Below are 60,948 nucleotides of genomic sequence, written 5' to 3'. Positions count from 1 at the left end.
GCCAAAACTTGCTCCTACTCCATCCAATATTAAGGACTCTCTTTCAAGCACACTAAAGAGATAAAAAGTACCTTACTGTTTCTAAATGTTGTATTCGAAGTGCGTAGTACTCATGAAATATCAGGATACAAGAATGCACAATGTACTTACTGTATAATAAACACAGCTAGTGATAACTTCACAAACTTACAAGGGCTATGATGTAACAGGTTTAAATAACAACACTTCAGTGGCTGAAACGAGTGACAGCTTCAGGGTTAAAACAAACACCAGGGGGTAAAAAGAATGAAGGAATAGCTACATGAAATACAGATGTAAATACATTTCTGAGCACACAACTTGGATTCAAGTTGATAAAAGAGATTGCAAGCACATATATTCATTGACTGATGACATAAATACAATATACGCCTTGAGTCAGACTAAGTCGTACACTGTCACACAAATGGAACTTTGCATGGAAGACTTAAAGGCCACCACACAATACTGGACTTTGCCACGATTCACCGCTCGTACTACCTAGCGACCAAAAGCGTGATATCACCAACCTTGCCACTTTCTTGCCACGAAACTGAGTTGCAATGCCAGCCGTAAAGATTTGGCATGTCAAAGTTTCATGGAACTTTCAGCCAATCACACGACAGTATTATGTACTGATGACGCAACTAGGCACGCAATACTTGTATGGTCTAATGTAGTGCCCAATGTCGTCCATCCAAGCTGTGACCCAGCTTGCCTCCAGTCGTGCAACCAGTCAGATCATATAGTGTGCGGTCGCCTTTAATACACACATTGCAAAGAATATACATGTGTTTCCGCTTCTTTTTCTTTCCGCATGGTCAGACGACCATGCTAGTAGTCATGACCTCACACCAGGAACTGAGAGATAAAATTAGCCACGCCCACGGCAACAAGGACTGAGTGGAGAACAACGTGATACCAGCGCAGCGTGCCCTGATTTCGGTGAAAGAGGAGGTAGACTACTACAGGTAGGGTGAAGATATAGGCCATACCACAGAAGGCTCCAGAATACCTGTATTACAAGACACAGAGAAATCATGACCGATTACTCATTTACTTCGTAATCAAGATTGGCTACCTCATTTTAAAATGGCACAGAAAAAAAAAGTGATCTTATTTGTTGCTGTCAGTGCTGCTGTTTTTTGTTTTGGGTGGGTTTTTTTTTTCAATGCTCTCCATCGCAATTCTACTGCACTCTCTTCTAATGTGCCTAGCATAAGTACAAAGAGCTTTGGGTGATTAATTATTTCTATTATACGTAGGACACTACATTCACGCAGTGATATCAAGTAAGATGATACAGCTTAACCTGTTAAGGACAGGATGATTTTTCTACATGTATTTCCAATAGACACCTGCCTGAGTATACTCAGGACTCATCCTCAACAGGTTAATCACTGTTCTGGAAGACATTTGGACATTCATGACCGTCATGTTGCACACACGATTCAGATTTGTCTATTTCCTTTTTCTTTCTCTTACTTGCAGCAAACTTTGATCATGTTTTGCACCTTCTTCTTTAATATTATTAGTTATCAATCATGTCATGGCCTAATTATTGTGCGATGCCACATAAGAATGCCCCACACATTGGAGTGATGGAGAGTAAAGCTTTAGATTCCCTGCCTCATACTCACCGCATAGTGCAGCAAACTTTGATCATGTTGCACATCGTTTTCTTTATTAAGTTATCAATAATGTCACGCCGTGACTATTGTGCGATGCAACATGTCCCATACAATGGTGTGAGGGAGAGAGTTAAGCTTTAGGTTCCTTGGATTTTAATACTCACCGTATAATGTTCCCAATGTGAGGCAGAAACATTGCAAACAGGACACAGATGGTGACAAGGATCAGGTTAAAGATTATCATGTGCTTCCAGCTGGAGGTCAGACAAGAGAGAGAGAGGGAGAGGATGGTAGGGAGGTAGGGAGTAAGGGGATAGAAAGAGGGGCAGAGGGCAGAGGGCAGAGAGGGGGTGGAGGACATGAGGAGGGGTAAGGGGTAGGGAGAGAGAAGGGCAGAGAAAGAGGGGGCAGAGGGGTGAGGGAAGACGAGGGGTAGAGAGTGAGGGTGGGGCTCGAAGGAGAGAGAGAAAGGGCAAAGGGCAGACAGAATGAAAAAAAGAGAGGGGGAGAGGTGTGGGAGAGGGGTGGGGTAGAGAGTGGAAAAATGATGAGAGGAAAAGATGGTATCAATGGAACAGAAGACATAAACTCAACACTTTTTTGCTCTCTTGAGACAGGTTTGACACCACCTCATCTATATCACCTGCAACTATATATATATATATATATCTCCCTAGTTGGCACCTTAGGGAGACATATTGGGGAGAAGTGTCTTCATTAGGGAGACAACTGGTCATTAAGGAGACAATTTTCGTGTCTCCATTGCGTAAATTGCCATTGAACATGTATTTTAAAATTTACATATAAAACAAATGGAAATGTCTTCCAAATGACCCATCTAGGAGTATATATATATATGTATATATATATATATATATTTTTTTTTTTTTGGGGGGGGTGGGCATTGTTATAAAAAAAAGACAAAACCCTTAGCAAATACATGTTATAGTGACTGGATGTTACACCTGCAAGAAGAGTCCTTTTTTAGATAAAGTTTGCTAGATTTTACTTGTCAAAATAAAAATATTTTCCTGAAACCATACGACGAAACACTGCAAAAGATATTAGCCATAAATCTCTCAAAAGATGACATGCTAAAAAGGTAGTTTCATACATGTCATCATCAATGTAATAGAAAAAGCCCCTCTGATGTAACTGTTGGGTATCAAGACATTTATGTCTTCATTGTGTTTGTGTGTGTTCTAGCAACTTATACACCACTGAGACAGCATCAACATACTAGAAGCATGGAGAAATTCTGTTTCATAGCTACCTAGTCTCATCCTCATATCATATACCGTAACAGTAGAAACTTTCAGGTGATTAGTTAGTCACATCAGGCCAATCTCAGTGTACTTTCCTCATTTATAAATTTGTGATGTAGGTATTTCTGTTCAAAAATCTGATATTTTCAAAGTAATTTGCCAATCATTATTTTGACAAGTTCAGTCGAGAGCAAAATACATAACCACATCTTTCCAATGAAATATTCCCTTTTCATGATAGTCTTTTTCTGAACAGACCTTGGAAATGCTTTGCCAAACAGCTGGTCCATCAGTTGCACCCTGGTGATGTAGACTAGCAGAGGGAAGAGTGTCACCATTTGGAAGAGCAGGAACAGCCTGGCAGCAAAGGCATATGCATCCCCCTGGAAAAAGTTCTTCAAAAAGTTCTGGGAAACAAGTCAAACAAATGTTGTATTCATGAACACATAACCTATTGAGGATGGACTGATTTTGCTATAACACCCATTTCCCATAGACACCTGATTGAGTATTCTAGGGACTAGCCTTCAATGGGTTTAAGCAAACAGGAATTTCAACAGGCAAGCTCGTTAATTACACAGAGTAACATCTGTCTCCGTTTTTCCTCTAATGACGGAAACAGGTTCTAAACAACTTCAAAATATGATGGTTAAATTGCAAGGAATATGACACTTATAATGTACCTTTCACAGTCAAATTTATTATGGTAAGTGAAGTACTGCATTGTATGCATTACACTCAAGCCGATCCATATGTGGAAATGATTCATTAAATGGCACTGTGGTTGTACGAATGATGGCTTGTATTGTCATTATAAAAAACGACTAGAGAGGATAAAGAGCATTCCAATTCAACCCAAACACTACCACCGGCATTGATGCGTTGCCATGGTAACCCCTCCAGATGTACTTACATCTGCTATGCACTCCTTCGGCAGGGGAAAAGAGATGTAGAATACCACGGCCACAAATATGTAGGTGAAGGCTACCAGGAAGTAGGCAATGGTGAGGTCACGACCCTAAAAGACGAGGCACAAGAAAACACTCTTCAATCTCCAACTCACACCAAGTTAATACTCTTTCCACAAGTTAAATAGGTTTATCTCATACACTGCACATTAAGTCTGACATATGGCAGGTGAGCTGGTGTTGCAGTAGAATGGTATTTATAGAAAGCAACTTACCTGTACCTAACAAGCAGATTCTTCCATATTTATACTATTGACTGACTACTAGGCTACACTCACTAAACTACCTACATAATTAGGTCATTGATCAAGTAAGGTTAAAGATAAACACTTAGACAAAAGAGTATAACAAATTCAACCAAAAGTGCTTGATGGAAATAGGTCAGTGAACTAAACATACATTTCATTATACTATCTAATCCTAATTAATGATGAAATTAATTGTTAACCCTCCCCCCCCCCAAAAAAAAAAAAATCTTCATTGATACAATTGCAATTACAATATGGGTACTTATATAGCGATGTGTGAACATGTATCACAGCGTTTCATAGAAATATAATATCCACCTTACACTTAGGAGGTAGGAGAAGAAAAAAAAATACAACAGACAAGGAAAAAACAAAATATACATAATTAATCAATCAGTTATTGAAAAGGAAAGTCTTCAACGATTTTTGGAACACTGACAGAGATGGTGATTCCCCAATGCTTTGAGGGAGCTGATTCCACAAGCATGAGGCAGCTGCCAAGAAGGATTACAAGTCTTCCAATATATATCAACCCTTTGTGAGCTTTGAGTGGTGATTGGCACAGTAAACCCCATAGCATTGTACACACTGTCCAAAGTCCCTTGCACTGAACTGGTTAATTAAAGTGCTCCCTGAAGGCCCTTCATCTCCTTCCCCCCCCCCCCCCCCTCGGTTCTATCATGAAGTCACTTACATTGTTCTCGGGGTACCTCTGGTTCCTCGTTATCGATGAGATGCAATTGTGAATGAAAAAACCCAGGGAGGATATTCCCGACAGGGCGGGAAAGTTCCAACTAAACACTGGCAGAGGAGAACAGTTTATGAGCAGACACATGAAGAGAAATAAGGACAAGCTGAGGGGAATGGAGGGGGGGGGGGGTCAAGCCGTTAGTGGGGTAAAATGTTTGACATACTGTAAAACCAGAAACAATATTAGCAGCATGAAACTTTCGCAAATTAAAGCCGACAGCCTTTTTGGCTGTATGAAACTTTCATGTTACGAAACTGGTATTCAATACATTGTGTAAATAAGAACATTTTCACATGCATTTCATTTTCATGAATCTTGGCTCTTCACAAAATTTATGAAAGTTTCATGCATGCAAACATTTCTAGTTTTAAAATACACTTTTCAAAGAGAGTTACGCTATGATTAGGGTTAGGTTTGGGGTTAGGGATAGGATTCCTACTAAAACCATGCATGGTGTTTCACTGTTTCTTTTGTTGTTTCTATTGTTATTACTGGGGAACTTTTGTTTCAGTCATATATGCAGTTGAAGGATATCAGTAAAACATCATCATTGAAGAGGGAAAGGCCTCAACTGCAACATTATCAGTCACATGTTCTCCATAAACACACTTCATTCAAAGATGATTACATGAATAGTTTAAATTATTCTTTGTCGTACATCGGAATTCCAGGAAATTCTTCCAAGAGTATTCCGATTTCTTTTACTATCTGCATGATGATTATCCACAGGACTCATAGGCCCGAATTCACGAAGGTGGTACAATCTTTGTCCATGGTTTTTAAACCATGGGCAAAGACCGTAATTTTGTATGGAGCCCCAAGCATCGCATGGCCTATTTCATTATGAAATCAGTCATTTCGTCATGATCACTTCGTAACGAACTAGGCCGTGTGACACATGGCACCACAGACAAAATTACGGTCTTTGTCCATGGTTTAAACCATGGACAAAGATTGTACATTTGTGAATTCATACCACAGTGTGTATCACTAGAGGACTGTAAATTGTAAATACAGGTTGCATGACTTTAGATGAGCATGGCTGCAGCATAATATGTTTGAGTTTTGCGAGTGAAGCAAGTGGAGAGTAGCTGATGAAGCATTTGGTTGCAGTGAAAGGTGACGTTAATGCAACATAAATACTTGATACTTGAAGATTGTTGGATGACTGATAGAGCTGGGCATGATTTATCTGTAGCTGAATGCCAACACTCTGTCAAGATCTAACAGAGTGGTAGTGAGTTTGAGTCATTAGATATGCAAAAAAAAACAAAAAAACAAAAAAAAACAGGCATGTGAGAGAAAAAGGGGAAACAGAATGATCAAATCACTCAAAGCAAAGCAAGTGTTTGAATTACAGAAAGAAAACACACTGAAATAAAGAGAGATGGTATTACATGACCTATGCCAGTGATAAAGAACTCATTTTCCTCCCTTGGGTAGACAAAATCAACCTTTTTGCCAGAACTTACATACATGTTCTAATCTTAATTACCTTTTTTTTATCAGTCTCCTAAACAGACATATGCAGTTTCCTTAAAGACTGCATACCATGCAAGTCAAATATCCATACTTTATGAAAACATCCCTGACAGTGTGTATCATAATCTTTCATTCACATTGCATCTCATCACGGAGGAGGTTCCAAGATCAACAGCACACAACTTTCCCAAATGCCAGTTGACAATTAGATGGGTCCAACTTTCATTACTTCCTCATGGCTAATTATTGGTTTACCTTCTATTCTTCAGCTCTGAGAGAGATATTAACCTTTGACCTACCCTACCCCCACCTCCTCCCCCTCCCCCCCCCCCCCAACCTTGCCTGTTTCCTGAGTACCTATGATAGTAATATGAAGATAATTGAGATAACATGCACTAGTCAAAAGTAATCTACCATTACCTTCTACATCACACATTGGCTTGAATCCTAAATTCAATCCATTGATTCACAAACACCTCCTTGATCTAGATAATGACTTTATTACACACTACCTGGTACTACAACAAACAGCTAGTGCAGCTTCTACCAAATTTAGTAAAATGTAAGACATTACTACTTCCAAACAAATTTTTGCCCATGATAAAGGGGCAAAAAGGCTACTTATAATATGAACATTTTCTTGGGTCACCATCAACCAGGCAAGCTGTGTTTATGTTGAAGCAGTTAATCCACTGCATTTGTTTTGGTCCCGTTTTTTTTCCCTTACAATAACAATCTATTTGATGAATTTTTTTGATGCCGATATTGAAAATACACTGAGTATTACAAGTGAATGGCTTACTATCATCACTATCATTTTATCATAATTTGCTCTAGTAAAGTAGAAATGACCAACGGAGACAGCTGAAACACTGAGGTCAAATGGACTTACTTCTGGTCATCACATCACACTCCCTACTCAGAATTTTACAGATCTGAATCAGTATCTTATTCAGTAAAATTCACAATATCTGGCCGACTGTTACGCATACAGTGTTTCACAAAGACCCTGTTCATTACACCTCAGCACTCAACCTCTGATGCCTGATGAACGAGTGAGTATGCAGGTGTGACCGCACCCAGCTGTGATCTTACATTGTTTTCTGGATGAGCTTGATTTTGGGTGATGGCCGAGATGGCATTGTGAATGAAGTAGCCCAGTGCTAGAAGTCCCGACAGAGAGGGAAATCGCCAGTGAAACACTAGTTGCAAAGATGGTGGTAAGGTCATGAATATGGGGTCAAAAATAGGGGGGGGGGAATACAAAGAAAAATAAATACAAGCTGAATGCAACTCAAAAAATTTGTGACAAAAAAATGCAAATAGGTATTTGTAAAAGATATAAAGTGAGGTGAATTTATGGCAAGCGTTAGAAACTCATAAATCTGGGCCTAACAGCATAAAAAGGCAACTTATTGCTCAAGAATTGCTCCTGCCATTGTAACAGCTATACCAGCTTTATAAAATGTTATTATGTGATTGCAATAGTCAATACAATGTGTTTGCATTGCCATCAATTTGCAAATGCTTTCCTGATATTTGCCTACTTCTACTTGTGAAAAACTATGCGAGAAAAAAAATTAAATGAAATTCAGTATGTATACATGGTAATTAAAATGCAAATCAAAAATCTGAGTAATTGGAGGAGTAGGTGAGAGTTGAGGGTAATGTTATAGCACAACGGAATTTGTACCCTTCACGGCTTAATTCAATTATTCATATCTATTGTTCAATTGCTGCATATGCCATATAACTAATACATTTTGAAAGCACATTTCACAATCAGGACTTGTAAGACAGGTTTGCAAGTGATAAAAAGTCATGCTCCAGAACCACAGAGAACAGTATGAGAATCTATCTAAAGCAATGTTAGCGATATTTGAAAAGCATTTTTAAATGCATTTGTGTTACAGGATACAATATTCCGGGGCGTTAGTAATTTGGGGAATATTATGCCTCTAAATGAAGTTCCCAATAAAAAAGAATCAATAAATAACACCATTATAAGATACAGTAGTCAGCACTTTTTTGCCCAAAATTCATTATTAACCACAGCAGAGTGTTCACAGTGTATCCTCATTGATTTGCAAATAGTGTATTACCAAGACACTGATGATTTTTATATGAATGAAGTGTCTTCTTACTGACCAAAAACAGTTAAGCACCCCACCAGATCATTTTTGTTGTTGTTGTTGTCATTTTTAGAGAGGAGCACTACAGCAATGTAATGCATCTTTATGACAGGTTGCTGGTGAGTTAGACTTGAATGATAACAAACAATACATTAGAATGACATTGTAATATTTGTATGGAACAATGAGATATATGTTTTATGTATACTGAAAAAATGGTAAACAAGGTAAGATTTTAAATAGTATTGATCTACATGGTGACTTGAGTTGGGTTTGAGATTATGAAGCGGCAATAATCATTGGAAAATAATAGGGCATGATATACCCTTCAACAACAAAATCTGTGATGTGCAAAAAACACATGGTGCATATTTTTCAGCATGTGATTTCTAATTAATTGTAATAAAAAAGGCAAGAAAGTTGCATCATATATCAGGTAAATCTGCATTCTTTTGCAAATATTTGACTAAAGGATCTTAAACCAAAATGATAAAAGAAACAGTAAGGCACATTAACTCATGCTTTTGAATTACTGTGTCATAAAAAGAACCAAATAAAACAAAACCCCCTCTCTCATACTACTTACGTTGCACATATTCATCAGAGTTGACGTTATTAAAGTCGATATGGATGCCCCACTTCGCTGCTCTTACGCATACATATATCAAGAGGAAGGCAACAGACAGGGTTCCTGTACAAGGGAGGATTGAGAAATGTTCCGTATAAGACTGGCAAAAGATCAAGAAGTTTAAGATCACAAAGTCTTCACGATCCTTTGTCGTGATGTCACACTGGCAGCCAAACTTGGATCAAGTAGTTTGGGTCATTGGTATGCGCGCGCAAGAAAGAAGAAAGAGCGCACCATCCCATGGCAAGTGATTGTGACGTAACGATGCACATCTGTACATGACAATGGCCTCGTGCTTCGGAGACACTGCCCACAAACAGATTAAGAAGTTTGGCGGGGGTGAGGGAAATATCCCTAGTTGGAGTGGGAAGTTTCACGAGAAGTTTTGTGAGAAGTTTTGCAGGAAGTTTGCAGTCACACTGGCAAAACTTCGCGATCTTAAAGGTCGCGATCTTACACTTCTCAATCTTTTACCAGTCTGACCATGGCTATACAGAGGTATATTTTGAGTTTAGCACAAGATGGAAATTATGTTCAAAACAGAGCATTGCAAAAGGATATAGAGAGCACCATTTGATGACATACATTTAGTAATTCACAGTTCAGTTACTCAATGTTTGAGTGAGAGAACACTGGTAATCCACAGAATATTTCAACAAAAAATGAAAATTGGTATTGCTTAAATTTAGATGCAAAATACAGTTCGACACAGCATTAAAAAGCTGCCTGTTGTAAACATGGGAAGTTCTACGCATACCATATTTTTCACCCCATTTCTCTTTACATTCATTTGCTACATTCAAAGACAATGGAAATGATGCTAACATATTGCAAAAACAGCACAACAGTGGGTGATTTCAAGTTTGGTGTTTTAGTGCTGGTGTTAGTGCAATCTGAACATTAGCACCAGGTGGTTGTAGACAGTTGACCTCAAAATTAAGACGTATTGGTTTTGTAGCTAGTGCAATTCTAGCATGATCACACAGCTTCTGTGGTGGTGTGAAGATAATATCTAGTGTTGGGAATCGCTAATCATGAATGGTATGGATTGCATTACTATGACCGCCTGTGTTGAAGCTCAATTTCACACAGGTGCTCTGGAGACAATACCGACACTGGCACATGCAGCAAACTTGAAATCATCCAGTGTGAATTTTAATGCGTAGCACTCACCAAGAGAGTTGAACTTTGTGAAGAAAGTTGGAGACTTGATGTGGATGAGAGGTAGTATAAGGAAACAGAGAAAGAGGGGAACTGTTCCAGTCTCTGACCACACCCTGTGGAACAGCGCCACCTTGGCTGGAGTTGTGTTTGTCACTACGAGAAATGAATGGCAAAATACTAGCAAACTTCAATTTTCATTTTAACAAGTTACAATTTAGAAGCAAAAATAATGTAAGAAGAGTCTGCACAAATAGGTTAATCAATTTCACCAAAGCAAGTGATGATAGTAAAATCTCTTTGATATGGGATAAGGCTTTACTCTGCTGTGCTTGACTCACAAATGCTGCATTAGGTTCTTTCTGCACAAAACACGATACACATTTCTACTCCCAGGCCAAGCACAAACAGGCTAGGATAATCAAATTGTACTCTATCCAGGATATTGATGATACGACAGACTGCAATAATGAAAGACTACTCTCTATAGAATATTTATTAGAAATTATATTCATACTCAGTACAAGAAAAAAACGTAAAGTGGTCTGAGGCTGTATACTCTTTAATAAACACCCATGTCAAACTCTACCAAAACTTTTTTCCATAAAAGAGTTACAAACTTATGATTGTGATACAGTGACACATTCCTGATCATTCAACATTAGAAATGGGGATTTCCTACACTGTACACCAGGGTGGCTACAACTGTTTTGCACTAACACCTGCTAAGACAACAATAAAAAAAAGAAGATATTAACACAAAATATTTAAGTCTTCATGCACCAGAGAGATTCATAAGATCTAGAACATGCAGTAAATTGTCAATTCACATGGTGATTTTTATCATAAGTGGGGGAGAACATTGTTACAGTTGAACATACCTTTATTGGACGGGTCTTCTAGTAGAAAGAGGACAGTGCGATTGAATGCAGGAGAGCCGTAGCAAAGGGCTGTGTCGTTACTCGCAGGAACAATGCCCATGACTTCCTCTGGAAGGACAAGGGGGGAGCAAGAAAATCATGACAAAAAAGTGATTAATTACAATGATAATTATAAAGGTTTCAAAGAATATTTGTATAACACAATACATGATAATGTCATGTATCTTCACTGCTTTTATATCCTTTCTACACACACACAAGCATTTTAAACTCACATGTATGCATTGTTCTCATAGCACAGAGTCTAGGTACTGCAGCAATCCCCTTCCACGCTTTTCAAATATTAATCAATTTGACTTTTCCATACATGTCATGAAGCATATCACATTTAATTTGTTCTTGTATGCAACAGCATTCACCCTGATATGATTTATAACACTTCTTGTTTTGTTTTGTTTTGGTTTTAGTTTTGATTTGTTGTTGTTGGTTTTGTTTTGGGGTTTTTTGTTTTTTTATTTTGTTTTTGTTTTGTTTTGTTGTTGTTTTTTTTGTCTAGCAAATTTCATTGATAATTTCATTCATAAACACGGTGAAACCCCACCAAAGATGATATTCTGAAAGCATAAAAGCTAAAAGCATAAAGTGCTGGATAAAATAATTCAAAATTCATTAACATAGCAGTAGACTGTCTTCTCCACAGCAACTGTAAACTAACAAAATAACAGGAAATCTACTTTGTATTCTACAGGCTGTTTCCCAAATGGATGCATAAAATGTAGTCTTACCTGTAGAAATGTGTTGCTGTGAGCATCTTTACACTGATAGAGGACTAAACTTTATCAAAGACTCTCTATGATATATCACATGCACATTCGATGCATATGACTCACTTTTGTGTAACTGAAACACAATAGTCATGTAATACTCAAGTGTCTTGGTATACTTATAGCTCATCTTGGCTCATTTATAAAGAGTTCTACTTTCAGTTCTACCCACATTCTTCATTAACATGCTACCAACCAAGTAGATGACATTATATCAAACCCAATTCCTCTTTAAACACCAAGCTCATTCAGCTACAGGAACTACTGTGCTTCTTTTAACTCACTTTAACCAACAGATTAAAATAATCATGATCTCCTACTTCTTATAGGTAGTGAGGACAGATGGTTCAATTTCTGCCACAAATTGTTTAAGGACGTTAAAAGTGTATCTCCAAGTTTGAATTAATGAATAAGATAGAATTAAATGAGACAGATAGGCAGACTTTGTCAATAACAAATCAACATCAGACCTCAAATAGGAAAGCTATGGCAATTTGAATTTTTCTTTCAAAAAATAGTGCTTTAAAGAGCAATGACATACACAAAGTGGAAATGATATCATTCATCACCTGTCCAGTCTGCCATTGACCCAGACACATATATTCAATACAGAAAAAACAAATATTTTTCACATAAACTGAATAGGAATAAGTTGTATCCTTTCCATCAAATTACTGCAGCAATGATGATTTCCAGGGGAAGGTGGTTATAATTGCTAGATAATATAGCAAAGACATATGTGACCCGCTACAACAAAAAGGTCCTAAAGTCGCGCACGGTCGAAGCCATGAAAATCGAGTTTGAAGTCAGAGGATTAAAATTGGTCAAAACTTACGATTTCCTGATTTTGACATATTATTGGAGTCTAACATGTCTTCTATCATCTGTCGAAATTTTGAAGCAAAATGATCACAGGAAAGACCAACAAATAGCGTTTTTCTGAGCCATGTTTTTTTGGCGTTTCAACGAAGCAGAAACTGATTCGAAAATTTGGATTGAGCGCCACAGATAGGTTCCGCCCCTAACAACGACCAGAGTGATCTCATTGGTCAGTTTGCTGCTTGCTGTTAACCGAAGCGTGAAGCTCGCACACTGCCCAGTCGACTGGTGCGTGCGGGCGGGGTGCGCTATGCTCAGCCGCTTCTCACATCCTGGTCACTAATTGGTTGGTGAGGAGACCGCCGACGCTGATGAGCTTGAATGAACTCTTCGGGGGTTGCTAGGGCTTACCTTCTATTGTAAAGAGGTGAAAACTGACTTGTGTGTCCCTTGATCGCGATTGCGTCGAAAGGAAGACTTTTAGGGCGCTTTCCTTGAAACAGTGATTTTCCAGACGTCTCGACATGCTCTCTTTTAAACATCGATATCTCCGCAGCCGATTATTTTAATAAAATGTGTTATATATCAGTTTAAAGCAGAAAGATTAGGGGATTTTATCATGCAATTTTCAAATAATCGACCTCGCCCGACTTTAGGATCATTTTGTTGTAGCGGGTCACATATTTCTTTTTTGTGAGTGTGATATTTTAGTGTAAGATAACAAATGGGAAAGGTATGACTTGATGACATCGTAAGCCTCCTGCAGTTTGTCTACGTGCTCGCTTTTATTGATATGTTCCATAGAAAACAAACTGAAATTTGTGAAACTTTGTAAATTTCTCGAATGAGATCCAATATCAATGAAAGCTCTAACTTTACCTGACTGATGATGAGCTGATTTTGCAATATGTAACACAAAAATCCCCACAGAAATCTACTTATGTACGCTCGGGACTAGTCTTCAACAAGTTAAAGACATACCATCCCTTTTGCAATTTTTTTTTTTTAATTTGGTGAGAACACTTGGGTATTGAAGAAAACACTATTTGGAAACCTCTTGTAAATTTTGAACTCAAGAGGGTCTTTATTTGTTGAGTTAAATTGACCGTTAAGATTCAAATAATTTTTTCGTACTATGAAAAAATTACAAATCTAAACTACTAGTCTAGCTTTACAGACCTGTGTGATGCACTTATGTAGTTCATGTAAGTGGTGTGTTGTTATTTGCCATAGGTAACAAAATAAAAGAAGCTAGTGAATCCTTTTCTGACAGCTTTGACATGCATATCTTTTGTTCAAAGTATAAGTATCATATTACAACCACAGAAGGATTAGTTGTCTATGCAACTGTGCCTCGTATACAAAATACGTTATGGTGAGCATTTGGTGCATTATTTGAATTTTAACGGCTAACAACCTTCAAATATCACAGAAATGTTATAGCTGTACAATATTTTTGTCATTCTGGTGGAATATATCATGTTCTGTGCTATTTGGGAAGGAATGCAAAAGCTAAGGCATTGCCAGCTTTCCTGTTGAGGCAGAGATGAGAGACTTACGGAAGACGAAGAAGACGGTACTGTAGAGAAAGTTGGACATTAGGACCCAGTAGACAATCATGGCTCCCAGGAGAGCTGAGAGAGAGAAGAAGACACTGGACTTCTCTCCCCAACGACCAAGGTACTTCTTGCAGACATCGGAGAACTCCACCAACCCTACCTTGTCCTCTGGTGAGACAAAAACACAAATCTAGATATTTAGTCTCATTAGTTTGGAGAGACAAAAATATGAGACATTTAGACATTATAATCTCAACAGTTTGGGGAAACAAAAATATGAAACATCTTAATTAACATTTTTGCCTCATTAGTTTGGAGAGACAAAAGATATAATATCATATGAGACATTTACACATTTGTAGTCTTATTAGTTTGGGGGTAAAGAAGATATTGGAATGTGTTATAATGACAAAAGAGTAACAAATCTCTGAAAAAGATACCTGGATGGTAGGTACGTACAGCAAGACATTTCAGCTACAATCTCGATTACACAGATGGTTTCCAGCATTCACAACATAAGAATTGAATATTTCACGATGCTTGCCAATTCTTGCTTAAGACAAGAGGGGGGGGGGGTTAAGTATTTATGAGCAAAGCATTGTTATTGTGTGACATTAATTGCAAAGACATGACTATTGAGGGAGAATTAAAGAGATAATGGGGTTGTGAAGATGGCTACTAGTAGATCTATCTTCCTAACAAATGCACTGTTGGGAGATTTAAATCCATGAGGTTTAACCTGATGGTACAAAATCTTGTACAGTGAAACTCAATATACAGAGATCTGATATAACAAAATACCTGATATAGCAAACTAATACCTCTGGTCCCAGTGAATTTATTTCCTTTGTTTTGTATTGTTTACTGACTACTGATACAACAAGATATCTGATATAAAGAACAAATTGTCTTGGTCCAACGGATCTCATTATACTGAGTTTCCACTGTAGTTAGGATTTGAGTGTCAATATCTGTAAGACCCATCATCAATTCACACGGCATAATGTCTCCAAGCAACATAATCAGGCCATAGTCATGGGTATGTACAGGGGCTATACAGATGAAATAAAAAAAGGGGGACACCTAATAACAAGAAAACAAATAGGAATTAGAAAATCACTTGGTATAAAAATCATATAAATCTAAAAAAAAAATATAACGACAGTTCCAAATTGGCAGTTGTAATTTTAGTACAATCGAAGAAATTTAGATGAAGCAATGCATGTGACGGACATCATATTGCCATCACAGTGTGCACTGAAAGTGAATGTGATATTAAATGGTGATGAAAAGCACTCACGTATCCTCTCCACAGACTGCATGACACGGTAGCATGTGTAGAGGGCCAGGGCAGCCATGACCAGCATGAGTACCAGCCCCATAGCAAAGCCAGCCTGCTGCAGGGCCCAGGGCATGCTGAGCAGAGATGTTCCCATCATTGTGTTCCAGATGGAAAATCTATGTAAGAAAGAAATACAAGGTAACTATGTAGTGTTCATGGTTGGTTAGGGTCAAGGGTTAATGTTCACTCCCACAGGTACTTTGGCAATTGTGACCGTACATCACAGAACCAACAAAAAGTCACACCCATTGATTTCACGTGAGGACTCAAAAAAGGTGAAATGGGTCAACTGAGTCAATCTCGAAGAGATATGAAAGAGATATCCTTCTTCTACAGTATTCTTTAGTACAGTATTCTTTGGGATTATAACATGAATGGGAAAATTTGTTTACAGCACTTTTTCCATTTTTTTTTGGGGGGGGGGGGGAGTAGAATGATCAGATCTTAGAGGCCCCTTTTCATTACTTGAAATCCTTTGCACACTCTTCACTTTCAAGTCTAATAACTTTTGAAAGGATAACGCTACCGCTTTGAAAGTTGCCATTAATCATGGACACAATGTGTTAATAGTATATGCTCAATTTCAGCTTAATCTGATAATCCCATCATTGTTGTTCCTCCAGTGGTTTACAACCTGTGCTTTGTCCCTTTCATTGCTCAGCTAGCATGGCTTGGTAAAGATTAAATGCTTGAATAGCTCCTGGACTTCAGAGCCTCTTTTCTCAGTTCACACTTTGTCAGAGTGTGTGCTCTCTTTCCAGTATTTACATAGGTTAGGGGAGTCCATTTGAATTGATTTCTACATCATTTTAAAGCTTGAGAGTCTGATCTCTGGTGACTTTTTGTTGGTTTTGTGATGCAGGGTCACACTTAAATGACACTGTATTATCAGGTAACGAGTTTTGCCATCAGGGTCAAACCATATGGTTTAACCTCAGGATTTGGAAGTGATAGCCTCCCTCGTTACAGTATTTCAAACCCTGCACATGAAACTATCTCTATGATCCCCATCTTCATCATCTACATAATGTGATTACATCCTCACAAATGTTATTCTTTGAAATAAATTGCATGTGTATAGATGACAAGATATTTGAGATCTCACTTGATTTGAGGCTTTGTCCAACAGCTGATATGACTGAAGCAAATTTGTTGTTTTTTGTGTTTTGTTTAAGAAGAAGAAGTTCAAAGAAGAAGAAGAAGAAGAAGAAGAAGAAGAAGAAGAAGAAAAAAAAAAAAAAAGAAGAAGAAGAAGAAGAAGAATAGGCATGAAAGATAATTGCCAAACTGTAGTGTATACATGTGAACACTTTACTTTGGTTTAGAATATGGAGCAGGTATGTCAGAGTCTTGCCAGATTAAGATTTGTTGCACTTGTTTTTAGTAATCAGGCCTGTGCATTGTAATATAAGCTGGCGTAGATAAGCATTTTTTGGAAGTAAGTCAGGAGATGTAAAACAGCATTCATATTTTCAAAGAATTAGATAGAAAATTGATGATTGATATTGAGATTATGCTGATATTATCTGCTCTTCAAGTTTAATTGGAGAGAATGCTGGGCAAATTTTATCACACATGAGCATGAATCATTATCACTGATCTCTTTAGTATTATCTGGATATCTCATTGGCCCAATCATCCTGTCAAAACAATTAAAGTCGCCGTTGCCCATATGTGAGCCGCCATGTTACTACGCACACTCTTACGCAGACACGCAGGCATTTTCCAGCAGAATTATCTCCAAGAAGGCGTGATATCATGAGCTCCATACACAAATGAATTGTAATGTGATTGGTAAGATGGTGGCGTGGTGGCTTCAAAGCAATTGGCCGATGAGATATCCAGATACATGTACCTCCTACAGAGATCAGTGATCATGATGAGATGTAAAGGCTATAAGATAGTAAAGAGAAGTTGACAATATCAGATGTTCATATTTGGTCTAGCTTTTCTTTTTCTTTTCTTTTTTTTGTCCAAGAATAAAGAGCATGCCGCAGTTACACTGGGGTATGCACACACAATGTATGATGATGGAATCATGAGTTGAGGTTTTGGATAAAACCTGGATGCTGCAAGATAATATGAGTTCATTGCTTCCTGCAAGATCACATTTAGATATGTATGTGACATTTTTGTTGATAAAATGTTACCAGTTGTTTACATACCATCAAGACATCAAACAATGGTCTCCTTCTTCTTTGGCAACATCACCTCAAAAGAATTTCATCCTTCAAAAGCAGATGACATTGATACACATTCTCGCTATTTTCATTTTCGTTAATTTTGCAAGTCACGTGCTATTCACAAATCCAAAAACGCACAAAGATATCAGCTCTGAGCCCTACATAAATGAAACATGTGCGCATACATTTCTCCATTCAGTACTGTACTCCGCGGTCGCAAATTTAACCACTCGCAAAATTGCAGGGAAGTATATGATCACGTCAAATGACTCTCACAAAGAACTGTAAAAGGGGAAATTTTTACAAGATCAATTTTGTGCACTCGTCATGTATGGTGAATTTGGTATGTTTTCAATAAATTTCACATTCATCTATGATACATGAGCCTACTATTCATGCTTCAGCTGAGTCACCTACAGTACTACACTTTGTAGCTTACATTAGACATTCAAATGATGTGGCAGGACTAACACCTTACACCGTAGTATAGAAAAAATATTATAAACAAAACTTCCCTGAAGTGATTTTGTGTTTCACAGTGTCACACAATAGATCAGTGTGCTAATATATAATTTTACCCTTGTTGCGAGTCTACTTGTGGCTTTCACAGTGCTCAATTAAGTTTATTTTTGACAAAACAGTAGCCACTATTTTTGCATTATCGGGGTAAAAGAGAAACTGCAATATGATCTCTTTTGTCTATTGGAGTGTGGGTCTGTGTGTTATACATTTCAAGCAAACTGGCTCATTGCACTTTCACTGAAATATATTCTTTCCATAGAATTTATTTTAGATCATTGCACTCAATGACATACAATACTGCCAAATTCCAATTAATTCCATGAGAGTTGAGACAATATCAATTTCTCTCAATCTATCGCACCATGTCCAGTGAGACAGTGTCTTTAATCGTATCCTAAACACTTGGAGGAAATTTCCTATAAGAATAATTCATGTTTGATGTGTCAATTAAACTGTGTGATAGACCACTCAGCTTGAATGTATTGGTATAATATTCCCAAGAACATTTTCTGTTTACCCATGTTGTGATACACATTTCAAAACTACAGGGGAAAATGTTCCTGTGGATCCTGTTGGACAACAAGTATCACTCTGAATAGAATCACTATATATTACACTCACATGGTAACTATACTATTCTGCTTTGCGCCCGACTCCTTCTTGACAAACGGCGACACAAGGACGAACAGCGATGTCGGGACAACATGATCGGGAATATCCTGCACAGGAATATCAAAGCATGCGAGATTTTCGGTATCAATGAACTGAAGGGCAAACATGTGATAAATGACCCTGGTAACAAATGTAATAGCTTAATAAAATCAGCTGAATTGGTTTCAGTTTACAGACAACTGAAGTGTGGCATCACAGCCATTCATCGCCATGAAACTAGTAATGGTTGCTCTTAATGCTCACTTCCAACCCACTGTCTTTATGAAGTCTTGTGCATAGATTTCTGGTTTGGAACTAGCACGAAGCTATTACAAAAGACTGTGACATCATCACTTATCTACTCTATATGACATGTCTTCATGTAAAAGGGAAACTAGAAATGTCGCTATGGCGACTGATGCCTCCACCATAATGCATGATTCTCCCAATAGGTGTATAGTACAATGTCTTCACAATGTGTGATGACAGTTTCACATAACTGGCAAAATATCGAAATGACAGGTTTGTCAGAAATATCTTGAATGTTCACTTTCCATGATCTGGGTTTGCTCTAATTGTCTATTACAGAGTGCAGGTACACATATTTGGGGAATTGAAAATTTTTACTTGACTTCTGACCAACCTTGTTATAAGTTTATGCATTGAGTATATGATTTCAAAGGTATGAAGAAAGAGTGTAATTACAGTACAAATTTTTTTTTTCATTTAAACTTGACCTTTGACCCTTAACCTTTGACCTTTGACCTTCTGGCTGGAAATTTCCAAGAGAATCTCAATTAAGTAATACATGTACATATATTGAATTCTAAAACTAATAATGCAATCATTGCATAAACTAGTGTATGAGGGAAATAGTAACATTTTGAGGAGTTGACCTTGACCTTTGACCCCCTGACTATTGACCCATGACCCCCAAATTCCCTAGATAATCCCTGCCAGTCAGTACATGCATATGTACCAAGTTCCATGAAGATACATTGAACCATTTGCGAGAAAAGTGATATTGCAACATTTTCACCTAACCTTTGACCTTTTGACCTTTGACCTTATGACATGAAACTCTCTCTGGAGAATCTTTACGCAGTAGTACATGTCTACACTAAGTTTCAAGAAAATAACTGCAGGCATTGCATAGATATGGGGGAAATAGCAACATTTTTAGCATTTGACCTTGACCTTTTGACCTTTGACCTCTTGCCAATGTCACTAAAATCTACTCAACTAATTGTCCCATCATACATCATCCTTGGACCAAGTTTGGTGAAAGCTGCTTCATCCAGTTTTGAGTTATCACATAAACAGATAAATTTTAGGATTTGACCTTGATCTTTGACCTTTGACCTCTGTCCGATTTCACTGAAAAACTAATCAAGTAATTGTCCTATCATACATCATCCTCCAACAAAGTTTGGTGAAATTTGCTCCATCCAGTCTTGAGTTATCGCGTAAACGGATTCAATTTCATGATTTGACCTTGACCTTTGACCTTTGACCTTTAACCGATTTCACCCAAAATCCAATCAAATCATTGCCCCATCATACTTCATACTTGGACCAAGTTTGGTAAAATTCCAGTAAATGTTACTCAAGTTATCGCGTAAACGAAAGCGGACAGACATACGTTCGGACGTACGGACGTACGGACGGACGGACAACCCGAAAACATAATGCCTCCGGCACCACTTCGTGGCGGAGGCATAAAAAACAACAGTATTTTGATTGAGTAATATATGCAATTTGCAGTGCATTCTTAAACTTGAGTTTTGCATGTAGTGTACAACAAGACTTAATGAATATGAAATTATGCAACTCTACAAGCGGCTGAAATGAAGAAAACACATTTAGTGACAAATGTTGGCAATGCATTCCAAGTTTGAGTTTACGGTGGAGTGCTGAGCTTTCCTTGGCTAGCATCAGAGCTGTCACAGTACAGAGCATTCAATCTTCTTATATTTGTGAATCTTACCGTCTTTAATACAGTGTATTTCAGTGGACAAACAAAATTGAATCAATTTGAAGTTATGAAACCATGCATCCAGTATCTGCAACTTCAAATCAGTTGAAGGTCTTTACCATACAAGAACATAAACATATATCCCATATTCGACATTACATTTTGGGAGATCAAAAGTTCAAAAAGAAATGATTATTTACAGTTATCACTTAAAAACACAACAGATCACTGCAAGAGAAATGAGGAAATCTCAACGGGAAGAAAACTGAAGTTTTGTGAACATCTCATCAGATGGCAGATGCCTCTAAGTATCAGGTGGTTGCCTATAAGTATCAGGTGGTTGCCTATACGTGTCAGGAGGTTAACTCTTCTTTACCTCTACCCTAAAATACCACTGACATGATGCTTAGTGGAGCCAAGAGAGTTACAACAACTGTATTTTACATTCAACTCACAAAGTGGCCTGTATTGTGTTGGCTGAGTCTGCTGTAGTAGCGATATCTGTTGTAGGTTGCTGCCACCCTGGCATCGGCCGGGTGCTGGATGTTGCCCTGGTCCGAGGGGTACGTTGGGATGCTGGAGTGGTGGAAAGGTCGTCTGGGTTCGTTGGAGTTTAAACAGAGAGAAAGAGACAGATTGTCAATACATGTACTCTCTCACAATGTGACATACAGTGTAGATTGCTGAGAGTCTTTATCTGCGAGTTCATTCTGCTTTTGAAATGTTCATGACTCAGCTGATAACACTGAATGGAATTTACGCTATCCACACTTTGCACAGATAAAGGACGGAAGACATTTTTGCAAGCCAACTTGCCCCTACTGTACCTTACATCTAGATTTCTAAGCACTTGGTCATACAGTAAATGCTGTTATTTTTGTGCACAGATATTTTTTTGTGAATGAGGACTGGACGTAACAATTACAGCATTATCATGAGATGTTGTTTTCATGATTTGATGATACCCACTACTCGTACAGCACATTATTACATTTATAAATGTCTCGAAGTGTTTCCATAGCGACTTGATAAAAAGACAATCACAAGTGCACTCATGCCTGTTTGTTAGCAATTTTTTCACATGTTGTTATTTTGTGGCCCAACACAACAGTGATTCACAACGTTTGCGAAAAATTAAACCCTCATGAAAATTACAGCATTTACAGTAATTTACCATGCCCTATTTCTGGTATTTCAGAAAATCCCCCCCCCCCCCCTTAACCCGTTGAGGACGAGTCCCGAGTATACTCGGGCAGGTGTCTATGGGAAATGTATGTTGTAGCAAAATCAGTCCGTCCTCAACGGGTTAAAGAAAAAAAAAAGGAAATTTGAATATATGTAGGTTAACAAGAATATGGCAGTTTTGTCATAGGTCATATGTGATGAAACAGCAATCAGGATTACAAAATTTTTCATCATTCACCATTTTAGTTTCAAGTAAAGCAAATTTGTGTCCAAAGCATACTAGCAGATGTGCCATTGAGCAGATGTAAAGCACATAAGAATATGAAAGTTTGCAAATACTGCATCTGTGATATACTGTAAACAGCTAGATACAAAACTGTACGTGCATCATAAGTATCAACGTATTAGCTCAGACTTGTGACATGGTTTAGGTGCTCTGGACAGACATGGAAAAACTTTGTGATTATTTTCTTTCCTCTTGGGCACTTCAGATCTCAGCTACAGTAGTGCTTTTGTCTCACACATGGGGGTAATATGTGTGGATTTGTTACTTTTAAATGACCACTAAAAAATGTAATCTTGTAATATTTAATACTATCATTATCATCAACCTACAAATTCCTACCCTCAGCTATATTCTATAGCTGCAGGTATTTCAAGTTCTAGTTTAAAACCTTATTTCAAGTTCAGATATAGTTTAAAACTCTATTTTAAGTTCAGATAGTTTAAAACCATATTTCAAGGTCGGATATAGTTTAAAACTCTATTTCAAGTTCAGATAGAGTTTAAAACCATATCTAAAGTTCAACATAAAACCCCATCACAATATATTGAAAGAAGGGCTTTTGCAGCTGTTTGAGTACTTTCACAATTTGATAGGACTTTGTTTTGTGGCTGAACATTAAGTGTTGTTTTTTCTTCATTTTTTTTTTGTTGTTTAATCTCAGATGACGAAAATATACCTTGGCTAATTATATCAACACTCAAAGCAATTCTTATTTTCAAGATTCCTTTGACTGTTTATGCATGTGACACATGACTATTCTAGGAGGCTTGTTGGAAACATAAGAATCTAAATGTAGAAGTGGATGGCCCACCAGTGTGACAGGATGTACGGGCAAAACTGTTGTTGAGTCTATTTCACCATTAAATATTTTAAGTCACCTGCACTGTATTATGTAAACTGTCTGGTTCCACTCATAGTTCAACCATGCAAGTGACTGGGACCCGACCATATTGTAGTTTAAAAATAGAAGGATAGACAGTAAGAGTGTATGGACCAAGGTAAACAGACATTTAAGTCCTCGGGAGATAAGTACCAATACTGTGTTAATTCTAATTTTAGCTGTAAAATGATCATATTTTCATGTAACAGAACTCTTAACTGTTTTGAAGACCCACATTCTTTAATCCCCTAGTCGAAATATAATCATGATTCTCTACAATAACATGACAACCTACAACATGTATACAGATGCCTAAATATAGCCTACCAAGCATGAAAAAAAAAAAGTTTCTTTTATAATTTGAATCATTGTGATCAACGTTTTCCAAATTAGTGAGATTAGAGAAGGAAAAAAAAACAAGAAATGTTGCTGAAGACAATGAATATCCCATCCTTGCCTTTAGTGTAAGTCTAAACAGGGGAAATATAAAGTAAATAACAGAGGAGAGTCTATACATCTTCATGTGGAGTTCATCTGATGACCTCATGACCTGTGGTAAACACTTGTGTACAACTATCTCAGTGGTTTGTTTGTTCGGGTTTTTTTTTTTTTGCTTTGTTGGTTTTTATACAATTCAGAGGATAATGTAACATTGACGCCCAATATTAACACACTTTCTTCCACTCTGAAAGATTAATGCCTCACATACATTGTATTAATTATCATGTGTGCCAAATTCCATGTTTATATTTGTATACTAAAAAAGCAAAACGTGAAAAGCAGTTTCCTTTGCAAGGATTTTTGCACTTTAATTGCCACTCTTGAAATGTGTCTTGCACATACACAAACATGCATGTATTTCAAAGTCAACATGTGAGCCAACTTTCATATTATACTTAAAAAAAACACTGGGAAAATTGTTTGGACACAAGGGTTTTCTCCCGCCAATAATTGTTTGTCATATGTAGTTACCATAGCAACATACTTTCTCCTATTCGGGTGGGTCGATTTGAACACCAATTTCTCAATTTAAAATAATCAAAACATGTGCATAGCAATTTGAATCAAGTGAAAACTGCAAATGTTCTTTTCACCTAATTTTTTGCCACACTACTGTAAAAGTGGATATTTTCGCGCGACTAATTTTTCGCGCTCAGCCAGATAAGAAGAGTTTCGCGTGTTTTTAATTCCGCGGTATGAAGACATCAACTACAGGAACATATGGCAAGCAAAAATATTCGCGTGCTTTTATTTTCGCGCGACAAGTAGTTTCTGATTGCGCGAAATGCGCGAAAATTTCAACACCGCGAAAATTTCCACTTTTACAGTATGCTACTTCCATGACAATACACTTTGTGTGTGTCTTATGTGTGTGTGTGTGTCTCTCTCTCTCTCTCTCTCTCTCTCTCAAAAAAGGAACATCTAACACATCAACCCGCACATCAAGGACAATGTAATGGCATAACATTTATTTGAATTGCTTCAAAACTGCACAAGTAGTTGTTCCACAAGCTTAAATAGCAACTGTCCAACCAACCATGTCAGAGACCAGAAATGCTGATTCCTACAATCTGTACATAGTATGCAGTTTCTTTGTTTGGTGGGAGTATGTACAACAATGCAAACTCAGGGGGGGAAAAAATACTCTTGAGAAGTATTTGAATATATTAATAATAATAACAATGATAAAAATGATGATAATAACAATAATGATAATGATAATAATAACGATAATAACAAAAATAATGATAATAATAATAATAACAATAATGATAATGATAACAAAAACTCTTATACATGTAGTATTGCTATCATCAGTGCCAGTAAATCACTTCTCATGCCACCTACAATACTGTACATGCCTATAACTGCTGGACGCTGTACATCCACAATTATCATTACTATTATTGTCATAATTATCATCAAATCAACATCAACATCACTGTCATGATGCTCATGGAAAAAGTGTAGAAATTGAGTGTCTAGCATATTTATGCTATTATTTCTGTACTTAAATGATTGAATTTTGAACCACCAACCCAGATCAGATTACAGGACCTCAACAAATTACACTGACCTACTGTATACTGCCATTGTACACTGTATATTTAAAACACAAACAAACAGAAAACAGACAAATGAAACACAAATGTTTATGCCAGTTTGACAGATTATCATGGAACCAAAACCTTAGAACCAGATGAGTAGACCTTCACAAACAGTTTACCTACATATTGTATGTGAAGGAGACCGGCACAATACACAATGGTAGGTCACATGACTATTTTCTTATTTTGAAGACAATGGCAGAAACGTGTGCATGATAGTGGGGAATGCATGACTCATTCAAGCTTATTATCTACACATTGCACTCAAGTGTATCACTGTACAAATTTAACTCAGATATTTCAGCCATTCTCAAAATCTCCCTTCACCCAATGCTCAATGATTATACAATACTACAGCAAGGTAATCATTGGGTTGGGGGATGAGAAGAATGTAAAGATTATTTCTACACATTAATTTTTTCTTCACCATTTCAATGATTATTTCAAATTCAAAAGTGTGTTGAAGTCAATGGCTGCAAAGAAAATTAACGTGATGTGAAAAGGAGCCCTGAAAACAAAGAAAGTTGAGGGGTGATGTGAAAACAGGAAGGGTATGGAGTTTTTCTATCTATCGGTACTGCCGACAGTTGGATTTATCACATCCTGGGACAGGCTGTGTAAGCATTCATGCGACCTATTGAAAGTAGGATCCTTGTACATGTGAGTGTACAACCAGTCTGTCCTGGTAAAGCCATAATCTGTCTGCAAATCACATTTGTCACACATGCCGGGGTCTATTCCATGGATACGTCAGGAAAGAATGCTATTATCTCCTGTTCAACACATTAATATACAACCCAAGTACATTTGACGTCAAAACGTCTGCGTTCAACAATGGAATTGCAGTGGCTTTACACTCAGAGAGCGCAAGACATCTCCTGTAAAAAACATAATGTACTAACCTCCTGTTCAATAAGTGAAACAGGCATCTAAAACCCATGCACATTTGACATTGAAATGTCTCCAATTGACAATGGGAATGAAGTTGCTTCATTCTCTTAAAGACATCCCTTTAACCCTTTCTGCACCAGGGACTTTGGACAGTGTGTGCAATGCTATGGGGTTTTCATTGCCAAATGACACACACAGCACACAAAGGGTTACATGAAATACTACAATGTTTCACTTTCAACACAGCCATAATTTAGTATGGCGATGTTTGAAAACTTCCCTGAATACTCAACATTTCTCTCAATTCTTTCCAGTTCAGGGGGTAAAACAGTAGAAACATAACCACCTGACCTGTTCAAAGACACAAAATTACAGACACAGGCATTACGCTAATTCACCATGAGAGAGCCAGCCTAAATTTCTCACCTTCTTTTCCTATCTGCTCCACCTTGACTGACTCCACTCAAGTTATTTGACCCTGGACTGCCTCGTATTGAGTCCTTTCTAGCTCTGTGGATGAGAACACACAAGGTATTGGTTAGGATATAAAAATGCACACCACAGCTTGGCAGTTCTTAACTCTTTATGTGCCACATTGACACAACCAGCGCAGTTGACAGCTTGTCATTAGTTGCAAACTTCACATATTTTGCTCAAACTGCGAACAAAGGCTCAAACTGCACACAAAGCCATTATCGCAATATACCACAGTAAATTGAAATTGTCGTGCACAATGCCATTCCTCAAAAACACAATGCTTGGTGTGTGGTGACTGACTAGCAATATTCCATCTTGATCTCCCTAGGGATTTTTCAACTTCTGATTTTCTGTAGAGGTTGCCTTAATAAAAAAAAAGTATACTACCTCCCAGGCTATTCAAGAAAGTATATGTGTAATTGTGAGAAGAATGCAATTTCTTCCGTTTTGTAAATTCCGAGACATGTTATGTAGGCCTATATATCACTATGTACCTGGTACATTCATTTTTTAATACTTTGTCCACTGGCAAGGAAAATAGCCATACATGTAACTTTGTCATGAAATTACAGAAATGACAAAGCCTGCAATTTTCTCTGCAAATCTGATGTACGTACCCGAGGTACAGTATTTCCAGCAACAACAAAAAAAAAGTTTTTAGGAAGACTTATGTGGCTTACACAGAATGCTTTCCCAAACTGCGAATGTATTGCAGTTTCCAAATAATTGTATTTACCAAGGTACTGATACAATGTACATTGTATGCAAAAACACACTCCACACACACACACACAATGTCCACACGGAGATCAGGCCTTGACTTTCCGGCCTGCTTTTCTGGACACATCCGTCTGGTCATGTGGACATGAATTTCACAGTTACTTTGAGCTGCACTATCTCTGTTTGATCATTTTGGGCAAACACATCCATCAATGGTCAATGATTTTGAAGGTGCAGTCTTATAGTTAATACACTTTGTATATTATGGTAGATTCTTCTCCACTACAGTGTATTTACAAGCCCTCATGAAGTGATTACTAATGCATTAAAATGTTTGATGATAATTTTGCTTTCTTAATGAACATAAAACCTCTCAAACAAGAAATTCTTATTTTTCTCCTGTTATAGCTACATTTCAGGCATTAGTTGTTTTATTGTTCTTGAGTGGTGGATGTGTTGTGCCTAAGACTAAAAATGTGTATACAGTAACATATAGCAATGCATATCAAAGTATGTCTAAGACTGTTTTTCTTTAAAACCATGAATTATATAAGAATATGAAATGCTGATACACTAAAGACTCTCTTTACTAACAACAATGTGGTGGAATAAATTCTCCATAGATTTACCTGTAAATGTGTACCAAAGCCTGATCTGTGTCAACTTTAATCAGTAATATTTCTGAATTGTCACAGTTGCAATTTCTGCAATTTCTATTTTCTATCTCATTTTGCCTCTGACGAAGATTCTGCTAGGATCAACAGCTCAGGCCCCTTTTTACTCCAATTTCTATTTTCTTTACAATTTCACAACTTTAACAAAGCATCGGGGTCTTTCTTTTGGTACTCACCATGATTTTGTTTTTATCTTCACCAATATTGTCAGTACAGGGTATGAGGTTAAAATATAAAGATGGAGCATTACTACTGCCTACCAAGTGCTAGTTCGCACAGAAATTACACCAAATGCACCAGTATGAAGACAAAAATGAAACTGCATTGTAATGTCATTCCACACTCAAGGTTTATTCTTCTTGTAGCATTTTTGACATATGGGGATGAACCAGCCTTTTGAGTGATCCTGAGGTCACTCCAAACTGTATAGGATTCTAACTTGATATGTTTATTGTTTAATCATATCCAAATCAAAACAAAGAAAATGTTAAATAAACATTACCAAAAGAGTGATTGTACAATAAGATGTGAAAGTATCAGCTGATAAAGCCACTAATAAACAGAGAGCACTTTAGAAGCACTTTGGTGAGACTTAAGGCAAATACAACTTTCACTTTAGTATTACACACTTTAATAGAATTTTGTGGTTCAACTGCCAAACCTCAACTACTGTATAAAAATTGAATTACACACCACAATGACAATGTGTATAAAAAAATAAATAAATAACTAAAGGTGGGGAGACATACAGTGTATAGCTGAGAGGAAAAGCATGGGACTGTTGGGATGCTGAGAAAATATTTTGGATATGGGGGGGGGGGGGCAAGCTACAGCATTATGTTAAAATGTGATTAGAGTTTGAGGAAGCTAAAGAGAGATAATGAAAGAGAAAGAGATTGGAGGTATTACTCAATAAAGTTTAGTGCTGTGCTGTGGATTGTGCAGGGAAATGAACACCCTGTAACAGCTAATTCTGCTGTACAATGTACTTTAATTCACAGTGCCTACTAAAAGAGGCTTGTCCTATCGTTTGAGCACTGAACCAGTTCTAAAGAAGCTTTACACTAAGCATTATAGTTGATTGTACCTTTTTACAGAGATAGCTGATAGGGTTCAGTAATTAGGGCACATACTGTACCTTTACAATAATCAGTCATTGCTTCTAACTTTTCAGGTGGTGTGTCGTACAAATGACCTCCTAATGCCTATCATCACAAGTTAAAAGTTTAAATCATCAACACAGATCAAGGTAGCTGGGACTGGGAATGATGGGTATGATTATTTTCCTGCCATGAAACATATCACTATCTAGCTAGGAACATGCCTTCTAAAGTTTTGGATCGAAACCATGTCAAATCATGTTTTGACATGACCATGAAATGGCCATAAGTGTGCAAATCAGTAAACTGAATGTACTTTTGATTATGTAGCAGGATACACAAGCTCTGAAACACAACACACAAGTATCATTAATCATTGCAACAGAATGGAGTCACATGTCAACCAGCATGGGCCTTTATCTCCCTTATCAAGGCTGCTGAAAACTATTTTGTCCAATGACTATGAGTGCAAACACATATGTCAATTTCCCAGTAATATCGACGAACGCCTAATGATAAGGAGGCATTGTTTTCCTGAAGTTTCTACGGTACTTGATGAATGTCTTCCTAAGGTCTTCTGTATTTGAAATGAATCATATTGAAAAAATGCAATAATGTACAGGACTCTATGCATTCCTGATACACTTGAAAGTAGTTAATGGCGTATGTTGCATCTATTACTCTCACACCCTGTCTTCAGGTAATCACTGATGTTGATACTGAGAGCTGAGTGTTGTAAAACAATGACTTCACGAATGGACTTGTCTGTTTGTACGATTTTTCACACTAATATCATTCAGATAATAAAAATGCTCACAATAATGATATAGACTTCATGTGAGAATTGTACTGGATGTGATTTATGAACTATATTACTGCAAGCTACATAAGTACATTGTACATATTGCATCGACAGAAACATTACTGGTATCTCAAGTGCTCAATAGAAAGGGCAGTCATGAAAATACCTGTTCCAATAGCCTTCGCACGGTTATAGCATTTAACACAATTAAGTGTATGAACACAATACTTTTGGTCAGATCTGTTTCGTAAACCATGAATACCTGAAAGGGCATTAATTACTATTTGATAGTCTGCACAGCCTGGGCCAGATTATTTCATGGTTTTTGCAATGTTGTGCTTTTTTCTTTTTCTTTTTTGCAAATTTGTTGTTTTTGCAATTGGAGTAGCCATCTCTGACTTGTCAGTAAGAGATGGCTACTTCATATTTTCTTGCACCTTAGAAGATTCCAAACAATTCTGTTTTCATTCAAGTTTGTTGTTTGTGCCTTTTAGTCAGACTATAAATATGAGTTTCTGTTGTTTGTCTCAATATTTCTTGCTACTTCGTGATAGGAAAGATAATGACGATGATGTTGATGATCAAGATAATAATGAAGTTATACTGATAATGGTAATAATACAGAGGATGATAGTAATACATGTGTATAATCCTATTCTGAAACTGGAGTTAGCTATAATGAACTTGTGTATAATAATGTGAGGTGCAACACTCAACAGCCTGTCTTTCAAGCAAAGTTTACTAGGAGCTAAAATTCAAAGCACAATATTATAGCAAGTTTGAAGAAGTTGATTGAGAAATGATGTGTGTATGTATCTCCCTCTCTCTCTCTCTCTCTTTCTCTCTGCCTCAGCATGTGTTTGTGTGTGTGTGTGTGTCTGTCTGTATCTGTGAATGTTTATGCTATATCATCTCCCAGGATCAGGACTATTAGTACTTAGTAGTAATCCTAGTATCTATTTTACCTAAATAGCTCTACCACTGCACTAGACAGAGAAATCTGTCTATTCAAAGAGTTTTATGACATTTTTTTTTTTTTTACTTTGATGGTTCTCCTCCAAGACACATCAATAGAAGAGGGATTCAGCGTCCGTGCAGCCAGATGTACTACCGCCAGTACCGGACAGATGGATTTTTCTGTCTACCACAACCCTACGACCATCTAGTAATCTACGTCTTGGTATATAAAACAGTTAGAAAACTCTCTCTCTCCGACAGTCCGAGACTCTAGACCATATATCACCATGATCACGACACATGAATGCAAAGACTCAAGAGAAGGGCTAGATTTAGATATCATCATGTGAATCACGTTCATCACATTCACTAGTAATACTAACGTTAAATCACAATTGATCGACTGGTCGAAACATCTTGAGAGCAAGTAGGACCGTTCAGACATATTAGTATGAATGATATCATCATCCTTGGTAATACCACACACAGAACACTTCAACTTCAAGCTAGCTTGTTTACATTTGATAATGATATCACGCCATGGCAGCAAAATTACTGTACTACGTACCTTGACTCTCACTCACTCATTACACCATTCTACAGTTACACTTACACTCCATTGCTGATGTCTTCACCGTCGTCCAGAAGGGGTGTCTTTTCGCCAGTTTCACTGTCTCTTGGTGGAGTCTCCGATTTGAATGACATTTTGCTTGAGTTATAGAAAAATACGGCGGCTTATATTATCATTTTTCGGAGTTCATCGCAGTTCCGCCACAACACAAGTAGGATTCTAATTTACTTGAATGTCTTAATGGAATGTAAGACTCTCAGAGTCTTATTTACACACACGCAAACTTGGCAAGGAAAGAGAAATGTCAAAGTAGGGCCCTACTGTAAGTAGATAAGACACCAATCCGGTATGCCGTTCCACGATCCACGATCCAGCAGACTACAGTACAGCTCTATGGTCACTAACCACAGTACGAAGTGTATAGTGTTTGTAGACGTCCATGAACTGTAACAAATCGTGATCAACATGCACCGCTCCAGTAGCGCGTATGGCAGGCTCTACGATCCAATCAGACGAGTACACCCATTGATAGTAGGAGCCTAGCACTTGTCGACTTGAAAAGACCCGACGACCCGGCGGCGGCGGCGCGCCCGCGACACAATGGATGACCCAAGGCTCCAGGGCGCGCGACGACGCTACGCACGGAATACTAAGTGTGTACTCTTACAGAAATAGTCGGGTCGCGTCGAAGGCAGATCTTTGCGATCGCACGTGTTGGACGACAGGTTGCCCCCGTGGCGTGTGGTGGACTTGGTTGCATTCCGGCTTGATTCAGATATCTGGCTTCACTGTAAATTTCATGTCATGGAGATTGTTCAGCAGACACTCTGTAGTGAACTTGTACGCTATGGCTTCGAAATTCATCCGTTTAAGGTAAACTTGGAATTCATCAAGACAATAGAGTTAAAACATTTTTCGGTAGTAGTTTACTCAGTCCCATGTGTATACATTCGTGTCATGTAGCTGTAGGCCAGGATTACAAACATAAACTGCACTTTCACACAAACACAGCACGCACAGCATGAATCACGCCTGTAACGCTGTAACGCTGGACTACCAGAAGAAGAAGATATTAGCCTTTAGGCCTACATGGATTCAGAGTCTACATGTTTTACTACTAGAATGTCTAGATCCATAATCGGAGCTAGCCTAAGCTAGATCTCAGTTCGGGAAACCCACTCACAAGGGGGGCCCCTCCTTATAAGTAACCCGTCCCCCTTATAAGTAACCCCGTCCCCCTTATAAGTAACCCCCGGGGCACCCCTTATAAGGAGTCTCCACGCTTTTTTGCAATGCAACGCGAAAATGAAAGGACTGCGGCAATTCGCTTGATTATGTCCATAAAGCTTCACAAGTTTCCTAGTTACTCACGAAATTTGAGCAAAATCGGTTTGAGGCATCATATCTAAAACCATGGATTTAAATGCGATGTCAAACGACCCATGCGAATGCTGAAATGCGAGCGATTACTGGCGTGAGTGTCGCCAGGGGCGGCGGCGCGGCAATGCTTGAGTGCAGACGTGGCGACTGAGTACGAAAGTCTCCGTACTCAGTCGCCACGTCTGCACTCAAGCACTGCCGCGCCGCCGCGCCTGGCGACACTCACGCCAGTAATCGCTCGCATTTCAGCATTCGCATGGGTCGTTTGACATCGCATTTAAATCCATGATTTTAGATATGATGCCTCAAACCGATTTTGCTCAAATTTCGTGAGTAACTAGGAAACTTGTGAAGCTTTATGGACATAATCAAGCGAATTGCCGCAGTCCTTTCATTTTCGCGTTGCATTGCAAAAAAGCGTGGAGACTCCTTATAAGGGGTGCCCCGGGGGTTACTTATAAGGGGGACGGGGTTACTTATAAGGGGGACGGGTTACTTATAAGGAGGGGCCCCCCTTGTGAGTGGGTTTCCCGAACTGATCTAGTTACCTGAGCTAGAAAATGGTTAAATTTTAACTGTCATTTGTAAAAAGAGTAAAAAGTGTGATTAACTCGACGTAGTATAGGCCTGTTGCAAATTGAATTTACATACCAATCGCAATAGAGTCTACGATGATTTAAATTTAGTCTAGACATAGACGCTATGTAAGGACATAGATAAAGTCCCTAAAGGACAAGGCAGTGGTTCAGAACTATGTTAGATGTTATACGTATATTTATAAAGGAATAGGGTAAATTGTGTCACGATGTGGTCAGTACATGATGGATGGTGGAATGAGCCTGCGTATCCTAATATTCAGAACATGTATCTACTGAAATGATAACAATAACATTGCAATAAATTTACATCTGTCATCCTTCATTCCATCATTCATGTCGTACGTCAAAGATACCAGCATTGATCAGCATGAAAGTGTGTTCAGTCAGTAAGGGGTTCTACGTTAAATAAAGGATGAGTTTACCCAAATTGATATGTGGATAGAGTGAATGCAGCAATATTAGTATAATAGTCAAACACATCGGTGAAAGTTTGCGGGAAATTGAAGGATCCATTCAAAAGTTAATGTGTTTTTAAAGTTTCTGTGCCATGTACTTACAGTGATATCACATTGAATGTAGTTTCATGTTTCTAGCAAAATGAAAGAGCACTTGACCTACCACTTTCAGAAAGCAGGGGAAACAATATTACAGTACCCTAATTATATGTCAATAACAAGTAGAGGGAATGCATAGCTTTCATGAAACAATTTGTTTCTTTATATATCTTATATTGTTATACACAATGTACAGTGTGACATCACAAATTGGTGTAGTCTTCTCATCCAGCGATGACTTTACAGAAACTTTACAAATTCATACCTTTTGAATGGATTGTTCAATTTTCCTCAAATTGTTGTTGATGTGTTTTATTGAAATTGCTGCACTCACTCAATCCACACCTATTTAGGTAAAATTGTCCTTTACAGATGTTGAAATGTTCATAAACCAAATGAATGTTTCATACCATGACTTAGCCAGATGGATAGTTGCTTTCTGCTTCTGTTTTTAATATCATTTGTTATGCCTCTTTGATTATTTGCTAATGAATCTGATGTACATTTTTTTTTTTGGTTATCACTCTGTTTTCTACAGATTGGCTGGTATAATGAGAAGGTAGAACCAGGTTTTCATCTCTCCTATCCTGAAGACACTCTTGCCTTCTGTGTGATCAGCACACCATCGATGTTTGACAAAGCTTTCCTGCCATTTGTTGAGAGACTTAGAGAACGTTCTTCCATTGAGAACAGAGATCCTGTGGACTCTTGTGTTGCAGAACATCTACAGAAAGCCAAAGAGGTACAGTAAGGAATCCTTGTCTTACCTTGCTTGTCAAAATAAGAAGGCACAGACACCCACACACAATAAGAAATCGAAATCAGAAGTCTGAATCAGCTCAGATGTGCTAAATGTTTTACATCTAGTGATGAAGAAAGTATAATTCCAAATATGGAACTTTTTATTCCATTGTTAGATACATGATATGTGATAATGTCAGCAATGTGAATTTATATTCGCATAAATATCATAATATGATTCTGATGAATATAGCGATTGGTGTTATAGAAGAGTGTTTACAGTCAAGATCAACTGAAATTTGCTAGGTTTAGACTAAAAACAAAAAAAAAACAAAAAAAAAACAAAAACAAATCTTCTCCACGTTCATTCTGATAGCTAGTGGGAGTCAGTTACATTACAAAGCTGAAATATGACATCATTTACAGTAGGCCTGTGTGATGTCCCCAAAATTACCGTATGAGATTTTCCATTACTAAATTTCAATGAATCACACTTCAGAGCTTCCAGTCTATCATCTCGTTATCATTATGATGCAATCCATATTTTGGAGGAATTTGCTGCAAAATTTATCATGTTGTCATCATTAAATTGGCAATGCTGAATTTCGCAGTGTGTCTTGCATTGGAGAAAGATCATGGAAATACTTGGTTAGATTCATAAATTCTCCCCAATCAGAAAGCAACGGACCAAAATAAGCCCATGTGAAAGAGACATAAGATCATTGAGCTTTTTCCCAATTTATAAGTTGAAAATTTAGCTATTGAGAGGCTTTGTAAATTCTGCAAATGAAACAAACAGAATATTTGAATTAACAACAATTGACTCAAATGAAATATTTGTTGTTGTTTTTTTTTTTCACTCTTACTTAATACAACGCGTTAACTATGAAAACTGAAAATGAAGCTAAGAAGATACAAGACCAAACCACAGAACTGGGGTTTCAGGTACTTGATGGAATGACAATGAATTATGAGAATCTTATTTTGTAACATTAAAAGGTTTTAAGTCCTGATCATGAAGTGGACATCATTCAAGACTTTGAGATGCATCCAGCCACAAGGAGACCCAAGCTCCTTGTTCAAACCGCTGGACATGTCTCAGGAGCTGCATACTACTACAAGAAAGAAGACGTTTCCAATAGTCCTTGGCCTTTAAAAAAGGTGAGATTTCTCTTTAAGTGACATACACACACACTCACACACGCACACATATATCACATTCCAGCAAACAAAACAATCTCTGGAGTCAGCATAGAAGAGTTCAACTGTATAATTTTACCTTGTTTTATGTTTTGTCTTCATGACTATTTTGAACCTTAGCTATCGGCAGAATGTAATGATATATGTTGACACTTCTGCACCGACACTTGAGATTGTGGAATCCTCTTTCTTGATTCCAAAGTTTAGATAATAAAACACTTAATGTTTTATGAGTTTTTATCCTAAAACTTGCCTAAAAATATCCCACTGACTGCATTGTTTACTTGAATGTTGATACTGGAGTTTGTCAAATAGTAAATGTTTAGGTTTCAAAATAATTCACTGTCCATGCCATAATTATTGAATGTACTCTACACTTTCAATTAATTCTAACTGCTGAAAAGCTTCCCATAGAATGTTGATATGATGTTAGTTGTCTTACATTCACATTGTGAAAAAGAGAGTCAATATTTACACACCAATCAGTTATCATGTATTATCGCATTTGCAAACAAATGTGATTTTCAATCTCTCTGTTCAGAAAATCTATGGAGTCAGTCTTCACCCAAACTTTGGTGGCTGGTTTGCTTTTCGTGGAGCGATTATCATCAAGGATTTAACCTGCAGCTATATGCCACGAACATTGCCTCCAAAACTCCTGACATCGGACGACGACATTGTTGATCTCCTGGAGAGATTCAACAACAATTGGAGAGACGGAACGTACCGGGACGTCATCCCAGTGGAGGAACGGTATTCGGACGAACAGATTCGTTACTGGGACACGGCGCCGTCCAAGCGGTTTGCTCTCCTTGGTCTTGAAGACAAGCTTGAGGGAAAGTTAGGCTTTCGGGATCTGCACGAAATTCTCTTTTAGCCACCAGAGGGTTTGTGCAGGGAGAGGAGTTGATGTGTTGAAGAAACTATAATGGATGGCAGAGAATGTATTCATATCTAACCTCATTTGTTGTTATCACAGATTATAGTCTTGAGTTATGTAAACCATACCAAGCTCATGTATTATGTCATTTGAACATATCTTTGATGCTTTGCATCATGATAATTTGGTATACCCAGACATTATTCATGTTAGAAGAAACACTTTTGTTCAACTTTTCAGTGTCGTACAGTCTCAAATCTTTCAGTAACAGAGGAGAAAGATTGGTCTTTGATCTTCAGGTGACGATCTCATCTGACTTATTGTCCTACCATGCAAGCTCATGTTAAGAGTAGACAAGATTTACTTACAGTCTAATCAGTGCATGGTTATCTCACACTGGTGAGAAAGATCAGTTGGAATTGTGGAAATATCACTCAGAGGGTTCGTAACTTCAAAATTTGAAAGCTTGAATTGATCTGAAAAGTAGAACATTTCACTTCAGTTACTGTTCTCTATTCATTGTAAATTTCTGGAAAAAAAGAGAAGAAAGATGCGTGTAGTAGTGGTAAACAATATGATATTTATCGAGGGTGTCTTCTTCAGTGTAAGCACTGTTCTCCCTGTGAGCTCTGTTATCATACTTATATACCTCATTATTTCATTATATCTATTCACACTCCTTGGTCAAGAGGAACGTGATGTGGTGGTGGTGGTTATTGTTGTTGCAGTGGTGGTTGTTGTGATGGTGGTGATGGTTGTGATGGTGGTGGTGGTTTTTGTTGTTGCTGTTGTGGGGGTGTTTGTTTGTTTGTTTGTTTGTTTGTTTGTTTGTTCGTTTTTGTCCAGAGCCCTTTCAACTATACATACTGCTCTCATGTAGCCACTGTGGCTTACAAACAGTTTAACCCTTCATGTGTGCTTTGAGTATCGATTTGCACAGAAAAACCTCATAGCATTGTACACACATGTCCAAAGTCTGTGGCACAGAAAGGGTTAAATGATATCATGTCTCATTTTTAATAGTGAGTTACCAGACAGTGCTGGTGATCACATTCCATGATGTTCTTCCCTGGGTGAACATACTGTGTATTTGTGTAAACAATTTGCAGATGATACATAATGATATATGATGATATCTTTTGCATGCAATGCCAAACTCTGATCCGCCACGTGTATAGAAATGTGACTGAGGGAAGCAGTGTGTATAAACATGTGGTCAGCACTAAATGTATGAGGCACAAAAGCTACAGGAGTGTTTGCTGTTTTCTCAATGGTGGTGCTATGAAAATGGCTGCAGCAAAAGAACAAAAAAAAAGGAGTATATCAACAAGCCCATAATATCAAAAATGGATATTACTTTTGTATGTCAAGAATAAACGTGATATACATGAAGTCAGTTAATCTGATCCCCTAGTGAATAGAGGATTTATTGGTCTTCCTGCTATGTGTTTGATGCAAAACATCAAACTACTTTGAAGCTAAAATTTTGATGTGTGCTGTGCATGAAGAATGTACATGTACAATACATGTATGTATATGAATGCTCTATGAGGCTCCAGGTTGTGTGTGCAACATTTATCAAGTGTGCCTTATCTGTTTAGTCTCAAAGTGTTTTATATTTGGCGAGATTTCTATTGATGCAGTGTTGTATACTCGGCATATGTATTTCAGTATGTTCCATGACCACTGACTTCATCCTCACAAACTTTATATTGTGTATTTACTCTGGAACTTGCAATATGCAATATTATATATGTATATATGTACATATAAGCACTTGCACAATATTGGCGAAGTATGCAATAGTCCTGAAATAGATATTTCCCAGGTCTTATTTGGAAGTTTTGTATCTGGAAGAGAAAGCATATAAAGTTTTAAACTGTTCCTCAAATAAACTGGAATTTTCATGAAGCGTGCATTCAAGTGGTAGTTTGTGTCAATTATGCTTGGTGTGTGCTGTAACAACCACTATCAAAGCTGTATAAATTGTATTGTTTTTTTATGTTATATTTCATCATTTAAATTGATTTCTTTCTAGAAGTATTGCTTTTGTTTAGTTTTTATGATAATTTCTGATGTGCGTCTCATCACTGTAACACCCATTACAAGAGGCCTGGGAGTGGATGCCAAACTGGAAGTTGCAGCAGTATCTCCAGGATGTAAACTGTTGATGCTTCACTTGTTTTGCCTGTTTTGGATAAACCTCAATGTCTTGATTTTAGATGTGAAATATGAAGATGCAGTGAACAATTAAGAGGAAGAATTGATTGTCCAAAATTCTGCTGTAATGTCATAAATTGTCATTGTAGACAACAACAGTAACAAATGGAATAAAAATGAAATACTAGGTCTGTAGGAAGTGAATAATTCTTGAGTTGACATATATGCAGCTTACATTTGCTAAAATCCTTTGACTTTGCACAACATACATTGATTTTAATAATCTTGCTGACACTGCCACCAACCTTGTGGATTTAATCCATTTCATTCAAGTGTATTGCCATTGTGAGTTCAAAAGTGTTGACTTTTGCTTCAACAGTTTATTTCAACAAATAAAGACATTTATTTTGAAGATACTGGATCTATCTTTCAATTTTGCATCAAAACTGAAGCGCACAAGTAGGGAGCCCTCTGGTGTTTGTTAAAGATTTTTAACAATGAAATACTGTAAAATGAAGAATGTTCGCGTGCATTTTAATTTCGCTAATTTTGTGAGCGGCAACATTCGCGAAATTAAAATGCACGCGAAAGTTCTTGCCTACACAATATGCATTGGATGCCAGTGGCAAGTCGCAAAAATTTCATGCTGCTAGAAAGGCCGTCGGCTCCAATTTGCGTGGTCCGCAGGTGGTGAACTTTACTCTCTCACAATTGTTAAAGTTTCACTCAGTGATTACTACAGGCTCCAATTTGCGAAATTTGCATGCCGCGAATATATCATGTTTTACAGTATGGCTTTTCGGATTCTACAAGATTCTGTAAGATATTCTCTTATGTTGTTTCTTTTTTTAATCAATAATTACATCACATCCTTTGCTAGTTTGGGTCTATGGCAATTTGAGGTTGTTTTAGAACCATTAGTTTCCATGGCGATGAATGGCTATTACCTCACATTTCAGTACTCAATTTCACTGTTTATCTCATTGAACTACATTTGCTGACCAACATCATTACCAATTTGTATGTGCGTGAATATATGAATGTGTGTGTGTGTGTGTGTGTGTGTGTGTGTGTGTGTGTGTGTGTGTGTGTGTGTGTGTAGAGGTACCTATGTTTGTACCGTAGGTATACATGTATACCAGGTGATTGTATGTACATGTATGTATGCATCTATGTGTGCACATATGTATGTAACATGGGAAAGAGTGAGGAAAAATTAACAAAAGGGAAAAATCGTGAGACAGTCGGAAATAGAAAGTAGGAAAGTACTGGTAACAATCATATAGAGAGAATGGAATCAATGCAGTGTCCCACATTACATGCTGAATATAATCAGGCTAGACTCAGGGGAAATCAAGTTGAACAACTTTATTCTCCTTTCAGTTCATTCCTTTCAGCAAACAGTCTCGGCAGCCTAGTAACAACTTATCTGGATGCAATACCATTAATCAAAAAGGTGCAGCAATCAGTAAACATACATACACTCAAAATTCACCAGTTTACAATTTTGTGCAAACTGGGATGATCATCCATTCTGCATAGCAGAGGACATTGAGTTGTACAGTATTCAGTGTGGTGTGTTTGGCAGATCCTTACACAGTCAGCTTGCACCATATGATAGCATTGAAGAGGAAAAGTTAGTACTGTACAATCTTGAGCAATTTGCTGACCTTTTCTTTTCTTTCACTTACTTCTGCACTCTCAGATTAATGATGTATGGATGGAGTTTTCCAGAACGCACACAAGTTAAACTGTTGTCAGTTATGAATTGTAGGCACAAAACAAAACAAAAAATAAGTAAACTGGATTAAAATGAGGCAATATCCATCAAAAATATTGATGCAGCTGGTGTGGATTTGGGCAGAAATTTGAGTAAATTGAATATTTCATTACCAAAACCTCAAGGACCAAGTTGTTTTCTGAGATCGGGAATAAACCTCGATGCAATTTCGTACATACACAACATGGTCCACTATTGCATCCCTGCAGTACTCCTGCAACATGTTTATTATTTTTTTAAGTCTGTATGCATCAAGACATGTAACAATATATACATTTGATGCACCTATAAAGCATTATTAGTAGCTAGGATGACATTTTAAATACTTCATGTTACGCATGTGCAATTAAGACATCTGAATAAATCTTGGATGGGACATACATGTAAATATTATAAGGAATACAGCTATGATTTTTCTTTTTGAATGCTGTGTATCAGAATTTGCTTGTATCACCATTATCAAATAATTTCACCACACATGATATTGTACTGCTTACACTCATCTGACAGTACTTTGAATAAAGATTTATTTTTTTTTAAATAGAGAAATGCATTTGTCCACATTAGTGCCCAACAGTGACCATAATAGCACATCATTCAATGCAATAGTAATGACCAGCTATGAAATTGTCCACTGTGGCCAAAATATACCAAGGGAAAATGCTATCACCAATACGTTACTTTAACTGAAAATAAAAAGTTGTACATTTGTTTGCTGGTTAGGAAGATATTTTCCAGTTGCTTCTCTTTCTAAATTAAACTCCTTGGAGGGAATAATTGATTCCTCTTGAAATAATAAGATTGTCCAGAATTATACATACAATATTCATTGATGTACAAACATGTCATATCCAATCATGAAGCATGTGATTTTATTCCAGACATTAACATTTCAGCATTTCAACCTCCCCTCCCCTCCTCTACATTCATAAACGGACAAAAACATGTTTTATCGATAAAAAATGGATAGATCTATCCAAGTGTTCTAGTGCTGAGAAGATGCCATAATTTAATGTGCTGTGCCACACAGGGTTCTAAAGTACTATCATATTGCGATATTTCTAGACAGGTTTGCACTAAAACTGCAAAGTCAAGGAAAACTCACAACACTGCAACTTAATGGTTGAGTGAGGGCCTTTTAAAAGTAAACACTCAAAATCAATAACACTCCTTGGTACTTTCCTTCCACATAGATGAAACTAATTTATTTGGCACTTTCTGCATTTAGTCCCTACACTATTGTGCATCTCTGAATTTGTTGAAATTCAGAACACACGCCAGTATTCTCCACTTTTTGTTAAACGTGAAAAACATTCTCAGACTCACTTTTCTATTGTTATATGTGGCAATTTTCATGTTCAGCCTAAACTCACTTCATACCATCGATGAACTTATGGTAGTATCTCTGCTCAAGGGATAAAGGAGAGAAGTTCTCATTTGTGAAACACGGTAGAGAGGTCAAAATCAATATTGGGTTCATACGACTTTTTGCCACTTACTCCTGATAGCCCATTACCACATTTCAACTCCGACAACAGAGTAGAACCCAAATTGGACTCATTTATGTCACAAAGACTAGACGACATCTCAAGTACACATGTATGATGACAAATTAGACATCTCGGAGATATATTCTGGTGACATTGGCAAGGTCTTGCCACACGAGGGCTCCTAACTTTGACAGATGACCTTATCCAGCAGATCAAAATTGGCACTTTCAGCATTTTGCTCTCCAAGGACTCTTCCATATTATTAAATACATCCAACAACACAAGAATACTATACTTCTCAATGGAGTTTGGTGGGAATTATAAAGTCACCCATACAGAAAGTGATACATTCTTCATTTGTTGAGAATTATAAAATGATAATCATAGCAAATACAGTTATAATGATAACAATGAAAAATCATATATTCTCACTTTTTCCAACATGATTATTTTCATCAGAATACTGGCCAGGCTAAAAAAAAAAAAAAATCATACAGCACATATAACTTGGTACAATTGAATATAAAACTCTCAAGGTCAAGAGAATCACAAGGTAAAGTTTTTTTTTTTTAATATTACTTTCTTTCTTTTTTTTTCTTTCCATTACAAGCAGTTTTGAGACTGGCATTAGAAAGTTAAAACTCACAAATTATATCAGAAGTTCCTCTAGTACTTTTGTCTTTAGGAAGTATCATTTCTTACATTGGGTGCATGAGTACAAGATTTGACTTATTACATAGAGTAAAAACAAAAACAGAACAGGAATTGAGACAAACATGAATAAAAAGAGGTTGACATTTTGTCAGCAAACAGGTGAGAGAAAATGGGGGGGGGGGGAGGAAATTTGATAGCATTTGATGCTATGTAGGCTTCCCCAAAACATGGTGACTTTTGAGTCAAACATCTTCACCAAAAGTCATGTTTTCATAAACCACCACCTTCAGCAAAGAAAGGACAACTACAAACAATCTAAAAACAATATCCCTTTTGGATGATGATGATGATTATAATTCCCTTTGCTGATTATTGTGACTTGTTCTGGGGTTTTCCTTTACAACTCTTTCATGAAAATGAGGTGGGGGAAGAAGAAATTAAAATGTCTTGGACCTGCACTCATTGTCTATTACAGGGGATTTAATTTTCTTCATTAAACATGATTTACATGAAAGAGTAAAAGGTTACACTCGGTAACTTTTGACATTTAGTACGTAATATTCAGCAGTTCCCTACTAAAATGACTGAATTTACCATGATCATAAATAAATATTAACATTTTGGCATGACTGACTTGTCACACAAGAACTCTTCCGTCCTCTACAAACTATAGGATTGTCCACTGGTGAATACTAACATGAAGCCTCTCTATTAGTATTACATTGTTATCAAAATCACAACACAGAGAATTTCAATTACGAATGAAGTGCAGAACGACAAGTCTCTCAGAGTTCCATAAAGTGATACCTAAAGAGAGACAAGAGAATTTGGAAGCTCTGAATGTGGAAAAAAGAACAAAAGTTTTGTGTGTTGCAGGAAAGGTAAACAAAGAATTCAGTCCCTGGCTAACAAAGTTCCACTAGGATAGGAAACATTTTCCTATTCTTATCATTTCTTCTGTCGAGTTATTTTTATAAAGATATTTTCTTGGTCTTGTTGAGATAGATTTTGACTCGCTACATCTGGCGATAAAACTGCTGTGAGGGCGCCCTGTCACAGAATCATGTTATAGCAAGTTAAAATCTATCTAAACTGGGTGGCTTTGAGGCTCAAGAGACAGGTTTGCAATCAATGCCAGTTAAAATACTTGCAATTACCCCTGCAAACGACTTTGATGTTGAAGGTCGAATGGTTGCTGCACAGCTGTTGCCATAGTTACTGCAATTTTTGGTATTTGCAATTACTGTAAAGTGCTTTTAATACAAACATGGGGCCCAGACGCAAGTAATGAATGCACTGCTCATGGAAATGATGCCACACATTGACATAGATTCACAAGCAGATCTAGAGTTACGATTAGTAGCCATAAGCTTGGTAGCCGTCTGGTTACAATCTTCGCCATTCTTTCATACAACTGACTCTCTCCAGGATACAGGTCCAAAGTCTGAATTTAAGGCGATGATTGAATCGTTAATAATCTCTTATCTTTGTGCTTCTGACGTGGTGGGATGAGTTACTTTTAATTCCTTTTAGAAGCTGCTAGGACTTAGAGGGCAGTCTTCAAAGTTTCCCAAATTCAAATGGAAAGATTAGTGACATAAGTATATAATACTTTGTATTGAAAATACTGGTCATGCAAAACATAATAATACACTCTTCTATAAAGCTATCTCATGAGATATTTAAATTCAGACTATAAAGTTATGCTAAATAATGTTTGTCTTCATGTTATAACAGTAGGCTTCTCTACACCTGTCGTTTCTTTGAACCGTGACACTTCGAGGGCAATTTCCACCAGAGGGCGCAACGCTTCCTGTGAGTCCATGCCGTACTTTGATTGGTCGGACTCGAAGCTGTCGATGTACATCCTCACCGTTTTGCCCTGGCTACTTGTGCCGCTCAGACGAAAGATTGCCCGTGATCCGTCATCAAAGATTATCCGTACACCCTGTGAGCGTAAGAAAACAGATATAATCATCAATATTCATAATGGATCTGATACTTGCCATATGAAACTTGCAAACTCTTTACTGTAAAAGTAGAGTTGTTATTGTATGCTATGCATTTGCATAATTTAGTGATGTCTATTACTATTGCAAGACTTTAGCAAAATGCATCCAGCTTACAGTTTCAATCAAGAATACCTGACATGCCTGAAATGAATGATAACATCAATAAAGTTTACAATGATAGCTACACTCAAATCACATACACAGGACAATAAAGTTTCATTAGTATTGGACTTGAAATAATGTAAAGTTTACAGGTGGAAAATTGAGGTTTCAAAATACCATATTATTACAGATTGCATGATTAGAAATAGGATTAGATTGTACAATCAGAAATAAGATTCATTTCATATTTTTCGGTATATATTTCTTCTTCTTTTTTTCCTGTTAAATAGGTGATCTATCGCTTGTCTACTTCCACTTCGTCTAATAGCCATGTAGTCTCAACCCACATGGCCTAATCCTGTTTCATCTACAACCAGTTTGTCTAATGACCATTTAGTCCAATTGCTACTTAGCCTAATTACCAGTTGGTCTACTTCCAGATGGGCTATGCCCATTTCATCTAATACCGACAGTTTATTGGACAAAATGGAAAACAAATCCAAGGAGTCAAAATTGCAATTAGACCATCTGGTCATTAGACAAAATGATAATTACCCAAACTGGACATTAGATCAAGTGAGGATTAGACCAAACGGGCATCAGACAAAATTGATAGTAGACCAAATGAGCTTAGCCGTAGTGGTGTTTGATGGACTGGGAAGTAGACCATCTAATATTAGACCCAATGGCAATAAACCGTTAAATAGTGCATTCCCTTTGTATCTTTCTGTTCAGTATGTTCCCCTTCTTGAGGTGGTTCCATTGGATGGTCTTTCCCAAGATTCAAGGAAATATTCATTCATCCTCCTGATCAGTGAGATATATACATGTACAAAGTACCTGTTTGGTGGTAAGTCTATTCTCAATAGGGTCTGTGTAGCGGTAGTCATCAGCCTCGGAAACGGTGAATGTCTTGCCTCCCTTGGAGAAGGATTTTCCGACGAGGTCCTTGACCTTTTCTGCAGAGACCATGTCCCGTAGGTTCTCCATCCATTTAGTGGCGGGTTCATCAGGAACACCTTCAAAATCCCATCTATGTGATAGAGAATTATCATTAATACTTAATATAGGCACACTGTTCTTTTCTCAATGCTTTCTTCACTAAGTGGCAGAGATATTCTATTCATGGCCAGGGATTCAAGAAACCATCCTAAAAGGGATTCTATAACCCTCCTAATTCCCACTGTATACTGGTAGTCTTTCTATTGTTTTTTCCACTGTTCTGTCATATCATTTAGTCTGTATGTAGGTGCTTTATGAACTTATACAGGTGACTACGTTATAGCAAAGTTGATGGGAATGGAAGTTTTCTTTTGTTATATCGTAATTTCATTACATCCGAACAAATAAAGTGTATAAAGATACCTACATGATAATTTGGACCCAAAATTTTACTTTGTTGTATCCACAATTTCGTTAAAACTGCGTTCTTTATAATAAGAGTGCACTGTATTACAGTCTGGTTTGAAATACAATTAACCAAATGCTAATGAAAGAACTTGGCAAGTTACAGTTATTTACAACTAATAATAATTGCAGTTACCAATTCAATGATTAACTGTTTAGAGCTGATCGGTCATTACTTTACTGACACCAAGGTAATGATAGTTGGCAGCAATACTGTTGGCAAATCTTGATAAAATGGGCATACAGTATATGGTCACAAATGGCCCACAATATAACAATCACGGCCGTAGCAACCAAAATTAGGGTCAATGTTTAAAGGACAAGTTCACCTTCATAAACATAAGGATTGAGAGAATGTAGCAATATTAGTAGAACACATCATAGAAAGTTTGAGGAAAATCAGACAATCCGTTCAAAAGTTATGAATTTTTGAAGTTTTTGTGCAGTACCCGCTGGATGAGAAGACTACTGCAGTGTATGAATAACTTAGATGTCACATGCGTACAACAATATAAGGAAAATATAAAGAGAATTTCACAAAATTCCATCTGTTGAAAAAAGTATACATTCCCCTGACTCGTTACCGACAAATGCAGAGACTCCAACCCCAAGCACCTTCTGATCTGGAGATTCTCCCGCCCGAAACCCCTAGCAAACGGGAGACTCCAAGTTGATGTGTGCGAAGCGCGAAGTCCTAGGATTCTAGATGTTCTCTGGTGCTATCTAAGGCTTATTTTTTCAACATACGATAGAAATAAGTAAGAAATGCTTTCCACCGGGAGACACAGAGCCAGGGCGGGAGAAATCAAATCTCAAACGGGAGAACGGGAGATTGTGCAAAAATGGGCTTTCGGCGGGAGATCTCCCGTCGAAAACGGGAGAGTTGGAGTCTCTGCAAATGTTATGGGTAATATTATTCCCCCTGCCTTTAGAAAGAGGCAAGTCAAGTGCTCTTTCATTATGCGAAAAAAGTGAAAATATGTTGAATTTTCTTTTACATTTTCTTTATACTGTTGTACGCATATGACTCACAAGCTGTAGTAGTCTCCTCATCCAGCGGTTCCAAGACAAAAATTTAAAAAATTCATAACTTTTGCATCGATTGTCCAATTTTCCTCAAACTTTCACTGATGTGTTCTACTAACATTGTTGCATTTTCTCAATCCTTATGTTTATGAAGGTGAACTTGTCCTTTAATGAACAGTGATAAGATGAGCAAGTCACGTCTGATAGGTACTCCATCAAGCTTGCTGGAATTTTCGGTCTGCGCCTGCTGCATACCCACCTGGTGAAGAAGTTGCGGCCGTACTTCCTCCAGTGGTCCTGTAGCACCTGCTCCATGCTCTGGCCCCGGGAGGCCAGGATGGACAGCCAGGCCAGCACCGCCCACATGCCGTCCTTCTCCCGGATGTGGTCCGACCCGGTCCCAAAGCTCTCCTCCCCGCAGATGGACAGGCGGCCGGCGTCCATCAGGTTCCCAAAGAACTTCCAGCCCGTGGGCACCTCGTACATCTTGACCCCGTCGATGGAAGCAACCCTAGAAACACGTGGAAACAGTACTGTTACAATGATAACAACACAGATCAGGCCTGTAGACTCCAAACCAGAGCATACTTGCAATGAGAAACAAAGATTGCTCTTAGCAAGGGGAATGACACATTTCTGATCAATACACATACCCTGCCAATCTCAATATCCGATGCAAAACATAGAAAATCAATGAAAACTAAGCATTATTCTAACTCACTGACTGATAAAGGGTCAAGAGAGGTACTAGAAATCAAAACAAAATATAAAGTTTAAATTTCTCAAAGGTATCTCAATCTATAGGCCCTATAATCTGCTTGATAATGGGTATGAAAGGAATTCAAGCAGAATTCATTTTACAAGGAGAATAAAAACATTGTACATGATTTTTCTTGAGGGACACAGCATGTCATGAAAAAAATACTAATTAGATTGAACATCAAACCTTCTGTTTACACCAGAGCTAAGTTTCGCACAGTCTTTATTTTACAAAGTCAACAGATATTTCCAAATTTAACAGGAAGCCAAATATTGCTTCGAACAACACTTGTCTTTACGAAAGGTGAGAAAAAGCTAACTTTTCTCTTGGCAAGGGATAATACATATTTTTAATTCCTATACCATATTCAAACAATCCTGTAGTCCTCTTACAAGTCCAAATTCATGAAATCACATGCTCACAAAATAAATGATGTACACAATATCTATTTCAAGTCTGATCATCTTCTAAAACACTTCAGCTCATCTCAGTACATGGAGCTAAGCTGTGATGTTCCCCTGTGCCTACCTATCCATAGCTCCACTAGTAGGCATACTCCTGGCCAAGCCAGCCACTGGTTTCCTCTGGAAGTATGGGATGCAGGCGGCATTGGCCGAGATGACCGCCACAGAGTCACTGGGATTCACAAAGAAGGCATTCTGACCAAGCAGCATGTTTCGATCCTGCACAACGCAATAACAACAACACAACAATGATGACTAGAAGTACGACTACAAATAATTACGGCAATACCCTGGATATGTCCCTTTGTGACAAAAAAAGGTTTTGGATGATAAACTGCGGTTGCCATGGTAACCCCTTGCACAATATACACAGAGTATATGTCTTCTAATATAATACTAGCAAATTTAGAGCACCTTCTAATTAATAAGGGCTTAAAATGTATTATGAGGGTCAAACATTCTCACCCCATCTCCATCAAATGCAGCACCAAATCCATAGGTGCCCTTCTTCATGAGGTCAACAAGGTCAGCTGCGTAGGTCAAATTTGGGTCGGGGTGATGACCTCCAAAGTCCTCGCTGGGGTCACAGTTCAGACAGGAGTCAAGTTCCACCCCTAGCTCCTGATGGAAGACTCGCTTGACATACGGTCCCATCACTGACAGACACAAGGGTACAGAGGTAAAATAAGTGGTCAAGACTTGGGCTTAGGCTACGTACTCTAACTGATGATGAAACGGTCCACGACGTGTAATGACAGTCTGTTAGGAATCTCCAAAATTGTGGCAATAATGCAGCATAGTTTTTTTTTCTCTCTCCCTTCTTGAAGTGATTTTGCTTTCTTCAAATGAAAACAAGATACCAGTTTACAAATTTGATGTTTTAGGCGTAAATATTCACAATTGAATGACACGGGCCTTAAAAATCAAAATAACAACAACAACAAAATTCTCTTTGTCTGGACACACTGTATGATTACAACCTGTACATTTAACAGCTGCATGTTAATTCAGTGTGTGCATTCTGCACCCACACTTTATCAAATCTACATACACTCGTAGATATATCACAAGCAAGTTGATCATGTCTACCACTCTAAGCCCACCTCGCTTATTTAGTTACCATAATTGCACCATCACAGATAATCATGAATGCATTGACAATTTGTAAACATGAAGCAGAGAATGAAACTCTCAACGTTAATCTAACCCAAACTGATTTAATGCAATAGCACAGCAATTATCTCTACACTGTAGAATGGAGTAGCAGGCTCACAAGATTCATGTCATACCCACCTCCATGCATGGCATTGATGACCACTTTCAAGCCTCCGTCCAAGAGTTTCTTGATGGCTGCAAAGTCAAAGATATCTTTCATCAGATTGAGGTAGTCATCTACAGAGTCCGTCACCTGGAATCAAACATTGGAATGGAAGAAGAGTAGAAATGAAAGAGAAAGTTGTTGAAAATTTGTTGTTAGAAATGAAAGAAAAAGTTGTTGAGAATATTGCAACTGATTGACAAATTGCCCTACATCGACGTAAATAAGCACTGAAATGATCAGTGTTTTAGTAGTAGCCATGATAAAAAATCTACTACTAAAACACTGATCAATTCAGTGCTTATTTATGTCGATGTAGGGCAATTTGTCTATCAGTTGCAATGAAAACATCTCAACTGAAGAATTTCTTGAATTGTTGAGAATATGTTGTAAGCTACAAGGTATATTACTTGTTTATGTGGACTACTGGTATACAGAATAATAAAGATATTATCATTGCTGCAAGTTTAACTACAGTTCCTAAAATCTTCAGTGCAAAGTGAGAATAAAAACTCTAAAAGCAGACTTTGAATGCTCACTCTATCTATTCCACTTCATGTTACCATGGACCGATAAATTGGTTATAGCTATTTCCCCTTTTTTCTCCATTGGGTTTTTTTTTTGGGGGGGGGGGGGTGAGGGGAAGGGATTAATATGATGCAAACTTCATTATGCAGAATAAATTACCTTTTTTTAAATCCTGATATTTAATGTAAAATTCTGCTGTCTTTCAAAACCCTTACAAATTCTGGACATCAATATTTCATATTCAAGTTTACCCTCTTTTTGACTGATTATGTTTCTGAACTCAGGTATTTTTCTTCTTTTTTTTTATTTTATGGTGACATGCCCTGACATTGTTTGATAATTTACACCCCATGCAAACTTTCAAGGTAGACAGGGAAGGTACAGTAGACATGATCATTACTAGAAAACTTCCCCTTAAAAACTCGAATAAACTCTTGGGATATGCTGCTCAAATGGCCAGAGGAGATGGCATCAATATGGGAAACAGTCAAAGTATCAAATAACCTCAAAACTGGCTGTGGTGTCTTTGTGAATCTGAACTACTGACCATCTTTGCTTTAGGCATAAGGCATGCATGAAACTGCAAATAAATTTGTTTAGACTGTCTTATTATACATGAACTTTAGCCTTAACCATTTTTGTACGTGAGGAACTTTTGACAATGCGTACAATGCTGTTGGGTTTCTGTGCCAATCAGCACTGAAAACACATGCAGGGTTAATCAGGTGAGAAATGGGAATTAGTGCTGATCTCATTACAAGGTGCCATCTAAACCTTGCAGGAGCAGAAATGACTTTGTAGAGCTATAAAGCATGAAGAAGACTCATGGCTAAGATTGCTCTTTGACCATGTCATAATACCAGAGTAAATAGATGACTGTAAACACACCTTTACTTCTCTGTCAACAATTCCATCTGCCAGGTGGTATCAAAAGTGCATAATTTATATTCATAACACGTGGCAAGTCAAATGTTTGGTAATTGCAGACCAGAGTTGCACAGGTGGGATATTTCTCATCAACTATAGGTGAAAGTAAAGAAAAAAATGAAATAAATCAAATTCTCATGAACATTTCAGATAATCCCCCTTCACATCCCGCCCCCACTTTGTTTAAAAGATAACATACAAAATATTCCTTTCTTTTTATCTGTGTAGTAGCTACAAAGGGTCTAGGGCAGTTACCCCCTGGGCAATAACCCCAGACCCTTCCCCTGACCCTAACCCTAATCCTAAATCCTGAACCTAAACCTAACCCTAACCCTAACCCAAACTCTAAACCTAAACCTAAACCTAAACCTAAACCTAAACCTAATATTTACTCTAACCTTTAATATCACTAACAAGTATTCAGCCGGGGGTAACTGCCCTGGGGGGGGGGGGGGGGGGGGGGGGGGGTAATTGCCCTGATATGGCTACAAATGGTTATGCTTTTTGTCATTGTTGTGCTGCTATATAGACATGCATGATGTTAGTAACATGGACCTTACAACATGATACTAACCTCCACAGTGAAAGTTCTTCCATCCACTTTGAATTCTGTTGTTCCAATGCGATTGAGATCAACCTGGAGTCCACGGCATATCTTGTACTCTGTGATTTTCTCGCTGTGTTCATAGATCTTGTTGGTGATTGTTTCCGGGGCAGGACCTTCAAAAACAAGCAAATAAACAAAACACTTAGAGGGGATGCAAAAAACGTTGTCGTTGTTCTTTTTTTTCTTCCCTGGATCAGAGTGTATAAGCTTGTGACCTTCTCCATGGATAAACTACATCAAGTTGTTGCTTGGTACATGATTTGAGTATATTTTTTCTGACTACTGGTACTTCAACCAAATCAAACAACAAGAAGAACAATAATGTTTGCAAACTATGATCAAAGATGCTATCACTATCACAGACATATAGTATACATATTACAAATAAATGTATCATTGTGACATGACCCCAGAATGCATAGCACTGCAAACTGCATGATACACAAACTATCTTGACTTCATTTCAACCATACATGTACATCCCAGATGAAGATATCCTGACAACAAGGACAGAAAGTAACACCATACAAATATTCAATGGAAACATGGATGATTGCCATTCTTCATCAAATCTCAAGAAAAACAATGAATACATGTATGTCTATGAACTAGAACAAAAAGAAAAAAGAATCCTTGAACCCAAATATTTGTAATGTATAGTACAACATAGCCTTTCAAGGAAATTTCTTCAGTGTATGTCAATTGATTCTATGTGGTCTAAAAAGCATCGCCACTGGTAGGAAATTCATACATGTAGTGTATTAAAAGACAAGACAACTTGGCAAGGGAGGGGGAGACAACAAAAATTCTGTTCAAGGGGGCTGCTGCTCAAATCCTTGGCAATGCCAAAGGACTGAAGAAAATGATAACATTATCCTTAGACAAAACAGGCAGGCCTGGACGGTCGAAAAAATCCAGCTACTTGTACATCAAGTAACATCCTGCATGTTTAACTCCCAAGTGAAACTCTTTTCACATGATAAATACCAGGACAACTTTCAAGACATCACATCTGTATTCCCAGTCACACCAGTCCAGTATTGTCTGCAACTTTACCTCCATTGCTTGTGTTGTACTTGATGCCAAAGTCTCCATTGGGTCCCCCTGGGTTGTGGCTGGCGGTCAAGATGATTCCACCCACTGCTTGGCGTTTGCGAATCAGACAGGAGACTGCTGGAGTGGACAGCAGTCCATTTTGTCCAATGATCAGCTTTCCGACCTGTAAATAGCCAGCAGAATTTCCCATTTTTACTGAGGGCTTTAGGCATTAATTACTATGACTGCAGATCCTACTCACTTGAGCATGTCTTCAATTTTTTTTTTTTTTTTGTTTCATTATCATGCTGCAAAGTTCAATTGTGCAACAATTTTGAAAGTTGTACATATAGACAGTGTGAACTGATGCCATCATAACCTGATCAAATTGGGGAAATAGCATACAAACAATGACCATTTCAGTGTGAAATTAACAAAACATGGTATCCTATCAAGCCTTGGTTATGACATCTTTTCTGTTCAAAAGCAGTTTTGTGTATATGGATATTGTCTGGAGCAGTGAGAACTGTGATTTAACTTTGTAATTGATCAAATGAAGTTGCTGCTTGTTAGCAGAATCTAAATTAGGTTTATTTCAGAAATTGAAAATTTGTGCACGAACATAGGAATTAGGCCGTGGTGGGACACAAAAGATGTGCATTTGATGATGGTAAACAACAATAATATATCGTTAAATCCTGACCCGCCTATGTTGTCATCTGAATATGAATGAATGAATGAATGAATGAATGAATGAATGAATGAATGAATGAATGAATGAATGAATGAATGAATGAATGAATGAATGAATGAATGAATGAATGAATGAATGAATGAATGAATGAATGAATGAATCAATCAATCAATCACAATAAATTGACATGCTATTATTGTTAGACCAAACAAGTTCTTTCATCATGCTCATCATAGGGTCTACACCTTTTTCTTCATATTACACATATTTTCCCACTTTGGTTACCCCCTCCACAAATCTGCACACAAAGAGAAAGTACAAAAAACGTGGTATCATTGGTTTTTATCAGCAATGTTGGTCACCAGCATTCCTTTCAGTTTACTGCATGTCATTCATTTTGTCAGTGGCAGTGCATCCATGACCCCACCTACATACAGCATGCGTGTGGTGTCTCTCTCAAGAGCTCAGCAGAAACGTACGCTTGCCCAGCTCCACTGACTTGCAGTAGGATCTATTGGGCTTAGGTACTACACAGTGGAGAGACTTCCATGGAATGAGAGGTGACATTATTTTACGATTAGGCCAGAAACACATTAATCAATGGCTTGGTTACCTACCCCGTTCGCTGCGGCAATCTGCACTATCAGACCGACTGCCTCCCGCATGAAGAATCGGCCGTCCCCGCCCACTACCAGGGTAGCCCCCGAGAGCTTGTCCCCGATAGCCGCCAGCGTGCTCTGGACAAAATTCTCCGTGTAGTTGGGCGTCTGGAAAGTGCCCGTCGGTTTCCGAAGGCCACTGGTTCCAGGTTTCTGTCCAGGGAATGGGGTCGTAGATACAACCTCTGACGTGTACGCCATTTTTGCTTAAAATCTAGGTAGAGGTAAGGAAATGGGACAAATTTGACACCAACAAGTCTTGCAAGATTTTCGCAACTGCGCTGGGTCAGTCACGTAGACAGCGGGAGGACTCGTGTATGGAACGCGAGAGATGGACAGTCGCAAATCGTACAAAGACTATGGAGTGCAGCTGGGCATCGCTAAATTGTCATTCCGTTTTCCGTATTCGTTCCGAAGGTCCGTAATTTCGAAAGTTCGTTTGATGCTGTCACTTATCTCTGTAAGAGTTCAGTGAATACAGTTCGTTATTCCAAAGATAAGATTGTTCGAAAATTGAAGGTGAAGGGTCAATCCGGATACACGTATTAGAAAAAAAAATGGCTAAATAAATCTGCAAATGAAGACGGTTCCGTTAATCCAAAAATAATGAAAAAGAAAAAAATTCTTGAAGGACAAATACCAGGTAGTACATGTAAAGTGTACCGTACTGTAAAAGTGGTTATTTTCGCGTGACTAATCTTTCGCGCTTGGCCGGGTAGGAGGAGTTTTGCATGTTTTTATTTCCGCGGAATCAAGACACTAAGTATAGGAACATATGGCAAGCAAAAATATTTGCATGTTTTTATTTTCGCGCTAGTGTGTGCATGGTTGCGCGAAATGCGCGAAAATTTCAACACCACGAAAATTCCCACTTTTACAGTACAGTGCACTCCCGTTATAATGAAATGCTCGGGACCGGCAGTTTTCTTTCGTTATAACCGAACAAATACAATACATAACGAAAACAAGGAGACCACGTGTATATATATATATATATCATATTCTGTTTGCCGAATACTCATCATACACTGGAAAGCCATATGAAATGTGATGGGATAACTGTATCACAATAATAAACGCAAGTTCCCTTCAGAATCTGTGCATGACACAAGGAGCGAACACACAGTGGTGTGAAGCGTTCACCCATGCAGACGCTATAAATGCTTGTTCCGCTAGGTATTTTCGAAAGCAATTCGCATTTCGTTATAACGGAGCACATTTCTTTTGTTTTTCTTTGTCTGTGGCGCTCAGAAAAGACTTCGTTATAACAGAAATTTCGCTATAACTGTGTTCGTTATAAGCGAATTTTGTACCATAGACTTTAATGGTGATAATTTTGGGACCAGAAGATTTACTTCGTTGTAACGAAATTTCGTTATAACCGTGTTCGTTGTAACGGGAGTGCACTGTAATTCAAAATTGAGAGTGGTGGGGACCAGAAGTTAACCACACCTTGCATCGTCATACAAGATCCATGGGAGTTTCAGTGTCCATGGGGAAAGGATGAAAAACACTTCCTTTATACTTTTGCATCTCTAAAATTCCACCAATAGGATTTTTAACAGTATTCTTTACATTTGAAAAAAAAAATCACTAGAACACCAAACATTTCAACGAAAACAAAGGAGTAGGTTTACTATCATTTCATGAAGATTTTATTGCAACAGGATGTAAATGTTCGCATACAATATCATTTGTCAAATGAAATAAGAACGAATTAGTCATAAAAAGTCAACCTCTTTCAGGTCAAATCCATTGCATATCACTGGGTGCTGCATCAACCCAGAGGGATTTTATTTCGTCTTTTTTTTTTTTTACCTGTGTGGATCAGTCTTCTACAGTTTTCTACAACAGGTCAAAAGTTGATTGAATTTACATTGATGTGTTTTCAAAGAATGCCAAGTATTATCAGCTACAGTCATCACTAATTTAGATGAACAATCTAATGAACAATCGACAGTGTAGTTGAAGAGCATACCCTATTCTCTTTTTCAACTATTGATTTTACTTCTACTTTCAGGTGTGGAAAACAAAGCAAAAGGGGGAGAAAGAAGATGTATATAAAACACCATAATTTATGCACTACTGTCATTCCTTGTCTCTCTTCTATCTCTCCCCCTCTCTCTCTCTCTCTCCTCTCTCTTCTCCCTCTGATATTTCTCTCTCCCTCTGATGTTTCTCTCTCCCTCTAGTACTCAATTTGTCCATCTCTCTTTCTCTCTCTTCACTCGTTCCCCCCCCCCCTCATTTCCCCCTTCTTTGGGCCAGCAAGCTCTAGAGACAAATAATTTCATCACCACACACAAAAATAATGTTATCATGAGAAAAATACATGTCAAAATGAGAAATATCAGTTAACATTGGAGGAAAAAAAAAACAGACATATTGTTCCTACAACCCTCAGTCATTTATTCTAGTTTGATGTCTGATTCTATCAGACATGGCTAAAAAAGGGGGGAACATAAAAAATATTTCCCTTTCCTTACATGTCATGTTATTATACCACATGTTTGTGTTCGCATCAAACAAAAAGAAGAATCCTGTTCAGGATTAGTCCTAACTAGACTCCAACTGGCAGGGATAATAAATGCATTGTATCAAAAATCAGACTGTCTACTACAGATCACGTGCAGCAGGTGGATAGAATACTACCAGTACGCCTGTGTCAACAATGCATTCAGCATGACTGGCATCCAGAATGATCATATTAATGTTTATATACAACAGATATAAATAGACACTAAAGTCAAATATTTCCATACATTCTGTTTACCCTTTATCTACAAACTCTTAACAAAGAAATCAACAAAAATGGTCTGGCCATCAGCTACAAAATAAGAAAAAGGATTTCAGCTAGGCAGGCTATATAGTGGCAACGTGGTACAAAGAGAAAAGAAATACTAAAAAAAAAAATATTTTCTTTGGTCCTGAAGAAAAATATCATTTGTTTTCTTTCGGTGATACAAACTACCAACTGTTTTGTTTTCAATATTATTACAAACTACCTCATTGTTTTGTTTTGGATATAACATACAGCTGTATACTGTAGAACATGTAAGGAAAATCCTGCAGTCTCAAAGGTCGAGAATTGTGTGTTGATTTTTAGCTGGCTGCACGTTGCCCCACTGACGATAGTCACTGTGATATCACGCACTTGTAAGATGTGCACAGTCGCAAGCATTTGTGCACTCAGAGATACCTTGTGGCTAGCTAGTAAATTATGCATCCAATAAATTTACTCTCTATGGTAAGCCAAGAGAAACTACATTGAGTACCAGTAAATTTGCCATCAGGTTACATGATCCAAATTGGATTTCTAGTTAAAGAAAAAAAAATAATGCTGCTAATTGTCCCCTGTTCTACGAAACAGGTGATGCACATGTCTTTACGTGCATCAGTAGCGAATAGTGTATGTGCGGTAACTATGGAAATTAGTCTAAATCTACTCAGTTTTGCCTCATGGGTTACAATAAATTCTACAGTACTTTATGCACACAATTCCTACTGACCAGTGCCATATTATAGAGAGAGTCTGGCCAACTGCCGACAATGAGTGCCATTACTCAGATCATTGTGCGTAATAGGGTTAGCGTGTAGGCTCAGATGTCGTAATTATCCTGTTGAGGACGGGCTGATATTGCTACAACATGCATTTCCCATATACACCTGCCCGAGTATACTAGGGACTCGTCTTCAACAGGTTAAAGCAAGCACTGCATATGCACTCTGTTTGGTAGATCATGTGACCAGCTATTGATCAATGGCAGCGTGCAGGCTTCAAAGCGCTCATAAGCTGAAAACCTAGTTGGCCAGGCCCTCTTTATATTCAGCACTGCTACTGATCTCAGAATTGTGCATTAGTTGTAACATATGGAGTACAGACCTACTGGGCATCATGATCAAAAGGACGCCACCACGCCAAGTGGCCATCAGCTTTAGATTTATCTTCACTTTAATATTAATAGATTAAAAAATGACAACACATGATATGAAGAGTACATGTTTGCATTGCTATTTTCGGAAGCATATCTTCATATATAAGCTTTCAATTCTAATTCTCCATATCACTTGCAGGCACGATCTGAATTTTGTTCTATTCAGCCAAGATCTGTATCAGCACATACACCTGCATTACGTTCATGTCTGAGCAAACTTTTGGTTGACATGGATATACAGTGTAAGGAAACCTCTTGTGACTTCATGAATCATTTATTTCAGATAAGGTAGAAACGTGTTTTCTGACTCTGTCATCAGCTTTGATGAAAAAAAGAAACAAACAAACAGTACAAAATAAATACAAAAACAATCCAATATAACTAAAATTAACATGAGTAACATAAAGTAGCATTTTACTGGATGGATGCTATATAAAATACAAAAGTGCACATACAACCCACCCATTCTTGTGTAACATTAAGTGTGACACAATGCCATTTATGTGTGTACAATGGTATAAATATTCTGGGCTGACTTATTCCATTCTGTGATATGGAGAATTAGCAACAACATGCATATAAACAGAACTGATGAACTTGCAGACTAATTTTACTACAACAGGCATTTCCTACAGACACCTGCCCGAATATACTCGGGACTCATCTTCAATGGGTTAAAGAGTAACAAAATCCAATGCATTACATCAATTTGTAGACACACATATTGAAAAACAAAGAAACAGCATTACATGTATACACAAAGTACAAACAGAAGTTATCCATATCAAAACCATTTTTTGAAGTTCTGCACAGAAAGATTAATGTTACACTACCATAATTTATGCCAAGTTCGCATATGAACCATGGGTATGTTGTTGTCAGCAGACCCAAGCATTCATCAAACACACATGCATGAACAAATTATATGAGCAGTTACTGTACACGTAAAACAATGCATTTGTATCAAAATGTGTATATAAATATGTCAAAATGCCAGTATTTTTCTTTCTATTACAGTACCTACCACAAAATAAAAACTTACCACGTAATTGAGAAAATGTCTTGTTCAAATGTCTTTTGCAGTTCAACTGTACTAGTAAGAATCCACAGATACACCACACGTAAAATATGAAGTGGTAGTACACTCTTCAAGTAAATGGTCTTGTACTGATAGGTACTTTGACTTAGTATGAAACAAGCAGTTTTAACAAGGTTTTCAACTGTTAGTGAAGCCTCCAGGTGAACAGCTGCCTTTATAAACTAACTGATAGGAAGACAAACATTATTAAAAATTAAATTTCTTTTGATTCAAAACAAATGTTACAGTACCACTGCTTCTTTAAACACCCACTCTGAGAACTGAACACACAAAATAGTGGTATATGTGAGTTGCTAGCATTCCACTACACAGCTTTGCGTAGACACGTATACATACAAGTACGAACTGGGAATTGAACAGGGATAGTACTAATCTATTGCTCTGGTTGTAGTTATTCAGTGTCTATACATTTTGATCAACAAGTCTATGAAATGGTGAATTCTGAAGTCTTGGTGAAGAGTTCTGTATGGAATGTGTGGTATTATGGGGTTGTGTAGTTGATATAAATTGTATCACCTAAAATACTAGAAGGTAATGATACAATTCAAAACAAAATGTGTTCACGAAAAAGCCCTTACTCACAACGTTCATGACCTTTAACCCCTGGCACACTGGAACTGGAACCCAGTCCGTTATGTGTATAAGTATCTGGGATTCTCATAATTTTAAGGGAATGGTTTATTTTTGAAACAACATCGATGTCTGCTATAGGCATAGCAGCAGCTTGGCAAAGGTTACAGTGCCGAACAAACTGGTTGGTCAGTAGTTAAATATTCACCTTTGTCACACAATTTCATGCAGTATGCTGACACCGTATAGGACTCAAATGACAAACTATCCATGTTTGCTTCACAAACTTGAGAAAAAAAAATGCAACAAACTTTGCTTTTTAATAGTAAGTTTGTGCCTCCAGGTAGCTGGATTTGTTATTTAAAATCCCTCAACTATACTACCTTATCTGATACTTTGGTTCATCAAAGAATTATTGCTTTTGTCGTGTACTTTGACTTGATTTTCTTTGACATGTGTTTCCAATTCTGATGAAAAAAAACCCCCACACATTTATGATTGGAAACCATTAACAATTTCACCATATTTCTGGGTAATTCCAAAACCTTCTCTATTGCACATTGAGAACATTCTACACTTCAGTGCCATGACAAAAGTCCAACTCTGGCATGAAACATTTATTCTTCTTTTCGTTTTTCAACTTTGACCACGTTTTAATAATGTAGTACATTTGTTT

The 60,948-nt window shown here is 37.6% G+C and overlaps 3 protein-coding genes across 3 annotated transcripts; 1 reads left to right on the top strand and 2 right to left on the bottom strand.

The window, feature by feature from the left end:
- Positions 1-201: 201 nt before the first annotated feature.
- On the bottom strand, positions 202-32,037 carry LOC139725269 (sodium-coupled neutral amino acid transporter 9 homolog). Its single transcript, XM_071636357.1, has 14 exons — positions 31,734-32,037; positions 26,817-26,900; positions 21,496-21,637; positions 19,036-19,133; positions 15,668-15,825; positions 14,368-14,535; positions 11,166-11,273; positions 10,297-10,440; positions 9,082-9,186; positions 7,459-7,565; positions 3,828-3,932; positions 3,173-3,321; positions 1,814-1,903; positions 202-1,033 (listed from the first exon to the last, which is right to left on the bottom strand). Exons 1-14 carry the CDS (start codon positions 31,823-31,825, stop codon positions 868-870), a joined length of 1,716 nt encoding a protein of 571 aa, XP_071492458.1. The 5' UTR covers positions 31,826-32,037; the 3' UTR covers positions 202-867.
- Positions 32,038-32,495: 458 nt separating this feature from the next.
- Positions 32,496-37,079, top strand: LOC139725268 (cyanocobalamin reductase / alkylcobalamin dealkylase-like). The gene is made up of 4 exons (XM_071636356.1): positions 32,496-32,564; positions 34,763-34,966; positions 35,965-36,126; positions 36,707-37,079. Exons 1-4 carry the CDS (start codon positions 32,496-32,498, stop codon positions 37,040-37,042), a joined length of 771 nt encoding a protein of 256 aa, XP_071492457.1. The 3' UTR covers positions 37,043-37,079.
- Positions 37,080-44,852: 7,773 nt separating this feature from the next.
- On the bottom strand, positions 44,853-54,925 carry LOC139725287 (phosphoglucomutase-1-like). Its single transcript, XM_071636375.1, has 9 exons — positions 54,627-54,925; positions 53,337-53,499; positions 52,248-52,393; positions 50,194-50,308; positions 49,366-49,556; positions 48,965-49,119; positions 47,936-48,187; positions 46,084-46,276; positions 44,853-45,077 (listed from the first exon to the last, which is right to left on the bottom strand). The coding sequence occupies exons 1-9, from the start codon at positions 54,867-54,869 to the stop codon at positions 44,853-44,855; spliced, it is 1,683 nt and encodes a 560-aa protein (XP_071492476.1). The 5' UTR covers positions 54,870-54,925.
- Between the last annotated feature and the right edge of the window lie 6,023 nt (positions 54,926-60,948).

Source organism: Diadema antillarum, unplaced genomic scaffold (genome assembly GCF_040938485.1).
Source record: "Diadema antillarum isolate AM-2024a unplaced genomic scaffold, OU_Dant_1.0 seq00000030_RagTag, whole genome shotgun sequence".
Lineage (NCBI taxonomy): Eukaryota > Metazoa > Echinodermata > Echinoidea > Diadematoida > Diadematidae > Diadema > Diadema antillarum.
Note: the sequence above shows the minus strand (reverse complement) of the source record. Positions and strands in the feature narration are given on the sequence as shown.

What these genes read in the sequence shown, in the direction of transcription:
- LOC139725268 (XM_071636356.1), top strand. Translation starts at nt 32,496, where the DNA reads ATGGAGATTGTTCAGCAGACACTCTGTAGTGAACTTGTACGCTATGGC. An exon ending in TCGAAATTCATCCGTTTAAG is followed by an intron (nt 32,565 to 34,762) that starts GTAAACTTGGAA and finishes TGTTTTCTACAG; the next exon opens with ATTGGCTGGTATAATGAGAA. An exon ending in ATCTACAGAAAGCCAAAGAG is followed by an intron (nt 34,967 to 35,964) that starts GTACAGTAAGGA and finishes TAACATTAAAAG; the next exon opens with GTTTTAAGTCCTGATCATGA.
- LOC139725269 (XM_071636357.1), bottom strand. Translation starts at nt 31,825, where the DNA reads ATGTCATTCAAATCGGAGACTCCACCAAGAGACAGTGAAACTGGCGAA. An exon ending in AACACAATACAGGCCACTTT is followed by an intron (nt 19,134 to 21,495) that starts GTGAGTTGAATG and finishes ATTCCTGTGCAG; the next exon opens with GATATTCCCGATCATGTTGT. An exon ending in AAGCTCATCCAGAAAACAAT is followed by an intron (nt 3,933 to 7,458) that starts GTAAGATCACAG and finishes CTCGTCTTTTAG; the next exon opens with GGTCGTGACCTCACCATTGC.
- LOC139725287 (XM_071636375.1), bottom strand. Translation starts at nt 54,869, where the DNA reads ATGGCGTACACGTCAGAGGTTGTATCTACGACCCCATTCCCTGGACAG. An exon ending in ACTAGTGGAGCTATGGATAG is followed by an intron (nt 48,188 to 48,964) that starts GTAGGCACAGGG and finishes ACGTGTTTCTAG; the next exon opens with GGTTGCTTCCATCGACGGGG. An exon ending in GGCCGCAACTTCTTCACCAG is followed by an intron (nt 46,277 to 47,935) that starts GTGGGTATGCAG and finishes TCTATCACATAG; the next exon opens with ATGGGATTTTGAAGGTGTTC.